At 30.7% G+C, this 72,089-nt stretch overlaps 2 protein-coding genes across 6 annotated transcripts in view; one reads left to right on the forward strand and one right to left on the reverse strand.

The window, feature by feature from the left end:
* The first annotated feature begins 22,312 nt into the window (after positions 1 to 22,312).
* LOC106677412 (uncharacterized) lies at positions 22,313 to 52,324 on the forward strand. Its single transcript, XM_067045599.1, has 6 exons — positions 22,313 to 22,419; positions 23,551 to 25,603; positions 30,781 to 31,033; positions 38,770 to 38,908; positions 49,057 to 49,240; positions 51,761 to 52,324. Exons 1-6 carry the CDS (start codon positions 22,313 to 22,315, stop codon positions 51,866 to 51,868), a joined length of 2,844 nt encoding a protein of 947 aa, XP_066901700.1. The 3' UTR covers positions 51,869 to 52,324.
* Positions 52,325 to 60,000: 7,676 nt separating this feature from the next.
* The window catches only part of LOC106677413 (dipeptidase 1), a 485,353-nt gene continuing 473,264 nt past the window's right edge, over positions 60,001 to 72,089 (reverse strand). For 3 of the 5 annotated variants that reach the window (XM_067045594.1, XM_067045593.1, XM_067045592.1), the window contains one exon: positions 67,145 to 69,542. In XM_067045594.1, the coding sequence (XP_066901695.1) occupies positions 69,441 to 69,542 (102 nt within the window). In that variant the 3' untranslated portion in view covers positions 67,145 to 69,440. Of the gene's footprint in view, positions 60,235 to 67,144; positions 69,543 to 72,089 lie in introns of those variants that run through there. The other 2 variants (XR_010842948.1, XR_010842947.1) reach the window with 2 other exon arrangements.

Here is a 72,089-nt window from a genome sequence, read left to right on the forward strand (position 1 = left end):
TTGTCAAGATGGAGTCCTAAGTATCGAATCTGTTCAACAGGCGTTAGTGGTGTATCTAGAAAGGATACAGTAGGACAGGAGGGTAGAGGTTTACGACGGAGAGTAAAAGTGATCTGGTGGGATTTGTCAGGATTTATTTTGATTCTCCAGTTTTTACACCATTCTTCAATAGATGTTATGTGTGCCTGTAGTGTTGTGTTAAAATAAATCCAGTTTGTTATACGATTCTAACAGGTACCTTAGAAAGCAGAATTGAAAGATTTGAAACGAACGTCCTCTATAGAATTACAGGAGCGATTTGGGATCAGAACCTAAGCCCGTGGAGGAGAAGAACTAACAGTGAATTGCTTGCAGAAACTGGTCAATCAATATCTCATGATATGAAGAAAAGAAGGTTATAATGTGGGACATGTGGCTCGAACCAATTCACTAGGACGCCTCTATACAACAAATAATGACACTACAGTTAGCTAAAGACCACATAGTTGACCAAAAACCAGATGGACTGACATATTCAATAAAGATGGAACAGAGCTGCATATAGCAAACTGCAATGCAAGTAGCTCTAGACAGGCAGGTGTAGAGAAGGCTGGTTCGGCTGGCCAAAGATCTACAAGGTCTGTAAAACTAACTTATAAAAAATAATTTATAAAAGAAAATGTGACATGGCAACCAAATTTACCTATTTAAGAAAGGCTTTGTTGATTTGGCTTAAAAATTGAGCAATCCTGAACAAGACACATTAACTTAGTTTCCAAGTTTACAGAACATCAGTTCTAACGGATCTTTCCCCCCGACTAAATTATATTCAGAATGTTTTTGAAAGGCTCTTTAAGGACCTGATTTTCCCGCCCTTTGCGGTAACCTTACTTTTCAAACGGACAATTATTGTGAGTATGTTGGTCGATACACTACATGTCATAATATAAAAATAGCAGAGGTCGTAATACAAGCAATTTAATAATGTAATCCTTCCTAACCGGACCGGCCCCACTAAAACACTTAGAGAGCAACGGCCCTATATTACTTTTGAAATATTAGGGTTATTCATGATCTTTAGTTTAACATGCTAAAACGCGTTAAATGGAATAACTCATGTTAAATGGATATATATTTCTTTCTTTTACCATGTTAAAACGACATAACATATAACACGGTTGAGAGTCTGTTACTAGGTCTGCTAAATGGAGAATGCCGTCACGCAACAGACCAGCTGAGCGCGTCACCATTTTCTTTTTTGTGTTGTTACTTTCTCGTAGTTTGTGTTTTGATTATGTTAGTATTATTTTGGATGTTTTTATAACTAATAAAGCAATGGATGGCAACAATAATAATGTAATGACAGTTGTCAATTAGCTCGTCTTGTTTCCCTTCCTCACAAGCTAGAAAGCTGTCGTAATGTAATTTAATCAAAACTTAGAAGTAAACAATAAAATAAAGTTTTGGAAGTAAAGGGTATAAAACAAGCTGTTCAGAAAATCCGCTAGGAGCTCTTATGTATTTAACACGACTCTAAATAGAGCTGCTCACAATCTCATACTTATAACATTTACCAAGGTAAAACATTTTACATTCAAAAAAACATCATGAATAAGCCTATTTGCTTAAAACTAGAAGATGATTTAGTTAGTTAAATCAAGTAATACTTAAAAAGTGGCTCAAATTGTTAAAAAAAACTGCGTTGATTCCTAGTTTTAGCCAATTCACAAGGTTACAAGGTTTAATATAAGTATTTTTCTTCAAAGGATGATCTACTCGTTACTATTAAATGTCCCGTGGGGTAAGTTAAAAGGTTCTCAAGTCATAAGATGTTTGGAGAAAATTCGAGAAATGAAAATTTCAAGTAATTAGTTTTAGTATTATGACCTCTCCTTCGTTGTACATTGACCATAATGATGACGTATACCCGTTCTAGATGTATCATCTAAATGTATAATAAGAAGGCTTTTCGGAGGTTGGGAGTGACAAAATATAACATATAAAGTTTTTAAGAAAAAAAGTTTAAAAAGATAAAATAAAACAGAACTTTTTTTAAGCATGTAACTCTCCTTACAATTGACCTAGGAGATGGTTATATCTTTCGGAAAGGAAAAAAACAAATTGATATTATATCTTTTATTTCGGAATTTAAGATTTATTTTTTATTTAAGTTATTAATGAATGAATTGCAATCACATTAATAGAAGGTATCAATCATTAAAAATAGCCAACTTTATTTATTTTGTTCGCTGTTGAATAACAGTTTAAAATTTATCAATCTGATGAGCTGGACACTAATAGATTGCTGTCAAAAAATTAGGAAGTTGCTATTGTATAAATTATTTTTAAATAATAAAAATAAAAAAGGACATATTTTCAAAATTGCTTTTCCGGGCTAATCATGGCTCTTAAATTTTGGAATAGACATTTCTTAGTGTATTACTATATTCCCGTAAGACTCCTTATTAGGAGCTCCACTAATTGATTTTGCTCGATATTGGTAATGCAAAATTCATGAGCTAATATAGTCAAAGCCATATTCCCTGTTTGCCTATATTGGAACTTCAATTATATTTAGGTATATTTAGCTGAGTATTTAATTTTTAATTATTTTTATTTTTACCCGTATTCTGCTAATACAATATTGATTTCGTTCAAACTCGACATTTTTAAAAATTATTTTCATAGGCCCATTATCTTCTTCCGGCAATTATTAGCAAAACGAGAAAAGCTTTACTGCGTATTATCAGTTTAAGGAGTCTTTTTCATGATTCTCTTTCATTATGAAACTACACATAAACCATCGCTTAACTTTTACCATCTTTGAGATACTCTTGAGTGTATGTAAGTTGTATTTATATAAGTTCATAAAAGTTGGGACTTATTAGATGTTTCACGTAATTAAAAAATGTATCAGGTCTTGCAGATATGAAATCCTTTTTTTTTAGCAATTGTATTCATTGATGGAGCGTTTATTATTCTTTCATGGATGTCCCATTTCCAATTTTTCGTAATCTAAAATTTTGAAATATTTGTAAAAATAATTTTCAATCAATATTGACCTAGGATTTAGTGTCAGTAAAATCGAGAATATGTAATGTTTCATATATATTAAATCCACCCAAATATGACGAGCTGTTAGAGAAGATTTGTTTCTTATTAATTAAGTTATTTGATTTTGTTTTCAGGGATAGGTTTTTATTATTTTATTTTTTCTTCCTTTTAGAGAATACTCTTATAAAAATAGTTTCTCTCTTAAACTAGGCCAATAACCATAAATATAATTTATTTTTTGAATTATAATATTATTATTAAAGAAAAAAAAATTTAATTAAAACATTTCATACTATTGACGTGTTAAATCACAATAATGATAATTATTATTATTTCAATACAGTGAAGGATACCCCGCACCTTTTTATTTATTCTGTTATTGTAAATGTGAGTTGACCATATGGTTTCAATAATTCTCCTGGGGCTCACCCAGCCTCTATAATGTTGGTATCCTTAATTTCTGGCTCCCTGATTTTTATTTTTTTATTTACTTTTATTTTAATTACATTTATACCCGGAATTATTACATCCGTATGTTTAATTCGGTAGGTGTGTTGAAGATGTATCAAGTCATTTTTACGTTTCATTAAGTCATGTTGCTTCCTCAACATCCAGGCCCTGATAAATGTCCTAACCTTAATCAAGCAGGCCGCCACCAGGGCAAGGCCCCCTCTGACGTCATTTACTGCACGGCCAAATTTATTCCGCGTCTTGGCAACGACACCGTTTAATAATTTCATTTTTTTCCAGAATAATTTAGGCCGGTCGTTGATATGAAGATTTCCGGATAGGCCAGAGAATTTTACAGGAAAACTATACGAGACTTTGTGTAATAATAAACTGAAAGGTAAAAAATGTCCGCCTTTATTGTTGATTGTATTCAATCAACAAATGACAATTACTTCCTTTGCACAATAAGTAAAAGAATAAAGTCATCTCCATTTAATTTTTTTTAAAACAAATTTTATTTTTAATATGACATTTATCTAATAAGGTTTCGAATATCATCAGGATAATTTATTTATATTACTTTGGTAGCTACATGTACGATGTTGATAAAGTCGTTAGTCTTTCCAACCAAACTATAAATAACAGACAACAAAACAACAGTGACAGGGACGAAGAATTGAGCACTGTGAAAGGTAAAAGACAAGGATATGCGTCGGTTTATTTAATTTTAAATTTGGTCCCAGAAAGAGCTAAACGGATCTCAGTCCTTCAGAGAAGAACAATATACCACTCCTCTACTTGCTTATGGGCTCTACAAACGGGGCGCTACCAACAATGAAGGAGGCTGTTTTAGCTTCGGAAAAACCAGCAATAATGACAATCCGTGCTCACCAGTTTAAAAGTACTCCAGTTTTCGAGGATAACAATTTTTACTTTGAAATTCCTAGGGAATGCTCTTCGCGAATAAACTCTGTAGAGTGGAAAGATAAGGATCTAATAGAGATGAAGAGTGACTAGGAGTTCTAAGATATCATTAGATGGACCGATAAGGAAACGCAAAATGATTATTTTGGGGTGGTCATGTGGGTCTAATGGGAGGTGAGGAATGTCAAGTAATGTGATGATCAATTCTTTGGCTGGTGATAAGAAGTAAAGCCAAAAGTTCGGTAGCCTGATAACATGGTGGTGAACATCGAAATATACACTGTTTCAGGAAATGAGTGGGGGCTTTTAGAGACAGAAACTGTTAGAAGCTGGCTTTAGCCAAACAACCATTCAAATTACCTTCCTTGTTATTCTGTGGGTTCATCTTTCAGGAAACTTCTTTTCGTTTTACAAGTTCAGCTTATTCTACTTCAGCCCATTAAAACTCATTCAAGAAACACAGTGAGACTATTCTTATGATATCCAAGAGACATAAGAAAATGTTCCTCTTGCTAGATCCCATGTTCCCCGATTGGGCAGCAGGCTGTTAATTATGCATGCTATACTTAAAGCTCAGTTTACGCTATCGGCCATATCGATTCCAAGTTGAGAAGGCACTTCCCGGCCATTAACAAGCCGACCTTGCTCTGTAGGCTCCAGACCTATCAGATCGCGTGATATCTCTCCAAGGTCTTGGCGTGACCCAAGGGCTCTGTCATCTTGGTACTGGTCCGTTCTTAATGCGTCTCCGACCCCCTTACTGCATAAGGAGGTCATAGATCTCTTAATGCAGCTACTTAGTTTAGTGGTGGTCAGGCAATTGGTCGACTGGTGGTAAGGGTATGGGCCATGAAATCGGATTTTATTTTTGTTTAATCTGAATAGGTTGGTAACTTTTTAAGTGAACCGCCCTTCCTGACCTTTTTCTAATTCATTACGTATATATGAATGTTAAATCCTATATTCGAACTAAACTAAAAATAATATGAAACAAAAAATAATAAAAACAAAGCAAAAATCAGTCGGATTTGAAGTCAAGCCAATTTGTTTTCAACAATGTCAAAAAAAAAAGTATTCATTTCTCCCGAATATTTATTTTCAGTATTAATTTTAAAATGATTTTTCGTATTAATTGTACGACTACAATTTTTTAGGTTTTGAAAATCTCGTGTAGTCATAAATCACTAATTTTAACATGACTATGTTTCGTCTTAATCATCAATTTCTTATACATTTATATTATTTTTTTTTAAATATACAGTTGAGAAGTCATTCAAGTCATTACATTAAAGAATTTAACACACTATGTATCACTTCTAATCCGCAAGATACGGAATTAGAAGCCGGCGTCTTTGCGAAGTAATTAGTCGTTGTCCGTGTCTCCCCCCGGCGAGGAGTCATGTGTCTTCCTCAACAATGGATTCCACGTGGAGGGCAATCCAGGCTCGAGGGCACCCCTAATGAATAGCTCTTCCTTAATTGACAGAATGGAATATGCAATTCCTCCTTCTGTTTTACCGATTGAATCCTTCCTGGCTCTCACATTTGTTTTTTCTTTTTGTTTTAATGATTACGCTTAGTGAATAAAAATGGCAAGTATGTATGGGAGGGCATTAATGGTGTCTACATTTTCTATCAAGACTATGATTAAACTCATGATTGTGTTATTCTGGCTCTATGATTTTATGGTGATGACATAAAAGCGATTAAATTGCTTCTGCAGTTACAATACTACCCCAAATCCTGGGCATTTCATGGATCTTGGAAGAATTTCTGATTGATTGCACACATGTATCATATCTTCCAAGCTATTTGTATTTATTTATATTTGTAAGTTATGCTGGGGGTTTAATAGTTCTTATTATCAAAACAACATGCAAAGAACATTTTATGCTTTCAGTCGCAGTTGTAACAATGATGTAGAAGAAAAACTAAGAGCTTTCAGCTTGGACTTCAGGAGGGACAGTAGAAGAAAGAGTGAAAGTACAAAAACGTATAGGTAGACAAGTGCAAACAAATTAGGCTGATCTGGGGCAAATATTTGAATTGTAAAAGTTGCATCTGTAGCATTGTCTGTTCTCAACATCTGATAACTACTATCAAAGACAGTGGTGGGAACTTCAAGCGCCTTACAATAACGTAACTTGACTTGTTTGTAGTTACAGTGTAACCACTTATTTTAAGAGTGGAAGACACTTTCATATTTGCGTTGTAAGGGAAATCGTACACGTCCGAACTACTTGAATGTTTTATACTAGTGCTTTCGATTCTCCTGACCCAAAAATACCCACTCAGCTCCTGAAAATACCTCTTTTACCCGACAAATGCACACCACTTTTTACCCTCTCGGAAAATCAGTGACATCTTACCCAGATAACTACGATTGTTACAGTTATGATTGTAAAAGTAATGTCAATGAAGCAACTGTCACATCAACTATCAAATATATACCCAAAAATAAATATATCATGGGCCCCAAATAGCCTTGGTACGGCTGTGTTCTAAAATTCAATATCTAAGTAAAAATGGTAATAGAATAATTGTAAAAGGATAAACTAAAAAATCTATATGAATTAGTACGCCACTGCACAAGCTCTCTACATATGACGCTATCTCCCCGAAATCTCCCCTTCTTTCCTATTACCCGCTAAGGTTTAAAATATCCCAACTTCGGGTAAAAATATAAACATAAGCACATATTTTATAGTAACCTATTTATTTTTTGAGCCATTGTATAGCAGTATGTTTTTTAAAATTTTTATCTCAGATAGCACTACAAATGTCCCTTTGTTTTAGTTGGGTGAAGCAAAAGTGTATCAATTAGAACAATAGGTTTTTCACCATTGGTTCCATTTTTCCGGCTCTTCCCACATTTGCTCCACAAATGCTTTGACCGTTTATACATTTGTCCCAACTGACTTCTCATGGAGAAATGTCTACTATAGAGGTCGTTTAAAAAAACAAAAAACGATTCCTAGAAGATAACTTGTCATTATATAATCCTCATAAGACCCTTTAAATTATGAATAAAAAAATCAATAATAATAATATATAAAATCACTGCCGAGAAAATGAAAAATAAAAAAAAACATTTATTATGCAATTCAAACTTTTTAATTTTATATTTTTTAAAGTACCACCAATGGGTGGTTCCTTCCGAAGATTTTCAAGTGTATATGAAACATACAACATATTTACCTATTGTATTGTATACAGTTGTAAATTGCATTAAATAAATAATTACAAAAAATATATATGTATATTTTTTAAATAATTAATGAAAGAGAAGAAAAGTATGAAATATAAATGTTGTCGGGGATTAGGGAAATTCTGTATGTATGATATCAAATATATGTATAATTTTAGGAAAACATTAAGAACAATATCAAAAATTATAACTACACCGGAAGGAAATATAGATTATTGCGATACCTATAAAACTAAGCAACTATCTGTTGTATAAGTTGTATAAATATATTTGTTGGACTTAGATAATAAGAAATTTTCCGAAGAAGGGCAAATAGTGGGAAGGAAGGTGACTATAAGAACGGAGTATCTTATGGAGGAGTATGGGAGTTTTTAGGTGATTGCTTTTCTTGCGGGATTTCCTTTTCGGATATCATTTCTCAGGGGCGGCCGTATAAAATGATAAATATTGAGAAATCTCCTATAATTTGTCTTTATAGGGCTTCCGTAATTTCTTATTTTTATATTTTTAATACTTTATTATATTGGTCATGTTTATTTTTAGTATAACGATAGTTTTCTGTCACATATTCTATCACATAACGGCTTATTATTTGATAACTAATATAATTCTTAAATTATTATTAATTATGATTTTTTGATAACAAAGTAAAATTAGAATAATTAATTGAATTTGATACAAATGCGCATGATACGTAAGGGCGTTCACCAAAAAATAAATTTGTAAATTATATTTTAAACAATGTGATATTTCATATCATATTTTTAGCAATATTTCTCTGTCAATCTTCGTGTGTTTGTGTATATTAGGATTTTTTTATATTTTATCATCAGTGCAATCTTCATTCCATTTTTTTTTCTATAAAATGTTTTGTTTTTCAGATATTTAAATTATATTTTTAATTTATTTTCCTTTTGAGTATGTGTATTAAGACCATTATTGATGTTAACCAGTCATTAATTATTTGAAAAAAATAATTACCCAGTAGTTCGACAGACATCCTACATTGTAATAGGAAAAGTTGAGTGTCTAGTAATGGATTAAATAGTGAAATTTTGATAACGGATTAATTGGAATCAGTTACTAATTAATTTCGTGTTATGCTAATAGATTTTAGAGCCTGCGAATTCACTATATGCTACAATGGTTGCTGGTTGTTTTTAAATCTATAATACTCAGAACTAAATATATTGAAGAGATATTTAACTGCTACTCTGTAACGGGTTATATTGGTTTCACTGTTCAGACCATCACTGTAGGAGTCCCTAAAGGCTCTGGGTTATACTATATGTAAAGGGTTGTACTAAAAAACTGGTTAGATGTGTTTCTTGGGATGTCGTACAGTTAGTTTTTTTGTTGTATTTTTTTTTTATTTTGGCGAATGTCAGGCCTTTTGTAACATTATCGCCTATCACAATTAACTCTCTAAATTTTAAAAATAATTCGAATATTGATAAAATTAAACCAAAAATGGCTTGTAAAATGAAATTCTAAATGGTTCGGCTATGCATTGGGCAGCTTATTGGATATTAACTTTTTTTTTTTTCAAATATGAAAATAATTTCTTTCGAAATGGCAATACTCCAACTGCATCACCTGGGCCCTGTCTCATAATGAAAGCTAATAGTATTAGTTGATAGTACAAGTGTAGAAACTAGTGTGGTAATAATACTAATACTTATTTTTTCATGATAAGGATGTGATATTATTGATATTACAGGAATTAAAAAATACTAATGTACAAATTATTATTGTACAAGTTAGTGTAATTGAATTAAGATAAATCTACAAAACTAATAGTATTATTTTGTACTTGGTGTAAAATGAAAGTGAATCATATTACAAAATGAATAATATAGAGTTAAATATTAAAATCTCAAAGCCTAACTAAGTGGGCACTAGTAGGAGTTTCATTTTTTCCAAGCCATGTTTTCGATTTGAGGAGTATACTGGTTTGCTGAAGTGAGTAGAAACCTAATATATTAAAATTTGGACATGGACAGTAGTCGAACTTATTAGAACAAAATGCCTCACTTTTATCAAGAGCCTTTTAATTCAACCATCTACTCATATACTAAAGCCATACTCAATGAGACAGCTGTCGGAAGCGAAGTGTCACAGAGTGGCCGATCGACCGGAAGCCATGAAATATTCCGATGTGGAGGAGGGTCAGTGGCCCGTTGATTAATAACGCCACTGCCTGCTTGATCGAAGATACAGTAGCTCGTTCGTTTTATCTGCCTCCTCGTATCTCGGCGATACTTTCTTCTAGGTTTGCTTGCGTTATCGAAATAATCTATTTTATACATGTATCTGCCTATATAAATATGTCGTATCTATAGTATGGTCAATACATTACGGCGTTATAAATTTCAGTTCCATTTATATTGATTTATTTTTATTATTTCACATAAATTATCTATATTCGAATAACCCATACTTATTATTTATTAGGAAAATGCATCCTTATAATTTTCGTTCACTACACTAAAATTAGGATTTTATTTTTTAACAACATATTTTGAGGCTTCATTTCACCATGATATTAGTTAAAAAAGAATTGAGAAATACCTTGTGTCTATTTTTTAATAAGGTTTGTCCCTTTGATATATTCACATTAATCTACAAAACAAAGGCAAACAGCAATTAATGAATAAAAAATGTTATTACATTTATTTTTTCTTAATTTTTATTATAAAATAGCAGTAAATTAAAGAGTAACAGGAAGTTAGTGTCATTGCAAGCATGATAAAAAATAATACCATCAAAATTTACACCTGGATTTCAGTAAATATCTAATGTCAAATAAGGAAGTTTCTCTTCCTATCTGATTTTAAATTTCTGGTGTATTTTAGTGTCCTGTTTGAGCCTGCCTACAAATGTTCTTGGAACGTCTGTGATGAAACTTTAAAATTTGGCACATGTAAGACTATGAGTAAAGATTTGGAGCTAAAATGGTGGTTTAGAATGATGTAGATTCAAAATTTCAATGTTTACTAATGTGGGTATTTTAGCTGACTCGTACATCTGTATTGCGTAGGTTCACAATAGATAAGATAGTAACTTATTGAATGTTAAATAAGAGTTCTTGAATTTTGATTTTGATCTGGTTATCAGTAAGTCTATTGCTTTGCTTAAGGATCTTTTCGTTCTTGATAACTGGGCTCCATCACGATTATGAGACATTCTAATGAATAATGTATCACCTTAATTTTATAGGTAAAAAACCAATATAAATATGAATTAATGAGAATGCGAATAAATGGAGGCGTTGGTACTAATTTAGTTTTTGAAAAAATGATAAATGATATTTCTGTTTTTTGGTGATTGTGATGTATCTAATACCCAGATAAATCATGTGATTAACAGAAAATGTTAATGTTGATTTATTTAACAAAAAAAAATCAATTTCGAAAAATTCGTCACTGAGGAGCGCATTCTTTAATTAAATATGAAATAAGGCCGTCTGCGTTCTTATGTTAATCCTCATTTTTTTAAAAACAATTAATTCCATCAGTAGTTGGCTTTATACAAATTCTGGTCATTTAATTAATTACAAAATTAGATAATAAAAATAAATATTGCAGGAGGGAATAAAATAAATAAACCAAAAACATACAAGGATCATTTTGCTTAATAGAGAAACATATTATTCTTGAGCAATTTTTTATTATTATTTTTTATATTTCAAAAGCAATTTTGGAGTACCCTTTTGTGTTTCCCTATAAAATATAAATTGGATATTGTTTTTTATGTCATTATTAAATAATATTTCATTTCGAATATATTATAATTGTATTCAACGGAAGTGTCTTAATTTTCTCTGTTAATTTAATATGTATTTTTTAAAACGTATGTATAATGGTAATCAAATAATTTAAAAATTAAATTAAGTGCGTATACATACCAGTGTGTTCGCATTTATACTATTTAATTTTTTTTTTCTTTTTGCTGGTACATACAAATATCCTCGACATTTTCCACTGATTCTCGAGACTCTATCTCCCACCCCTTTCATCCCTTGTGTGCCCTAGACAATGGGAGAGAGTCTAAGGGTGGATGTGGCCTGTGGTATATTCCTGTGGAGGGTGTGGTTCCACAAATAGCTGCCTATAACCACATTCACCTCATCCTCATAGCTGTCTAAGCCAATGGATCTTGAATAGATATTTGTAATTAATTTCAAATATTTTAGTACTAATGTTTATAGTGATTTTAATTAGTTATGTGCTAATTGTTTGATATTAAATACGTAGAAAAAAGATTACTTAAAAATACAACTAAATATATCGTGAAAAGGTTATTTCATTAGTGCATCAAATTTTTCCAATCGTATTTTTAAAAATTTCTTTTTAAATAAAACTCCTTAATTTCGATTATTACATTAGAGCGTTCCACAATTTTTGAAGTTGTTAAGTTTTTAAGATTAGAACAAGTTGCATTATTATCACAATGTTGTTGAAATGAAATAGTGGTAACGAAATATAGAACAGTGTTCGGATATTATTTCATTAAATTTCTTTTTTATTTAATGTGCCAACGTGGTTGCAAAAAAGAAAGTATGTTATACACTCATACAATATTAACATAGTAACAATATAAAAGTAAAATTTCAATTTATAATATGATATTTCTGATTATCGAGTTGTCCCTAAATGTCTACTAAAATGATTTTAATTCTAGTTTTAGTAAAAATTAATAAACAATAACAGTGAATATAAAGCAGTTAATGACCCATTATTGATTTTAAAATAATGAGATTGTGAATTTCGATCTTATTTTTATCTGCATTCCTGAAATTACTGATTATCTTAAGTAGTTGCATTTTTCTTTATTTATTTAAGTTCAATTTCGGTGTCTATATTGGTATTAATTTGAATTTTCAATTAATTTGATTGTCTAATTTTTGTTATTGAGTACAGGGTAAATTTAGTTTTATTGGTTTGCCTCCTATGTTAACCTCCACATTTGAAGATCATTGACAACGAATGTCCTTATGCTCACCCAATATATTGGGAACATATTGATCAGGCGAGACTGAACATGAATGTGGCCAACCATTAGTCATAAATTTAACGAATGTTTTAACTGTTAATCTTTAAAAGTATTAATAATTTAAATTACAACAGTACATAATTACTTTTAAACTATTTTTTAAAAAAATAAAATTAATAAGTGAATAAGTTTCCTCGTATTATTTAATTAATTTAAATCATCAGCGTAATGATGAATTTGAAAGTTCTTTCATGATCATAATATTTGAGGCCCCAGTTGGGTTTCTTAAATTATTCATGAGAAAATCAGGAACCGAAGTTTTAAAGGAATTAAATTACAAATGTAAATAAAATAAAAAAAATGAATGAATGAAAATAAATTATAAGATTTCCTGGAATTAGAGGTTGTAAATACCATTGAGATAGAAGGATGCAGCAGTTGATATGCAGAGCTCCACGATTCCAGTGGTCCTCAATGCAAATGGTCCAGGCTATTTGTCGACAATGGCCACCGTTAGCAAGATAATAAATTATCTCTGCTGCTCATCTCATACCAGGCCATGTTCTGGCTTTGGAGGAGCTCAAGAGATTCACAGTTTAGATTTTATTGAAAGAGGAAATAGTACCAATGAGTATACATTTGATAATATGTTTGTGTTTTATTTACATATGTATTATCCAGAGGATTATATTAAATACATATTTAGATATATGTAAAGAAGTAAAACCCAAATCTTAAGTTTCTGAGCAAGCAATGAAGAATAGATTATTTGTTATTAAAACTTACAAATAAACTTTAGGTAAGGTAAGATTGTGTCATGTAAGGTGAGAATAGATCAACATGGAATTAGTGAAATAAATGCTATTTGGTGGCTTGTTACTAAAGGAAGTAGTTTTCCCGTTCACAACGCAATGGTATCATTAATCATTAATCTAGCAATAAGTTATTAAATGTTTATTTGTTTCATCATATGACTTATACCTTTTTTATTATAATATTAAAAAAAATTACAAAAAAAAAATAAGTATGCAATATTCTAAATTCATATTTTTCTATTCTCTCTCTTTTAATTCTATTCACTTCTCTCCAGCTCTATATAATTCAGTTTTTTTTTTCCTTTTTAACATGTCTGTTAGTCATTGACCAAATAACATTGTTTAATTGACCCAACAACAATGTTTGTGTTATAAATTTACATTTTATTACTCTTACTGATAAGTTTGACGAATTTAAAGTGGTTTTTTATTTCTGAATTTTTTGACAGTAAGAAATTGTAAATTATTTAAATTTAGAAAATATTTATTATCTCTTACTTACATGATTGAAGTTTTTTTAAATTTTATTTTGAATAAAACATATGTTTTTCAAGCTTCGTGCATATTATACAATTCAATTATATTATACAAAAGATATAATATTATTACTAGTTTTTTCTATTGTCGGATTAAATTTAAATATTTAATTTCATTTTAAGGAATCATATTGATCATCAATTTTTACGAATATGAAGTGGATATTTTGTTTACACGCCCTTATTCGCAAATTTCTTCTTCTGTATTTTTTTAAAATTAGCATTCGTAAAAAAAAGTGAGTCAATAAAAGACCTCTCATTTCTAAATTAGGTTCAGTCAAGAAATATGTTATAAATCTAAAAAAAAAAAATTATGTCCAAGATTTTAATTTGAGATTAAAATGAACTGGTAATGCCACGATATCACAACTCAATGAGACATTACTAATATATGTATGAACTTATATCTACAATACGATCCCTTGAAACTAACGAACAGATTTTATCGAATTATGTGAAAGTATTGCTTTCTGAAATGTTTGCAGTTTCGCTCATTGTTTGAATGAATATCAATATTTCGCATTATGATTTATTTAAATAAATTTCTCATTCACAGGTCTGAAAATATTCACTAATGCGGCACCTTTTCCTCTTAACCAGTGAGGTATCTGTGGAGGTGGGAATAGGGCATATAAAGTAAAATTAATATTTCCCTGGAAACGATTTTAGGGCTGACAAAGGCAGTTTGAAGAAGCATTAAGTTAGCTTAAGATGTGAAAGTTGGGGAGTTAGCAATGGCCGATGGGGCCCATTCACAGAGCCCAATGGCTCTGGGATTCCTCACAGATTTCCAAAACTCTCGTTATGTTTTTAACAAATTCAGAAGTCAGCAATTTCAGCCAGGGACGTAATAAAACTTTATTTTATTTATATACAATATTTTTAACCGTATGATTTCTAAAAAAAAAAGTCAAGATGTGAGTGTTAATGTTAGACTAGCTTCATAACCTTGAAATTGGATTATGTAACAGCTACTTGTAGAAGTATAAGTGATGTTAAACTTTATTTTAAGTAAAAAAAATAATATAAAAAATTTGTATTTTTTAAAAGTAAAAAAAAAAAAAAAATGGAATCGGAACTATACAAAAATTATAATTAAGTTATACAAGTTATAATATATGCACAATATTTCTTCTCATGCAGAATAGTAACTCCTCTCGCAATAAAAAAAGAATAAAGGTAAAGTATAAAGGAAAAAAGTAGAATAAAAATAAATCAAAATATAATAATATGTATCTGATGAACCCCTTCATCATACAGGAGACTCAACCCATATTATATTACTATTTTCAGGCGTATCCCTTCCCTCATTCCTCTCTTACAATGCATTTGAAATGAAGTATAAGAGATAATTATAGTTGCCTACCCCCTATATATCGAATCCTTAGATCAGAAGGGCTGTTTATAGTGATTAGTAATGAGTTAAAACAAATAAATAATGATACTAAACCAAAAAGTATTTTATAATAATGATCCGATTTTCAATGGCTTTAGTTTATTTTGTATGAAATTTAATTATTAAGATTAAAATAACAGTTACATCCTAGAAAAAAAAATTAATTTTGTTTCTTACTAATCTTAAAATGTAAAATCTCATATTAAGGCATATCTTTACTCGGTTACGAAACGTAATAATGAAAATTAATAGATAGAAACGAAGAAAATTTCGATAATTTTGTTATTTTTGTGGTTTGAGTAATTTAATATGACTTTTTTTGAGCAATAAAAAGGTTTATTTGGTTTCGTCATAACTTTTTTAAACATTTTTGTACTTGATACACAAAAAGTTAAAGGTAAAGAGATGGCTTCAGATAAGTTTCATAAAAATCATTTAAACTTATCCTGGTGACACACTCTTAGAATAGAAAAACGTAATTTTTGGAGTACGGTATATAGATATCTATCGGAGGCAAAAACCTACAAAAGAAACTTCGAAACCTGTCCACCTTTTCGACTTTTTAATTATTATTTTTTCCTCAATCTTTAGAAATTTCTAATTTTTAAGCGTATGGAACTACGTTTACATAAGATTAATTACTTATAAATCTTTTAATCGTGAAGAGAATATAATCAAGCGGGGTCCGTGACAGTGGAAAATACCCCTAATTACGAGTAGAAAAATAACCACTTCTAAACGTTTAATCAAGTTAATAGTGACATCTATTCTGATCTGACAGAGGAAGAAATAGCCTCCATCAAGGGATTTGCATTCTCGAAATTGTCACTGAATTTGAATCTTCACAGTTCGTGAGAGATCGTGATAGAGCACGCGCGGCTCGACACTCGCTTTCGGTTCAAGGCAACATCGACCGAGTCCCGCTGTCTTCTTATCGGCTCCTCAGCGATCTTATCGTTCTGCCTTCGGAACTGCTTTCGATTGGGCTAGCTCAAGGTTCTCCTTATTGTTTAACAGCGAGCAATTGTCCAACTGGATGGAAAAGAAAAGTCTATATTTGTTTTATCTTCATAGCCTTTTAATTCACTTCAGATGTCTTTATGTAAAATGTTAACATTTTATTAAATTAAATGATATAAAACTTGTATAAAATGTATTTACTACATATTATTAGTTTTGTAGTGTGGATTGGAATAAATATAACTTCTTTTTTTTTTTTAAATTGATAGATTTATTTATTGATAGATATTACAATCTGCCACACAGTTGTGGGCAATAGGTAATAGTGATGAATGATCTCATACATACTAAAATAAAAAAATAAATAAATAAATAAAAAATCAAATAAAAAAAAAAATAAAATAAAAAAAATAAAAATAAAAAACTCTCTTAAAATATATACAAACAAAAGAATAGACAAGATGAACATAATCAAACTATCTGTATGAAAAATAAATAAATAAAATAACATAATGATAAAATAATATATACAATATTTACACAATCGACCTAAGGATCCCTGAGCCCACTCTATCACCCACGTGTGAGGGGTAGAGCAGAGCTCAAGAGATCCCAGCGCATCACTCTCGCCGCATCACTGGTAATGAGCCAGTGGAGGCTGAGCAAGTGCGCTAAAGCCGCAAACACAAATATAACTTAAATTTCATTATGTGAACCCTGTTCCTCAATAATTTTTGTTAAACACTATCGTAAGGAAATTTCAGCATTTTTCGTTAAAAAAGAAATATAGCTTGTTTTAGGTAGATTTCAAGCTCCTTAAACTTTTTCTTAATTTTGTAGTCTTTACATGGTTATTTTTTTTTAAATTTCGATGCATTTCCGTATTTGCTCTATCAATGGACCGAATGAAATCTAAAGCCACTGAAAAAAAATTAAAGTTGGAGTATTTAATTATTTGTTTTACATAAATTTGTGATGGTAAAATGAAACTATGTTCTATTATTTTTTTTTTTTTTTAATAATGAGTATGCTATTTAGTTTAAAATTAGAAATACTTGACTCACACGTCACAAAACACCTCCGTTTCGTGTGATGAGACCCACCTGATTAGAGAGATTTTGATTGAATCTTAAAGATTGATATATTATTAATTGTTCAGCAGGAGGGAAGGGTAAAGAACAAAACATTTTATTTGACTAGTAAATTTTCAAAGCAATTTTTTATTCTTGAAAACTATCGACAGATAAAATGAGTTCCCACTTAGGATATAACTGTAAAAATTGACAAAACGATGTTTTACCATAAAAATTTCTCATTGATTTTATCTGACTCATGCCAGCTTTGAATCAGCACTTAATATTGGATGGAAGTCCTTATGGGTTAAATCTGAAAAAAATGTTAATTAGATCCCAGTTAGTGGTTTTTTTTCTTTTCCACCCTGGAAAGTTTGATGAAGTCAATTTTATCTTTTTAGAGAGAGATCTTTAACATTATCCAATATCAAGACTCATTAAAAATTTAATTTTAAATAAAAATGTAGCTAAGGTATTAAGCTATATATTATTTTTTTCTTAGTTAGCTAAAGTAATGTAATAATGTATAATTTCAGTAATAACTAGTATGATAATTTTATTTCTGTAAAACTATTACAATTAAATTCCCATATTGTGATCCACACATACAACTCATATTTAATAGCATTTGGTGGTCGATTGTAAATAGTAAAAAAAAACTAAATAAATAACTATTTACAATGATTGATAGGTCTTTCAGGATAAATATTTACATATAATATAATTTAAAATAAAACAAAAAATTATGAACGTTAATAATGGCTTGTATAGCTTTGTAGTGAAAAGAATTTGGTAGCTAATTACCAGATTTTACTAACATGTATTTTTAACTTTCTTTCAATTGAATATGCAATACCTCGATTTGAGAAATAAATTTTATAATGCTATAAATATTGCTTGCTAAGTGTTAATTAAACTACATATTTTCATAACTTCTAAATAACCTTAGATCCTATAAAAATTCGTTGCAAAGACTATAAAATTATCTATATGTAAATAAATCTAGTTTTGTATCAATTTGATCATATATGCTATATGAGTGTAATATTTTATTTTTTCAACTCGGAAATAACCAAGTTACGATATGCGAATATTAAATAACTCCTCTTTGTAAGGTTCGGGAAAAGATGTTTTTTATTTTAAAGAGATTACTGTTTAGTAACTTTTCACTAAAAGTTTTATTAGTTTTATTTTTATTTATCAACACTTTGATAATAACTTTTGGTTTGGTATTACATTAATTAACTATTGGATGTTTTTTATTTTAAAGAGATAATTGTTTAATAACTTTTGGCATTGGTAATAACTTTTGATTTCGTATTACATTTGATAATTTTTGGATGTTTTTTATTTTAAAGAGATAACTGTTTAATAACTTTTGATTTGGCATTACATTTGATAACTTTGAATGTTTTTTATTTTAAAGGGATTGCACTTAATAACTTTTGGTATTGGTATTAACATTTGGTTTGGCATTGGTTGTATGTGAGGCTTAAAATCCGGTAAGAAATTCCATTTTAGAACTATAATAGAATTTCTCGTGATTATTCTTAGGACAAAAAAGGAACTATAAATCATTTTCAAGAGTCTCTGATAATGGAGTTCGTTGAACCAATCTTTTGTTGAACCAATTCCGAGTTTCGTTTGATCTCTCCTGCTGGGTAATTTTCGCTGGTGGTCATATAGTAATTTCACATTACAAAATACAATATAGTGCTTCAATTTCGTCATCGTCTTGAATAATTTTACGGTTTGATTTATCGCTCTGTAATTAAAATATTATTATTGATATAAAACTTTTATCCACGTTAAACAAAGCAGTAATCAAATATCTGTTATAAATTTCAAAATATTCAAAACTTTTTTGAGATTTGAAAAAAAAATAACATAAATAATAGTCAATAGTAAAAGATACCATGTACAAAAATATATAAATTGTTTTAATATTCATTAGAGAATATTAACCACTATTAAATTATAATAATAAAAATAAATAGTTTTCTTTAATTGCAAAATCAATTATCAATTGATTCTTGGTAATATTTCTTCAATATTCCATATATATTCCACCTTACACTGGATTTCTCAATGGATTTATTTTTTAAATAATTTATTTTACAGAGTTGGGTTTCTGTACGACGTTTTCTTAAGGAAAAAAATAATAGCAACTTTAAATTTGTGACAATTTTTATCCAACAATCCTAATTTTAAAAAACTTGAGATTCCTGTTTCGTTAGTTGAGTGGGGGACTAGTAATTTGGTTCTAATTGTTTCAATGTAGTCGACTAAACTAGTGGCGCTCCTAGCGCCTTCCATTGCAACTTTCTCCACATAATACCATTAGCAGCAGAGGGTAGCATAACCTGAATCTCCTTCAAAGTAAAAGTGAAGAAAAAATTGCCACGCCCACAGTTTAGGTTAATTGGAATCCGCCATTGTAGTCTAAACTGAAACAGATGAAAGCCAGTAGCTGGCTCGTACTCCTATTTTACTCTTCTGCCAGGCCACTGGGTCCATCATAAGGCCCACCTTTTTGGCTTCATTTCTTGGGTCAACTGCGAAATATTGATCTACCCAGGTGGGAACCCACTAAACCAAGCGCAATGGGACTGAAGCCCAATTCGCTCAGCTACCAGGTCTTCTAATTTGCTTTTTAAGTCATTTTGATATTGATCAAATCCATCATGAAAAATTAAATAATGGAACTAATAACTGTCAAAAAGCTGGCAATAAATACATCGATATTAGGTCATTAACTTTTTTTTTGTTTATTTATGTTTTTAATTATATTTATTGTTAAACTGTTGATAAAAAAAAAATTAATTTATTATTTAATCTCTTTCAACAAATCATATTGCTATGTACTGTTCGGATCACTGAAGGCAATTATCCGTAATAAGTTAATTAATTAATTTATATTGAGTCCTGTAAATTATTATTATAATTGGATTCTTTTCCAAAGGCTTTTTGTGTGTTTACCAGTTACCAATTGATTATCTTTATTTTTATAAAATAACGTTATCATTAATTATACAATATTACAAGGTATGGTATTGTGTAATATAATAGTAAATAAACTAAATAAAGGAAATAAATATTTATTTACAATTTATTGATAAATAATGATATTAAAATGATCCAGATAAAGGATTGCCATAAAAATATGATTATTATTTATTGCCTAATATATATTTATAGCTGCTGATTTGAATGATTCATGCCTTGGGGTGTAGTAGCGTAAGTGTAAGTGTCGTCTTGTTCATGAGGGATGGCGCCCAGGTCTCGTGGCCCTTCTTAGGACTTCGTCTGGTCAAAATGCATCTTGCCCTCTCTTCGGTCTTCTTACTTCTATACCTCAACTGCGTCTGTCTCTTCGTTTTCAATCTTTTCTCTTTTCTCTTTAATTCTGCTCCCACTTGTTTCAAAAAGGGGCATCGCCTTATTGGAATCTTATTTCCTCATTGGCTATCATATCACGCCCAAGAAAAATACGTTACAAAGAGTGGTACATTTAGGAAAGTGTTTATAATTACCCTACCTACCGACAAAGCCACCAGGCATTACCTGTTTTCAATAGATTTGTCCAGCAAGGACCTTTTCACCTGTCCATTAACCACCTGCGAAGTGGCTTTTGTTGAAAGGTACATATCTGGCACACGAAGACAACACATATGGCAAAGACTTTTATAATATTAATAATTGTTAATACCTCGATTCAACCACGTCAAATTCTTCACAAGAACCACGTTTCAATATATAGAGGCATATTTTCTAAAGAAGGTTTTGAATTTAAGGAAATAAAAAAATTGGAAACACACAACAAAAACCTTTTGTAAAAATAAACCAGCAACAAAAATTAGATCACCTGAGAAGGTTTAGGAAGAGGAAAAGAATTATATAATAAAACATCTTATTTATATATTCTGAAATGACCAATTTTCAACAATATTTTGATGGTTAAAAATGAATTTTGACTACGTTAGTATATCGGTAATTTACGGAAAAATAATTTTAAAATTTATAAGGACCTTTTTTTTTTTTGAGGGTTTTGGACAAGAAATTTAACATTATTTTTTTATAAAGCAGGGGATGAGGGAGTTGATTAAAGTTAAGGACATCGAGGAAAAGGAAAATACAAAGTAAAAGTAATAATTGTATAAATAAGTGAATTATGAAATCAGTTATTATAATCAAATAATTTATATGAGGAAGATTTTTTACAAAACTTATTGAATATTATTTATTAGTATCCAACAACTTTAGGAAAAAATATAAGCCCTTAAAACTCCACTTCCAATATTTACTCATTTTAAGGGGTTGCAGACCCATTTTTGGTCTATTTTTAAACCTGATTCCTCATAATATGACCGTTACAGCGAGCGTTATTTTTTATGTATTTATTATTATATCAATCAATTAACAGCAGAAATTGAATTATCATAACCTATTGACAATTTGGATTGGCAGTTGCTCAGAATCTTTTAAGTTTTCTAAAAATGAAATGATCTTTTAGCCTTTACAAAAGGTATGTTAATTAATATAGTTTTTCCAAACGCTGTGAAAAATTTAAAAAAATTATTTTAGAAATTTAGAAAAACTATCCATCGTTGCATGGAGTATATATAAATTTATTTGTAAATCGGAGTAAATATATCTCATAAAAATATATATAAAAACAATTTACAAACTTTTTAACGCAGAAATAGTAAGATTCATTGTGTCAAGGATCAAACAAGAATGGTGCAGACTAAGTTGCTCAATGTCGGAACAAGAGACGCCCTTCTTTCTCCGCACTACTATATGGCTATTATACCACAGAAGATTTTCTTCACAGGATGAAATATATTATAAGATCGACCTTTGTTGGTAGACGTCTGTATACTCCAGCAGAACAATGTTCTTCAAAGACGTTGGTAGTCACAATGGCAAGGATAAAGGATATCGAGCGGCTGCCAAGGAGTAATAGCCGTAGGGTGGTACCTGGCACCTTCGTCTCCACCTCCACACTCCTTCTCCTTCGGCCCTCCAGGTAGGTCAGGATGTAGTACTTTACCTTCTGGGGTGCGGTGCCGATAGCGATTGGCTAGATAATCGGGATGTTTAGCGCTTCATTATGATAGACCTGCTAAATAGGAATGCAGGACACAAGTTTGTAATTAAATTTTTATTACTTGCGAATTATCCCGTCCAAACCAGTCATGGGCTATAGCCTGAAGGAATAAACTGATCCAAAACTATGTAGATATAGGTCTCTGACCTTGACTCATAAAGTTATTTTGGGATTTTTTATCCCTTCACGGAGCGTAAATTAACATAAACACATAAACATAAACACATACACATAAACACTATTAAAGCAGTAATAATACAAAAATAGTTGTCTTATAACCCACAGCTGGTTTGAACAGAATAATACGTAAGTAAACAATAATCTTGCAAAGAAAACCATTAATTAATCAACTACTAATTATTTAATTAATCAAATAAGTTTTTAATGAACGTATATATTCAAGTCTGAAAAGTTAGTTATTGAGGTATGGAACACTTGAGAACTGTACGTCCTGTTATGGATCTATCCGCCAGGGATCGTGTAGAAAAAAAACAAATTCGTAAACAAATCTAAATAAGCAGAATACGATTGTGCTTTTTGCATTTAGGCCAAAAATATTTGTCATTAATTTTAAAAGTGAATGTTATATAATATTTAAAACCTTAAAACCTCTTATATATATTATTTCAAATGTAATAATATTTTATTTTCTGTTACCCCTCAAACAGCATATGGTAATCGCTTGTTTTTAATTTAATTTATATCCTTTATAAAAAATGCTTTATACCAACTACTGCACGCTTAAACATTAGAGAACTTGCAAACTCCAGTTATTTCGGAGGTTTAAACTATATTATATATTTAGTTAGTGGCCGAGCACCATTCTGATCTATGTCCATTTGAGTCTGATCTATGTCTATTTGAGACATACATCCATTTGTCTTGGCACTCTTAAAATTTGTGACATCGCAAATATTTTCATATAAGAAGAGTTCAATTGAAAGTCACCAATGATTGTTAAATTGACAAAACTGGACCTGGAGTGATCGGTACTCAGTCACCAATACATCTTATTAATTAGTCCAAATATTAAATATTTTGTCTTTCTAGGAAAGAGGGTACCCTCTGGCAGAACGCAGGCCTTACTGTCGACGAACTCTGGAGAATAAGAAGGCGGCGGGTTCAGAACCGACCGCACTCCAGCCTCCGTCCTCAAGAGGGATCCTTCAGTCTAATTAAAAGTGAGTACCGCCGCAGGTTTAGGAGGAACTCAGCTTACCTAAGGGCAATAGAAGATGCCTTGAGGCGAGGACGTCTTCGCCCCAAAAACCTTTTGGAATTAGAAGGTCAGCGCTTTTTCAGCCCCGAATACAGGCATTTTTACATTAGCCACCAACTTCCATCTCGGCACCTTAGAAGGAGATATACGACTCTCAAACCTGAAGGAGACATATATTTTTCTAAGGAGTCTGATAAGTATGCTGGAGAACCAGGTGAAAGAAGGAAGAGCGAACGACGTGGTACCAACCTCAAACCAGAAGGAATATTTGAGTTCTTAAGAGAATACGATTTGTTAAAAGGTGAATTTACTGCGAGACCTAGTCTCCAAAGGCGACCAACAACCTTACACCAAGAAGGTGATTTGGAATTTTCTACTGAGTACGCCAACTTTAAAGGAGAACCATCAAAAAGACCTGCCCTCGAAAGAAGATCAACGAATTTGAAGCTCGAAGGAGATTTAGACCACTTGACAGAAAACACTGATAAGTTCAAAGGTGAACAGGGAGAGAGAAGGGCTCTAACTAGACGAAATACGAACCTTAAAAGCGAAGATTCCGAGGTAATGAAGAGGATTTCTGAGACGGTTGCTCAATATGGTGATCCGGGGAAAGCAGAGAGAGCTGATATCGTAGTTCAGGGAGACAATCTTTACCCAGAAGGGTCTCGGGAGTTCAGGCAGAAATACACTGAAGACTTTGGCCCGAAAAGAGGCGAGAGAGCCTCAGTTCATCCACCTTCTGACAATCTACATCTTGTGGGACCTGCGAAAGGAGACACTGAGACAAAGGCTGAGTACAAGGGTGTTCAAGTCAGTCGGCCTCATATCAACAAACAAAGTGACAATCTTCGCCCAGAAGGATCTATCCTCACAGACACTGAAGCCAAGTCTCAATATAGGGACATTCACCCTACAAGGCCTGTGCTTCACAGGACCAAATCCAACCTAAAGCCAGAAGGAGACTTCGTAAAGACGACTGAGAAGCAAGATGAATTTAAGAACTTCAGCCCAACGCGGCCAACCATCCACAGGACACATACGAATCTCAAGCCAGAAGGAGAGTTCCAACAAATGACAGAGAAAAGAGCCGAGTTCAAAGATTTTCATCCACCGAGGCCTGTCATATACCGTTCCCATTCTAATTTAAAGCCTGAAGGGGAATTCGAAAAGACTACTGAGAAAAAAAACGAGTTCCGCGACTTTCATCCGCAGAGACCTAACATACACAGGATCCCCTCAAACCTCAAACCTGAGGGAGAATTCCAAAGTACTACCGAGATAAAATCGGAATACAAAGATTTTCATCCTACAAGGCCAGTACTGTATCGGACTAAATCCAGCTTGTCCAAACCGGAAGGGGCTTTCGAGAAAACTTCGGAAATCAGGGCAGAGTATAAGGATTATCATCCTAAAAGGCCTGTAATTCATAGGATAGGTGATAATCTGAAACCGGAAGGAGAGTTCCAAAGAACGAGGGAAATAGACGAGTACAAAGACTACCATCCAGGAAGGCCAGTCATCCATCGGACGTCATCACAGCTGAAACCAGAAGGAGAGTTTCAAAGAACAAGAGAGATTGACGAATACAAGAACTACCATCCAGGAAGGCCAGTCATCCATCGGAATAAATCACAGCTGAAACCAGAAGGTGAATTCGAAAGAAGCAGGGAAATCGACGAGTACCAGAACTACCACCCGGAGAGGCCGAAGATATACAGGACTCAGTCAAAACTAAAACCAGAAGGGGAGTTTGTGAGGAGCAGGGAGAACGAGGAGTACAAGGACTTCCACCCGAGCCGGCCTGTCCTCCGCAGGGTCAACAGCCAACTCCAACCCGAGGGGGAGTTCCTCGAGAGGGACACCGAGACCAAGGCGGAGTACAGGGTTAGGACAATACACTCATTATTATAGTTTAATTATTCAACACTTGATAAAATTAGTTTACTACTGTTAAACAGTTATCTTGATTACTAAGGACTAACACTTTTGTTTGTGAGTTCGTTAATGTCAACATTAACTCTAACTTTCACAAACGAGAGAAAACACGAACAGGGAACGTGAACTGCGTTTCGGCCGCATTTTCTCCTTGAAGGGACTCCAAAACTTCCAACACCAAACATGTGGTGCCCATTTAAGGAGTAAATGTTAAATGGCCTGCAGTTTAAGTCCACTTGTTCATCCGATTCATCTTGTTTCGTTGGAACGGACTATTACTTATATTATCTTTAATTTATACAGTACTCAGTTATTATTTTATCTATTAGCTTATTAGCGAACTAAGTCAAATTGAAACTGAAATGGTATAATTATCAACTACGATATTTTTGTTATGTTCGCATGATTGGGTGCAGGGATGAAAATATGAGGCTAATTATTAGTCATGGTGATATTTGTAATAACAGAAATTAACAATTACATTATACTATATTAGTAATGTAATTAATAACTAGCATTGTAAAGTTATGCATAACAACCATCTAAAATTTAATTTTAAGTAAGAAGCTTAGAGAGCCTCAAAACCTGACAGCCTCGTACTTACACAATGATTAGGTGGTAAAATAAATCATAATATATAAATTGATCTTGTCTAGGGATTCAAATTTATTTTATTTTATTTTTAAATCACTCCTATAAAACAATTTAAATCAGTTCAACTGAATGAAAAATAAACCTATCACCTGTTGCCAACTATGTGAACGGAGCAGCAGAAGTTGCATTTCCTTTTTAAATGCCCTCTAGAGATTACATGATATTTTCACCGTAGAAATATATTCACTAGAATAATAAGAAGAAATATACATATATTTTATTTTCATTTTTCTAGATTGTGGAATAAATTATAAAAATGGCAAAACGATTAAAATATAAAAACAAAATAATTGTAATTCCAGTATATATATTTTTTCTTACTTTATGCTTATTAGAACCACATTATATGTTGAAAAAATATCATATAACCTCCCAATTTGGTCTGGATTTGGCATCCAGAACATTTGTTGTCCCGGAACATTTGTTGGAATTTCCGGAGTCTCGTTCCTACACTCCGGAAATTCCGACAAGGGGATAAAAACATAAATTTAACACCTTATTTGTACGTTAATTGGTACGATATTGGCACACAAAAGGCTGTCAGAGTGCACTCAAAAATGCTTTGAACGAAGTGGCGTTTACGTATAAGAATAAGCAAACGTTCAACTTTATTAATAATTTAAATAATGAAAACAATAATTATCATAATAATATTACATTAATCTTAAGTAAATAAATTTTAAAAAAACAAAAAAAAAGACAATTTACTTTTGGGAATACTCTTGTAAAGCAATTTAGAAATATAAAACTATATGAAATGTATAAGCTCGAAATCATAGGCGTTTTAATTTGACTTAGTCCCTTCTGAAATCCATGTCATCATTTTTTAGGATATTAAACAAAATACGATTTCAATACTCAACATTCATCAAATAACTGGGAATCACATCCGATTAAATTCTTATCTGAAAAAAATTATAGATCTCAAATAACACGTCATTCGTTTTATTGAACATTATTTTTTTTTTAGGAAACCGTTAAATGAATTAAACCATTATTGTTATTTGTAATAAGTTAAATACGACACATAGTTTATGGTTGTTAAATGATACTTTCCGATCAATAAAGAACAGAGTGTCATTGAACCGTAAATAGTTGATATGTTACATTAACTACAACTTTAAATTCCAAAAAGTAGACTTAAAAAATTATATAGTTGTTTTTATGGTTTCAAGAGTATTAAGTTTTCATGCCAGCAAAGCTCTAAAATTCGTAGTCCCAATAACTCACCGGTCAAATCAAACATTTACTCTGAAACTGGTTCACTGCAGCAAACTGCTTCATCTAGAATATTACCAACGGTTTCCCTGGTTTGGACGATATGATTGGTTGATGGGTTGATTGAAGACAAATAAACAAGGGGGAATTACCTTACTCTGAGTATTTTGTTTGGTGTAAGCAATTATTTATAAAGGAAAGTAAATATATAATGGAATACAATATTTTTATTTGTATTCTATTACACCATGTAACCAGAGTAAGCTTATTTTGTGTTATAAATAATAACATAAATAAATAAATATTAACATATTATAATAAATAAATATCAAAATTAATAGAAAAATAAAAATGTTTAAATATTGATTTACAATTAACCTAATTTTAGATTAAATACAATTCTTATTCCAATTTTCTTGACATTTACTAACTCCTTATGCCTAGATGTGTGCTCACAATTGAAATAGGTTTACAACTACTAACAAACAGTAACTTATTTCTTCTTGACAGACAAACTTATTTCTCCCTTTTTTGTCTTTACGATCAAAGATATTTTCACCATAAATAAAAAATATTTTATTTTTTCAAGGAAACAATAGACCATTTATAATCATACATCAATAAACTGACCTCCTAAAATCAAATAATTCATAAGTAATTCATTAAGGAAGCGTTTCCCATTTAATAATACAACTTCCAAAGCCTTAAAATTCATTTTAGGTTTAAAAATTACAATTTTTAATTTTATGAGTGTAATTTGCAGTTTATTAATTTTATATTTATACAAAAGATAAAATTTTGACAGAGTTATAAAAAAAAAAAAAAAAAAAAAAAACTTTTTAGAAAGTGATGATAAGTGTTACATTATTTTTTTTTTTAAATCTTACCTAACTAAAATTTATAAATATTTAGGTATGTGTGTATTTGGTGTAAATTGTATGATCAAAAATATATTTTTAATCATACCATAATCTGGAAAATATGACAAAATAAATGAAAATGTAGGAAAATTAATGACATAGTCGACAGAGTAAATGAGTGAGTTGGTTTTAAAATTTATACAAAATATAATAAAAACCCTCAATATTTATAAAACAATTAAGATGACAAGAATACGTAAATTCTGGCTAGTTAATCCATTTCTAAACAAAATTAATTAAATATGATATTGATCAACTATTAATATTGTCATAAAATAACTACAAAGAAATAGAGAAGTTTATTCCTTTCTTTTTTCCTAAGTAGTGCGAAAACCAGAATAAAATATAGTGTCTATTTACCTCATTACAAGAGATTTATTACACTCTTTAAGTTGTTTACTGGCTCTTGAAGAAGTTTGACTTTAAAGACAAATAGTGTTTTAGCCACCACTTTACAGTGCTTGTGGGTCCATTCCAAGTTTTTCTAGAAAACATGTGTCCCATACAACATGTTAGATTGAGTAGAAGTCATTTAAAAGCAACGGATTTATTGTTTGAATTAGCTAATAGCAAATTAAGTTTAAATTAATATGTAATTTTTTTTAAATATTTTATAATATTTATTAAAGAGAATTAATAAAATATGCCACAAATTAAGGACATTAAGTATTAGTGTTCAAATGTTCATTCATATAATATGTACATTGAAGAACAAAAAAAAACATTAAAAAATGTAAAAGATAAAAATAGTGAATAAAAGGAAAAATAGATTTAAATTAATAATAATAATAATAATAATAATAATAAAGAAATATATGAATACACGAAAATAATACCATGCATAGTATAAATAAAAATATTAATCTATATATAAAATGTAATAAAATAAAACTGATCAAATAATAACAAAAAAATTTATGTACAAGACAAAGAAAATTAAATTTAAGTTATAAATTATGTAAATGCACATTCACACATATAAACAGTATTTACATTCTGCCTGGAGAACTTCAATTTGGGTATGCTGATGATTTGGTATCGTGATGGGTAACCCATAATAAATTTGGGTTAGAACCGCAATAAAAACTCCAGTTAGGAACTAGGTCTTGAAATAAATACGGATAAAACCAATACATGGTAAGCAGCAGAAACGCGAGTATTTTCGGTGATATAGATATAGGAGGAAATACGTTTGAACAGGTAGCTATGTTCAAGTATTTAGGTTCTACCATAACTAGAAAAAATTAAATTAATGAGGAAATAAAAACGAGGTTAGAGGCGGAAAATGCTAGTTATTTTTCAATTTCGAAACTCCCTAGCTCGCGCCTACTATCCAAAAACTTAAGTATTATAATTTACAAAACTTTTATCCTTCCCTCTTACACTAAGGCATGAACAGCGCCTTAAGGTTTTCGAAAATAAAGTATTACAAAAAATATTCGGACCAAAAAAGGATGAATTAACAGGAGAATTTAGAAGATTACACAACGCTGAATTAAGGGACCTACACCCGGTAAATATAATTCAAGTTATAGCATTGCGGCGTATAAGATGGGCATGTAAGGTTGTAGGGCTTAGTAACGAGCGAATCCTTAAAATGTTAATTAACACGGTAAACGTCCGAGGGGTAGATCGAAACGTAGATTGCGTTAAAACTGATTTAGTTGAATTGGGTTCGAAGGGGCATCACTGGAAGGATTTATGTAGAGCGATTGGTGGTATCAAGAACTTCTTTTTTTTTATAATAAAAAAAGTTATCGGGATCGAACCTTGGGGTTCTTTAAGCCTTCATTATCATTATCATCATAATTATCACGTTGCGAACTCCGTTCCAGTACTTCTCTAGTATAAAGGGCCAGTGGAGAGTTAGAGTTCTAGAGTCACATATTTGTGTAAAATTAGCTCATAAATTGTACACAATTGTAAGATAAGAATAGGCTTGTAAAAATAGTTATGTTCGCATAAATTATTTATTAACTAGTGTTTCTACACGTGATTCTTCACGTGTTAGGGACGGTTTTAGTCACGCTCTATCTTTCTCTCTCTCTCTTCCTCTCTTATTTTTTTTCTCAGCATAATAATAATTCATTTTACCTTTCATTCATTATTTATTGTTGTTCCTCAACTATTTTTCAAGTCATTGTTAAATATTAAAATTTTTATCATAAATTTTATACTGGTGTAATATAGGAAACACCTGTAGAGGAAGGGTTCTACAGAACATATTAATGGTAGATATTATATGTAATCAAGTTCGCTAAAAAATTGAATGAAAGGATTGTAACTGCAAATATCATAGCTTATAAAAAAAAAGTTTATTTTATTACCTTTTAGGACTTCCACCCAGAACGTCCGATAATCCACAGAGTAAACTCTCAGCAACATCCAGAGGGAGATTTCGGCGGAGAGTCTGAGAATCGGGCCGAGTACAAAGACTTCCATCCTGAACGACCAGTCATCTACAGGGTCCGGTCCAGCCTCAAACCTGAGGGAGAGATCTACGGCTTCTCCGAGCAGAAGACCGAGTACGCCGAGTATCCAGCACAGAGGCCTGTCTTGTACGAGCACGCAAGCCATATAGCAGAAGGTACATTGTAAATAATTGTTGTCATAATGTTTAATATTTCTTTTATAGCTCAGTTAAGTAGTTCAGTAGGTTGTACACTGTATTTGCGATTCCACAACCTCTTAGTCTAGTATGCATTTGGTTCATTATTACAAAATCATTGTTACAAAAACAAGATTTTCGTCGCTAATTCTCTGCCTCCTTCGTGCTTACAATCGTTTTCTCATATGAATTTGGGTTTTAGACTCAAGTTCTCAGTCCATTGGTATATCCTTAAGAGAACTAGTTCTGTTGGAGTTATCAGTCTCTTAGGGAAAAAAAACAAAGGCTCAAATAACTCTTATGATGTATCACTTATTTCAGTCTTTATTTTATCTTTTTTTTTTTTCGTATTCTTACTGACGTAACGTAACCTATATTTTTATGTTTACTTATGTTAATATTTATCTTGATGTATGTACATCGGTTTATATTAATACATATTAATTTAAAATAAGGAAAATAGGAAATAAATTTAAACTAAAATTTAAGATTTAAATATTAATTGATATTCTGAGATTTAGAATATCGTATTTATTGTATTTTAATCAAATCAAATAATTTTGTGTCCATTAAAAAAAATTAACAAAACTAAAAAAAATTAAGTTATTATATGTAATGTTTTAATGACATAATTTGAACTTTACGGTATAAGATTACTGAACCCTCGATAAAAAATAGGGGGTTAAAAGCAAGTAATATAGAAAATGTAAATATAAAATCTTTGTATAGATTTTTTTCTTTATTAAAGCTTGTATAATCAGATATTAAAAAAAATTATATATTTATTTAAAGTCAAAAGTGATTGGTCAAAAGGTTATTGGAACAGTTGAAGACTGAGGTGGACGAATGTTTTATATTACAGGAAAAATAGAAATGCTTTTTTTCAAAAATTATAAAATTTATACCTCTCTATTTTTTTTTCAAATTCATGACATTAAAAATTTATGAAAAAGAAAATTTTGAATGTGTTGGCTTAAACATGATAGCGAAAATTTGTTTGTATAGACTAAAGTTTGAATTTTTCATTCGAATGATTTTTTAATTTTGTAATAATAGATATTTGTATTTTCATAAATCCCTATTTTATTTTATTTTTTTAATTTTTAACGTTCCTAGGTAGAAGGTGATGTTACCTCATTACTGAAATCGACAGAATGATTACAGAGTTGTGTACAATATAGTTTATTCATATAAGGGCAAAAAGATGCAGACTCTATAACATAGTATATACAACTACTCTCTACACACTACTGTTTTAATTGTCTCCTATTGTGCCCTCAACAACAATACCCAAGAACCTCTAACAACTCTGTTCAACTACACTTTAACATTTCTCTAGAATGAATAACTCTTAACTAATCTCTGATATGAGTGCATTTTGCAGTGGGCAAATGTAAGTAACAATATGTACCTTATTGCTACAAAGCCATAAATATAAGTCGTAAAGTGTTTTTACTACTCTTTGTGAGATGAACACTTGAATTATTTATTTATACATCTATATTACTGAAATAAGGGTTCAAATACTTTGTGATAACTATATAATAATAAGCACCTATAGATTTGGGAATACTGTTGAATGACGCATCACTATTCAGTGCAGTAGCTGGATTACAAGACACAGGAAGAGAAGGAAGTAGAGCTGATTTTAACATAATGGCGGTTGGGAATCGATGGCTTGGGGTTTAATTACTGCTTGCGACTACGGACGAATTAGGTTGGGAGGGGGGAAGGTACGAGGGGGGGGGAGACTTAGTCTCCGCTCTCATTTATTCCCCAGCTCCTATCTCGTCTTTGAGGTGTATTAGCTAACAGCTGGCTTAATTAACTGACGAAATTATCAGACCCTTCATTGTACAGGAGGGGGGGGTGTTACTGTTCGGCCGACCAATCTACATTGGCTCGAATCGCTTTTTAACAGGTGTTGTCATATACATAACTAGAATATTGTTTTTACAGATATATAATATATAGATGGCAGTATAGTTACTGGTTTTGTACCGAGATTTTTTAATTTATTTATTTTTTAAACTGGTAAAAATATGATATTTTTCTCTCTCTCTCTCAAAAAAAGTGCTTAAGTTAGTCAGACGTTGTCTGGCCAACTTGCAAAAAAACCGCGACGGATGAAACATCGAGGCAGCCTTATTTCTCACCTAACGGATTCTAAGATTTAACTAAGATCATTTTGCATGCATAAAGCACAATCATGTTGTCAAAATATATTTGATGGATGATTCTAAATTAACAATAAATTTCCTGAATCAAATTTTTAAACTAAAACCGAATCTTAAAAAAATATCTGATTGTTCTGAGGTCAGCAATTAGCTAACACTACCAAACAATAACGCCAAATCTACTGATAAAATCTTATTCATTTTTCCATGACAGTGAGACAGTAAAAAAACTATAACAATAGTGAAATAAACATTATAAAACTACTTAAGACCTAATTGCTATTCAATTATTAGCTTTCAGATCTCACTTCAAAAGCAAAAAGATAATTATGCTTAACAAAATACGAAGAATTTTATATTAACAAAAGATCATTAACTATAACAAGTCAAGACATGGGCCACCCATAGCTCAGTGGTTAAGACAGTCTTACCAAATTGATGTCTATTGGTCGTGCCAGTTCGAATCCGGCCTGGGACGTTGACTTTTTTCATTGAGTGGCGGTCCCACAAAATGAAGAACTTTGACCCCCAACCATGGTTAGGCAGTATAGGACAGTATCCAATGGGAGTCTTGGCCGAAAAAACAAAAAAAAAAAAAAAACAAGTCAAGACAGTGGTGGTTCAAAACTGCTGTTTTTACATTTAAATTTACTTAAAGTTTACAGTGGTAATTTTGGCCAACATCACATTCAATAACTTACTAACCACGTCAAAATTTTGGAGCCCAGGAAATGATTAGGATTTCTCCGTTTTTAGTTTGATTTTTTTTTGCCCACGAATATAATTTTTTATAAATATTTATACAGCATGTAGTCAGTCAGGTGTCAAAAAATAATTAAAATATTTTTGTTTATGCTTTCGATTAATGAGTACAGTATACATTTTTTCTGAGAAATATTCGAATACTTCTAGGTTTTAAGTAATTACATTTATAATTTCAGTTAATTTAATCAGTATCAATTAAAATATCAAAAATATATTGAGACCAGAAAACCGAAGTAAAACCGTCCGAATTTCCACATAATACTGTTTGGTTAAATATATTCGACTTTCTGATCATCATTAACAAACAATTTGCAGAGGTTCTTTCTTCAGTTTCAATTTTGTATTTAAATATTGTTTGGTTTCTCATTATCTAAAAAGGTTAAGATTCATACAATTACTTATTAGTCCACATACCATGACAATCTTATCAAAATACAATACACAAGATGATGCCTTTTAAGTCGGATTTAAGAGAGCTTTTGTTAACATTGAAGGGCCCCAGTTAACAATCAGGCACTACAAAGCACTACAGCAAGTAAGGGCTTAATAAGCAGAGGCAACAGGTTGAAGACACGTCCCTTTGGTGGAACAAACCCCCCAGGGGGAGGCGAAGGGGGAACGAGATGAAACTGGATTATTTTGATTAAATTTTCCGATATGGTGGTGCCTAGTTTAATCAACTCATTTAGGTGAGCTCTCTGATCGGGATCGTTTTATCGAGAAATTGCAAGATGAAAACTCTGCTTAAACCCAAGAGTTCGTCTGCTTAGGCTTTCAGAAGTTTTTATACTGTTGCATAAAATAAGTATTTTTTATATTTTTTACAAGAACCGTGCCTACATGAATATGGTTTTTATCAAATTAAGATTTTTTGTTTTAAATAAATCGTAAAAATATTATAAATAAGGAATGACAAATTTTCTTCTTTATTTTAAAAATAAAAACCCTATATATATTTTTATAACCAGTCGATGCAATACATAAAATTAAATTAACAAAAAATTTAAAATTGCTATAAACTAGAGAATAAATTAAATAAAGTATAATTTAAAACTTTCAAATAAATTAATATGTAACTTCAGATTCCAACTCAGCATACCTCTCCAATAAATCTCCAACAAAAAAAGGTAATGTTTTCTTCACTTATCATTGAATTAAAATTGGGATATTTTCCTAAGTCGACTCGAAACCTTATTCTTTGACCAAATTCAATTGTTTTAATTTCAATGAAAAGACGAGCCTTTCTCTGACTTTTTTTTTACAACAATAAAGTTTAAATTGACTCGATTTGACGCCAATAGAATACCACAAAAAATACTCGAATGCATCTTAAAACTTATCAATATATAAATGTTTTATTTCTCAAATTCAAACCGACATAAGAGTCCGATTTGTGCGATAAAAATAGAAAATTATAATAAAAAATAGAAAATTGATCAGCTGAGTACCGGAGGTACTGTAAATGATTATCTTGATTTTCTGCTACAAGAGTAACAACAAACCATGAATTTTAGACAAATTTGTAATAGAAGAAAACTGAGTACATTTTTTTTGTTCCTCATGCTGAGAGGGAGATTGGCAAATATCAGGCGGGTGTTAGGCGAGGAAGATCTACATGGGATCAGCTATGCACTCTGAGATTGATGTTGGAGAAGGGTAAAGAATAAAGAAAGGGTAAAGATAACCCACCATCTTTATTTATTTAACTAGTTCATCTAATTTATTCGTATTGAGAGGATGACGGTGTTGGCTTCTAAGTGCGTAGTGAGTTTTGGAGCTCCGAGATGCTTTGGTAGCACTTTCTTAGATCAGGTACTAAAGTTATTATGGTTTTTAATTTTCTTATAGTTATAATCGCATGTGTAAAGTCAACATAGCTTTTCCCCCAATGTCACAATCCTTTAAATCGAGAGCCACCATTGCTAAGAAAAGGGGCAATTTTAGCACTATATGAAGAACAATTAAAGACAATGGCAAAAGAGACAATATTGTGGACACTGAGTGTTCCATCTGGCTAAATTGTGTGTTGAATAAGCTGATAAACGACTGAAGTGGTTTAATGTCAAAAATGTTAAAAGAAATCGTGTCAAGAGAATTAAAAAATAATTAAGGAAACCGAAGCGGAATTTCTTTCGGTATAAGTAAGCCCAGGTTAATACATTTAATAAAAACTTATAGATCGGACCTCAAACCTTTACACTTACAATACACAACCAAAATTGTTTTCATTTCGATCTTTGCAAGCAGCAAAACCCTATCTTTTTGCAAGTGTATATATTCCTTGGAACCCTTATTTTTGGTAAAACATTACTTAGATGAACAGTACACCGCTGCTAGCGTAATGCTGTTGTATTTCGTCTACAGGGCTCTGGCTGTGGTTAGTGGTTGTATCCAACTGAAAAGGATAGGAATCAACATCCTTACTTAAAGTGACTTCCCTTCCATATGAAAGAAGAAAACAACGTTAATCACAAATACTTCGTGTGGGAGGTGATTTTCCGGCCATATCACTTTAACCCTTTCGGGTCAAAAAGAAGACGGAAGCCCACCAAAGGAACAATCGCCGTGAAGCCAATAGACAAAGGTGAAGAAGAAGGCGGGTCTTTCTAAATTACAATATTAAACTACTGACTAATTAATGGGTGATTTTTATAACTAGCTTAATGTATTACCCTTGCCGAAGCTCATATTACCGACAAAATAGGAAGAAATAATTTTATGAGTAGCAAGTGTGTGGATTGTGATTAGTATCTACTCAAGTAGTATTCTTTGGTAAGTTATTTTAATAGACAATGTAATCATGAATGCTTCCAGAAGTCCTTTCGTCACTTAGTTAAGCTCTGCCTCTTCGTTTTTCATTGAGTCACGAATCTTTATTACATTTAAGTAATCCGTTTCTGTTCCACTAGGAAATCCATATTGAGCTTTGTATTTAGGTATTAGGTTACCTTTTTTAGATAGGAAGTTTCAATAAAATGAGACAGACGACGCAGGAAGCTAAAAATAGGTCTTATTATGTCGCCTCGAGTCTGGAACTTTCTACCACGAACTTGATTTTGACTTTCCTGAAAGTGTGGAATTCGTCATCGATTCCAACTTATCGAGTCATTCCGTCGAGCAAATGGCGTGAGTTGTTAAAGAGAAGTTCTTCAGTTACTTGAGTTTTGCTGACGTCCAACATTATTCAGTCCTTGAGCAGTCAAAAGAGTTCGCTAGTTATGACCATTTGCGGTTCACACAGGCAGGAAATGTATTCTTTGTTCCCAACCAAAATGCACTGTCGTAATTTTGACCAAATCGTACTCAACTGGAGGATTGGTTGCATAGGGTAATAAATGCATTGGTGGCATATAATGAACTTAGGGATCACCTTCAATTTGGCTGATATTTCAATATTTTTTATAAAATGATGATTTCGAAGATGATGATTGAATGATTTTTTTTTGTGATATTTCAAACAATATTTTTAACATATATTTGAATATAAATATAATGTTGGCCATATTTAATGAGCCTTACTCTGTAATATTATTATTAAGATATAATTGAGCTTAGGGAGATTACTGGAGAACCTTTGAAAATACTCTTAATTGAAGGGGTTAGTGGATGAAGGAGTTATGTTACAAATTGTAAATTTTAAAAAAACAAGTTTTAATTTTTTTTATTGGAGGTTGTTATGTTTTGAAGTGTAGATAGCACCTTCTACATTAAGTTATTAATTGGATTTTGAGGTTAGAGTACCTCACACTAGCTAGGTAGGCACCCTTCATCCAAACTACAGATTCAAAAAATTTAAAAAATGTTACATAGCCCTTTTATCCACTTACCCCTTCAATCATAATATTGAGTTAATTGTTAATTGTGAAAGTCCGTACTTTTTCTCTCTAAACTTTACATTATTCCTCGGATCCATTCCGGGTCTGATATTATGAGTCAATATTTCCCTATGAGATTGTTAAGGTTGCCCTAAGCCACTAGAGATGTTTCCAACTCAACGTTAATTTCACTACTAATCTTATAAATAATTTTTTGTTTAGGATTACCACCACTTTCTGGTAAAAAAATCAAAATCAATTCTTCATACCAGTAGCTCCTAATTCAGTTTTTTAACTTTTGTGATATTCATGCTAACTCAGCGAAACGTTTTTGCGTTGTATTGTTTATTCCCAAACACCTTCTTTAGATTTCTTTAAATTTTCAAATCACAGCCTTTCTAGAAAGAGGATTATATATTTTCTATACTTTCAATCTCCTTCAATATGAACCTTCATTTAATTTTATTAATTTCAAATTTCCAACACTTTTCAGAATGTAAAAACAAAAAAAAACACCACTGTATTCTTAACAATTAATATAATTAATAAATTTACTAAGATAATATAATTTAACCTCAAATACGTAGATTAAAGTATGGGCTGAAAAATTAATAAAGTTTTAGACGTTTATTGGATTTCATAATTTTAAATATAATATAGAACACTGAGCTATATATATATTTTTTCAACGTATATAAGCAAATAAAGAGGAAAACAATAATAAACATATTCACACAATTCGTTTACAGTTTTTATTGATTTAAAGCTTAAAATGTGATTGACACATATTTATTTAATGTGCATAATTAATCAATAAATTTAAAAACTTGGATGGGAGTTTTAAGTCTATTATGTTAGTAATATATGTTAAAGAATTCAAAGTGCAAATTCGTTTTTCAATTTTACATAAGTTAAATAATATTATTAAGTATAATAATAAAAAAAATGCTTACAACAGGTGGTGTAGTGAGCGAAGGGACAGTATTACGCCCAAAGGTTCACCGCTTTGAAGGAAGAGTCGAGATCCGACCAGAAGATAGGGGAAAGACAGCACCCCCAGAAGAGAGGAAAGTCAGCTTTGCTCCAAAACACAGGAGGTAAGCAACCAATGTATTTAACAGTTCTACTTTAAAAGCAATAGTATATGTGTATACTGGGACCAAAACCAATAGGTTTTTGGTTTGAATCTCAGTGCCAGGGTCCTCAAACTAATTAATCCACCACTATTGTATGAAAGACCATTCAGCCTACAAGATGTAACTCATAGTGATGGTGTGTAGTGACTATTCTCCGCCTACCTTAATCAGTTGACAAACAAATCGGATGTGCATGAAATACCATTCCAACGTTGGTTCAAGGATGGAATGCTTGACAGGTATGGGAGAAAAATCTGACCTGCTTTGCCAATTCTTATTAACCGAGTGCAAACAACTTCGGAAAGGACACTGCCGAATTCAAGCCAAATGAACTGATTATAGGACTATGGGTTACTATTGGTGTTCAATAGGAACCAGGGTTCCATCATTTCGTGGAAAAATCGTAATTGTAATTACATTGGTTTAACTTGTAAATGTAATTGGTGACTACAGTTACAATTACATAAAGTAGTTATTATACTGCTTGTAATTGAACTTACCGCATAAAGCCCAGAAAATCTTTTATTTTCAATACCTACCTGTCCATTTGTGGCGTACCAGAATGGGGTTATCCTGTAGGATAAACCTATACTAACCAAAGTGGGAGGATCGAGATTTCATTTCACGGGACCACTATGAAACAAAAATCAACCCGCCCATACCGAATCAACCATGTGTGGCGCCGCTGCAGACATGTGTGAATTCACAATCTCGATTCACTCAGCAACAGCGGCCTCAGCGTAGACTGTGCTTTCACCTATGCTTCCACAAGCAATAAATAGCCCAAGTAGATCCATTGTTGGCTGATGTGCAAACATTTTCACCGAGGACCCTTATATTAATGATCTGTCATTAGTCAATAAAATTTAATTGGCGAACTACTGTAACAATACAGCTGTATCAAGAATACTAATTTTCGCAAACCTAACATATTACAAGACCCCAATATTTTAGAAATCAGAAAAGCTAAGATAAATAGATTTGCTAGCGGACGATCAAATATATATTTTATTTTTCAGCATCTACGAAAACTTATAAGGGGAACGTTATATGTTAGGGTAATCAATAATAGGGTTGAATAATTAGTTATTAGCTAATTTCTACAGCTAAAGTTAATTTTATTTAGTTTTATTTGTCATTTATCTATAGTTAAAATAGTTTTTAGTTGTTCAATTCGAAGCTAATTTAGCTGTAAAAGTAACGATATTTAAGAGTTAATAACTAGATTCATTTCATTTGTTATCGAAACTAATTATGAAACTAATTAGCTATTTCGTGGAAAGCTGCAGAGCTTTGGAAAGAACATCGACCCTCGGTGTCCAACGTGTGGAGTTCCTGAAACAGCAGAACACGTTATAATAGATTGCTCTGCCATGGAAGGACACCGAGCCAGGCTGGACTTTCCCTGGTTGATAGAAGAAGAGAATTATCCCTTCTTCAGGGAGTTTACGGGTGGAAGGAGGTGGTGGCTCCAACTTATTTCACGATGGGGGGCTTGACCCAGGGAAGGGCTTGACCGCCCAACATCGGCGAGCCACCAGAATATGAGGAAGCTGGCCCAGACTGAGACCAGGAGGGCTGGACCAGCCTGGTAACTCCAGACGGATGCAGTGGACAAGGTCCAGCTCCATCAGTAAGGCGCTAAACCTAGCGCTGGGCTGCACCAAAAAGTCATGTAATAATTAAATAATTAATAAAAGAATAAAAAAATAATTGGTGATCTTTGGGAGCAGTGGCATGCGCAAACCTCAGCGCACTACCCCACTGCTCCCGCACCCCGTATGCCAGAAATGGCAAGGGAGGGGTTTACATTAATAAATACATAAATTTTTTATCGATTTTTGAAATGATGAGCCACTGTGCTCAGTAATAAAGAACACCCATATATCCTAGGTTGAATGTATCATAAAATGAGTGAAATACAAGCAGATGCGAGTAAAAATGTACGATTTGAAGAATATTTTTATTTTATTTTTCTACACGAATATAAAGATTTCCAAAACAAAGCAAAAGTTCGATCTACTCTTAGAAATAAAATTACTTCATGTAAGCTTAACCTTGGTTTCTAATGGAGTTTCTTTTTGGGGATGAATTATATAAAACCGAGTATTCTTGATTCTTAAATCAAACAGATCGAAGATGAGCTAAGTTATGTAAATTGAATGCTCAATTTTGTGCATAAACTCACATAAATACATATTCTCACAGAAACTTGTCATCATTGTGATATTCGTGGTATATAACATCAGAAATAGAAGTGGCTCAGAAGGACTGAGGATATTCCTATTCGAGGAGAGATGAGGACAAACTGATGAAAAATTCATGATCTCCTTATTCAGGACCTAATGACCGAAACAGGATTACGTTCTTCGCTATTAAATCGACCATCTACAGTTCGCGGCTCATTTCCTTTTAGTCAGTATTTACACTAACCGGTTAGTTATTGCATTATTTTCATTCGGAAGTAGTTTTATTTTTATCTGCCCTGTATTATAGTATTAATTAATGATTAACTTTTATTAATATATTCTTGTTTGAGAGTGGTTTAGTTTATTTAAAAACAAATTTGATCCTTTTTTCTCAACTTTATTCTTTTCAAAACCTTTCAACGTTTCGACCCTCAGGTCATTTTCAAGGATACCTTTACTTTGTTGTCATTTTCTCTTTTAAAATTCTTAAAAATGCCGGCTAATTACCTTTGTCCCATCTATAACTTCTTCTATATAACTCTTTCTTAAATTTGAAACTTGTATTAACCACTTCTCTTCTTCTTTTCAATTTCAACATTTGCAAATGTAAATGAAAAAAAGTGGTTAATAAGTTTTAAGTTTTAAATTTAAGAAAGAGTTATATAGAAGAAGTTATAGATGGGACAAAGGCAATTAGCCGGCATTTTTAAGAATTTTAAAAGAGAAAATGACAACAAAGTAAAGGTATCCTTGAAAATGACTAGAGGGTCAAAACGTTGGAAAGTTTTGAAATGAATAAAGTTGAGAAAATAGGATCAAATTTGTTAAAAAAAAATGTATTAATTAATGTTATCATTATTATGGTTTCAGTGGTCTTTATTTTTAAATCAATCAATTAGATATAGTAGTCCAAGTCAAACCTATGTCACATACTTCAATACTACACAGTGCAATTCTGAAACCCAAAATTCAAACAATTTTGAGTGTAAACTTTTAGTGTTGGACACTGTACTTTTCTGTTATTTTTCAATATTGAATCCGATATGAGTATTTTTTTTTTTCAACAAAAGAATTAAGTTCTCTTAATGGTTTTTCAATTTCAATTTTTCAATTCCAGGCGCTTTTTAAATATTGCTCTTATCTTAAAGTCTCTCCTTCCCGTTTTAAGCTAATAATTCGTAAGTGATATAGGACCGTCGCTCACCGGGGGCTTAGCGGGGCGGGTCCGGCGGGGAAGGATTGCCTTTTTTTTGTGTTATGATCTCCTCTTGTGAGATTGTGACATGTCGTTCATCGACCAACCTACTCGCTGTAATTGTCCGTTTGAAAAGTCAGATAAGTAAGGCTACCATGGAGGGCGGGAGTGGAGGGTTTTATGTCGTTTTTCAATTTTTCAATTTCAGGCGCTTTTTAAATATTGCTCTATCTTAAAGTCTTACACTGCAAGGAAACTCAGTGTTTTTATGTGAATCTGATACTGAAATACTCTCTTAGTTACGTCTAAAAATATCAGCTACCCGTTTTAACAACGTTTTTATATTTGATATTTGAGTGAGTAAAGTATTTATTTAGTTTTTTTTTTTTAAATATTGAAGTCATACTACAAGTGGACTTGAGTACAAGTGATATGAGTGATCTTTGTTTAGTTCAATCATTTGTAGTATTATTTACACGAAGTAAAAGGATCGTTTTGTTGAAATGAAGAATATTGTTGTGTATGAGATATATTAAGTGCATCTATGAATAATATACCCGTAAATACTAAATATTAGAAAATAAATCTCTACCGCTAGAACCCATGAAGAGTCAGGGATACAGTATTTTGTAATGAAGTACAGTTACTAGACCTACGGTTGTGCAAGGAGGTGAATCACTCTCGACCGTCAGATTTTCCCAGCTACGGGTACTAACTTCATGAAGCTGGTTGGTCCTGGAATCCACAGAGTTGACTTATGAGTACAGACGGATTCGCACCCAAGTCCTTGGAGTCTTCAAGACCTTAGTAGAACTGTGCCTTCACTGATCACTCTCGTTCTCAAATTCTAGATATATACATCATAATCAATTTTTTATGCATGGAATATCATATGTGTTATAAGCATATATACATTTTCTTCTTACAGCACAAGAGACTGCTGAAAAAAAAGTTATTTCACCCTAATTTTTTATTCCTTTAATGAAAACAGCGCGTAATTACTTGTCACAATTGATGAATTTGTTTTGGCAAATATCATGAAAACGAAGATAAACAACTTTATAACACATTAAATTTGATTTAGTTTAATTATTCTGGAGATAAATATTTCCCACAATAAATTCACTAACTACTTATTTCATTTCATGAAATGTTTATTTTTATACAAAAATTGTATCTCGGGAACTACTTAACGTAAACCGCTAAACTAGGGTTCATATTTTATATATACATATATATCATAAATATATTCTACTTTAAATGATGTTCTATAGGTTTCCTAGTGTTGTAGGTAGTTTTAATGATATAGAGCTTGGAATGAAAAATAATTTTTTTTAACGTTTTCAAACCGCCTCCTAACCATGCTTAGTAATTATACATATTTTACATTAAACTAATCATAAATTGGGGTGTAGTGACTGATTTTTTTCTCCTCTTGAGCTCATGTACTATTAAATCATGAACAAAAAAAATGTATTGTCCAATACAATTTATATTATATAAATAAATATTCAAATCCTATACTTAGTCGGGCACAAAAGAATATTTAATATCAATTATTTAGTATCATTTAATAAATATAGGTAAATTTTATACTAAATTTTAAAATAAATAAAAGCTGTCCACCAAATAATATTTAGTCGTAAAATTAAACGAAACAAATAAATGGTTCTAGTTTCTCCTCATCCACCAAAACTTTTTATTATTTAATATCAGTTAATTTAATTACCGATGGATGTTTTCAAAAATATTTGACTTTTTATAGCAAATTTTGGATTTATGGACCACTTTATGCCATTTAAAAATTAGAATTATTTCTATTAATTTTTGTTAAATATATAAAATGGTATCAAAGCAATATTTAATTCTCTTTAAGCGACCTGGACATTATTCTTCTACAGTTAGACGTTAACATATCGTATTTCAGTCTCTAGTAAATCAAAAGATAAAAGTAAACTGGCGTTTGTTTGGATATATTTTTATCTCCTGGAACAAAAGCCGCTATCACACCTCAAAGCCTCTTGGGTTTTTTTCTGATGGCTCTTTGAGATTTGAGGTCTACCTTATTTATAGTATGATGTCTCATTCAACTCTCACATCGTTTCTACACGAAAAATGTTCCTGAGATAAATAGTATTTGATTTTATAATTTAATATTATAAAACTATAAGCGCTATCTCGCAATAAAATTATACTTCAAAATATAAAATATATAAAAAAAATATGCCATATGGCAAAGGAAGGGCACCAGTTACGTTTATATATACTTAGATATATATATTAATTATAATAAAGGAGGTAAGACAAAAAAAAACACGATAAAATTAATTATAACCGAAATTAAATAAATGTATGTAGATCTTTATAAATAGTACGGTTTTGTTGGAATTTCTAAATTATAATTTTATCGCTTGAAAGGATTATCTCATATATCTAAAAAATTACCGAACCATACTTAAAAAGATTCTAGACCTTCATGGGGCCTGATCAGAAATCAAAGCATATAAGGCTGATAAAACGGACAATGAATAAATAACAAATGTAATTGTATGAAATGCGCCTTAAACGTAAAGCCTGGCGTCACTTCACTTTTTATATAGTTTGTGGATTTTAAATTAGTTGTAATGAAAAAAGGCAAAAGAAAACGGAAATAGAATTTATTTACAATCTAGAGGTTGGTTGAATAAGAGAGGATGTGAATGTATTTTTTTTATTTATTTATTTAATCTAATGTAACTGTACAAATAATAAATACAATAAGTAAATATGTGGAATGTTTCATTTACAGTTGAAAATCTTGGGAAGGAATCACCCGTTGGTACTTCAAGCCTTAATTTAAATTAGAAGGTCTCGTAACCATCTTCTTTTCAGAGGCCTCGGAGGATTATCATGAATTGTTAAGAATAAGAGATTAAGAAATAATGGGCTAGGATGGGTAAGGAGTTTGGAATGAAAACACGCATATCCGTTTTGGGCCAAATCTGCAACGAATGGGATGTTAAGGTCTTTGTGAATGAGTTTCTTTGTAACGTATAAGGAGCATCAAGGATTTTACGTAGGATTTTGGATTGTAAGGATTGGATACGGGAGCAATTCGATGGTTAGGTAGAGCCCCAGAGCTCAATTCCGTATGTCCAAATTGGTCTGTGAATGTTAAATACTAAATATATTATAACTATAGGTATGGAGGGCGGCTGGAACAATACATTTATGGTTGAGGTTAGTGAATTTTGATTGGGAGCAATGAAAACTGCAAATTGATGGCGACGGTTCGAATCAGCTATAGAAGGAAGGTGACTTCCTTATGCATTCATGCTTCATATTTTTTGTCCTTCATGTACCCTCACCTCGGCTACCGGAGGGATCTTTGGAAGTCTGCATATGGTTTTCTTTAGCCGAAATGAGTCAAGAAAGAAAGACTGCCTCTGGCCAAAGCTCGTTAGCGATTGAGTGTCTTTTGTTATCTCAGCCACATGGGGCGTTGGTGTTACAATCGCAAGTAGTCGTATGATTGTAGTTTGATTCGAATCTTCCGTTTAAACGGAACAGTAACTGACCTAGGATATTTTGATACCTCACTCACTGAACTACATAAATCAAACTTTGGAGAAATTGTAATGTCTACAATTATTTCGATTCCTTTGAAGATAGTACTTTAGTAAAAAAGAAGAATTAACACTTATAAACCTACTAGATTAGTTTATGTACATCTTCTTACGATTTATACCTATCTTTCATAAATATATATTCCTTTTATTTATCTTTTTTTCATAAACATATTTTACGTTTTCAAGTTAAATTTATGACGTAAAAAATTTTGTTCATGGTATGTAACGATTTGATTTATTCCATAAATGTTAATTAATCAAGTAAAAAATTATACAGGTGAATGGTCATTATTAAAATGGATTTCTTTTTAAACTTTTATGACCAGAGAAATATTTTATCAACATGAAATGTTTACTGTTAGGTTTTCCGTGACGACAATTACTGAGCCAGGGTCTCCTAAACTTCCAAGAGTTGAAAATTAGAAACTGCCCATTAGCTGGAACCAGGAACAGTTCGTATATTTTAGTGATGGCTTCAAGGCAATATGACAATATTGTGCAACATGAGTAGATTTGTAGCTTTTGTACGCTAGACACATCTGTAAATATGTTTAAGCTATTTTATCTGCTATTTTTTTCTTTTCTTTATTAGGATATAAATATTAGTTTTTATAAAAATATTTAAAATAGAATCAAGGAAATATAAAAGACGTGAGCCAAAATGAGACAAGTATGAAGAGTTATTTTTAACTTGATAGTTACCAATTAAATGAGATTCCAAATTCAACTGGTAAGGTGATAAGGATGATTTAGAATATATTGTAAAGTAAAAATTTTGTAAATATAATCTTGTATAGCGGCTTATTGTAGTGCCCAGTTCAGTCACATAAATCTTAGTGCATGTATTAAAATTGGGTTTACAAAGGAGTTAGTCCATTCTTTCAGTTTCTTTATGAAGAAAAGTGCGTCTTGGAAGCTGAGAGAAGAGCTTAAATTGTTTCTTCAAACTCAAAGTCTTTTTCAATCCAACAAAATACCTAAACAATTAACTCACTTAATATGGGAAACTTGTCTTACAACAATTTGTAATGAAAAATAGATAAATTGTCTTGAGATAAATGAAATATTCAGCTAGTTTTTTATTTTAATAATTTGTTTAATTTTTAATGTTTAATATTTTTGGAGTTTTTTGTCAGGATCGTTTTGTCTTGGGATAGGTTTCTTTTATTTAACAATTTAACGCAAAACACACACAGCAGGAGTATATCCCAATGTAGAACAGGCTTTTGATGGAGTATGGCAACTGGGGCTGCTTTACAAAGCCCGTAAATTACTATCTTCTTTATTATCGTCATGTTACTATCTATAATGTTGTTTCAATCTTCTTTTCTCAGTCTGCTGGTGTTTCTCAAGCTTGGGTCTCGGTCCCATCCTCTAAACAGGTATACAGCTGGTGTACAAATCCATTACGATGACAAATGTGTGCCATCAATTAATTGTAATCCATTAGTTGAATCTCAAAGTTTCCAATCACATTTAGAAGAATGGATTACAAACAGAAGGATTACAATAAACTTCATCAAATAACTTTTAATATTTGACATTAATTGTGTCTTTTGCCCAACAATCTCGTTGAAAAAGCCTGACTTGAAATCTTCAAATAAAACTTAAAAGATAAGAAACTATTAAAGGAATATGGTCCGGGTGCGGTCAAAAAAAAAAAAAAAAAAAGTAGTAGAATTATACTATTTTAATGAGCCCTAGAATTATACTATTTTTTGGCTCATTAAAATAGTATAATTCTACTATTTGAGTTTTTTTTTTTTTTTTTTGACCGCACCCGGACCATATTCCTTTCATCTTTACACACGGTCAATCAATAATCTTCCATTACTATTTTTTTGTTCTTTTTTGACCGCACCCGGACCATATTCCTTTCATCTTTCCATACGGTCAATCAACATCTTCCAATAAGAAACTATTCTTCGATTTGGACAATTACCATAATTTCTAGACCACTGGTTCTCAAACGAGAGAAGTTTGTAAAAATTTAAGAAATAAAATCGGAAAATAGAAACAAAGCTCACACCCAATCCCAACTTAAGGCATTAGGGCAAAATATTTGAAAATTGAATTCCATAAAAGTGCGTTTTGAGTAACTTTTCATTTGACTCCCGCGAACCACTGTATTAATTTTGGTTTGATATATATGCATATATACCATGCTTCTTCTTGGATTAATAATTTAAATACCATTAATTCTATATAAATATTACTATTATAATAAAATAATACAATTCTTTGTGAAAATGAAACAATTGTTTAAAATATTATCTTCTCCTATACTTGCCGCGCACATTTTTTATCTAACGGTAGTGAAACCGTTTTGAAGTAAATTCTTGTGGATTTTTGTTCATAAACAAATACAGCAGCTTTCATTAAAAAGTATTTTCTAACTTGAAAAAGTACTAAATGAGGAATGGTTTGATATTGATAAACTTTTATATTAGTTCTCCGATGTTTGATCATTTATGATAGTATTACTTTAAATAAAACCGTTAAATAGGAATGTAACTAAAAAATATTTTTTGGAGGTATAATATTTAAAATATAAAAAGTATAATATTACCTATAAGGTCGAATATTCGGTTAATTTCAAACTTATCTTTTTTTCAACATGAGTAAATCCTGTTTTTATTTTAAAATTTTGTATGTTTTTATAATTTTCTAACTTAATTCAATAAATTTAATTTTATTACTTTTTAAGCAGTAAGCCAGAAGAGTAGTCGACTAGTCTAGTAGTGGACCCCCTAAAACTTACTAATACTAAAATTTCACTTGACGATACCACAACGACTCGTGACAACCTAACACACTTTGTTTATAGAGAATTATATTAATGTGAATTTTGTGGTTGAACACAATTTGGATTTGTTTGTTGTTTTTACAATGTAGGAAATGAAGGATTTAATTTTGGAGGCGTATTAAATTACTGTTTCAGTAATGCCGATGTTTCAGCCAATGATATTGGCCTGCTCTAGGAACAAAGTAGCAGCGTAATATACTGACTGACAGATCGAAACTTTTTCACACATAAGTGCACTAATTTACTCTGGTTTATTATTAGTTTTTAAACCTTTTAAATGTTTAAAATAAAATGTACCGTAATATTCACAGAATCCCAGGGACCGCCACACTGCCACGCTCCAGATCTAAGAGCGACCAGAGCACATCAACCACTTCAGAGACCTCAGTATGCTCGTCAGTGGAAGGGGGGCCGTCGTTTCGTCTGGTCGTCGAGAACGCGGACGAACCCAAGGAGAAGGCATTCTTGGTCTTGGACGACAACAACAACTCTCAGGTAATTGGATCAAGTTAGTACTCCACAGAAAAGAAAAGAAAATCTTAAGTTTTATTCTTCAGGGACAAAAAAATCATAGAAGTTAGGGGCGTTGTAGCAATAGGAGCTTTTTTTTTAAACCTCTTACCTGGTCATTTCTGTCATTTTATACAATTAATCCACTTATTCTAACCACAGTGAGGGATCAAGTTTTACTTCTCGGGACTGCTACGAAATAAAAGTCAACCTCCCTGAGGCAAGTATTGAACCGGAAGCCCTGCAGGCTCGAGGTGTAGGATGATGCCTCAACTCCGACGGCTACAAATGTCAGTAGTGAGAGAGTTTTACCATAATCTTAGGAAGTTACTTAAGTTTATAAAATAGGAGAGACTAATGGATATTGACAGAGATGTTGAAAGAAGAGTGACATAGAATTTTAAAAAAGGGCCTTATTTTATTTATAATCTTAAAAACTTTCTTGAGACTGGTTAATTTTGTTTAAATAAATAATTTAATTTTTACCCATTTTAGTCTCAACATATTTTATTTTTCTTACAGTCCGACGTTTCGGCCAATCCGGCCAACAGGGACAATCTTAATACAATTTTGGAACTAAATGATTTAAAAACTCAACTTCATGCAGGCTATTCTGCCCAGGTCAAAACAACAATTTTCTAATTAGCCAATTTTCAACATTTAAAAACAAAAATTAAAATTCATTTATCACAGTCACTATTTGTTAAAACTTGATCACAACAATGCTTTTAACATAATATGTGTTGAGACTAAAATGGATAAAAATTAAATTATTTATTTAAACAAAAGGGGAATTATGTTTAAAGTGCTACCAAAAAACCTATAATTATTATTTTCTCATTTTGTATAATAAAATTATTATTATCTAAATATACTAATTAGCATCACTTTCTAAATTAGAATTGTTTGTTGAAAAATTGCAAGGACTGGTTCTGTATAAATTATGGGCACTGCCCTCTGGTTCATTAGGTATATTTATTAATAAATCTATTCATTTTTTTTTTGATAAAAATCAATGAATCACTACAAATATTATACAGTGGTTTGTTATTTTATAACATCTATAAAATGAAATAGTTTAATGTAAATAACAACAAACGACTTTCCTAGCTGATTTGGACGCTAAGTTCAGTACAACAATTGTCTATATCTTTGCTGTTATCGGTCCAGTTAAGATCTTCGATGTCGATTGTATTATATAGATTAAAAAAAGTTTTTGAGGTTGTATAGTTTTCGAGTAAGAGCTGCTTTTTTTCTTTCTCTGAATCCTTTTATACAAGTACTCATGATATCACGTGTGGGTATATCATATTTTACGACATATCTTAACGATAATAAAAGCGACTTTGATATTTTTATTCCATAGTAAAAATACAGGAGTCTTCGGAAAGCCATTTTCGTACCGATAAAAGTTCGGAAAGTAATAGAGGCAATTTCCATCGAAGCAGTTGCCGAGATGGAGTCGTAAGACCAGCCAGCAGTAAACGAGTCAAGCATTCCTTTACCTCTAACAGTTGAGTAAAAGTGATATCGAAGAGAGAAAATGACGTAAATTTATCACTATATTAAATTCGATATTATATAATTTAGGTTTATTATTACATAAAGTATATTGACTTGTTGAGAATCACTGTGAAAAATTGTCATTGCTTGTCATAAAATTAATTGTATCCTGGTGGAGGCTGTTTCTTATATTATTTCATATTAGACAAATATTGATAATTTTTCGGTACTTCTATTTATTCAGTTACTAATTATTAATGTTTAAATGATAAAATATTGGTAACATTTAATACTTTTAAATATTTTGTTAAGTTTTATTTGTTTATTTTTAATTTTGTACTATTTTTAAAAAAATTATGTCTATTATTATGAGGCTTAATACTTGATAAGAGTTTAAATTTAAATTAAACTTGCATAGGTTAAAAATTTTTGATGTATCACTATAAGAGAGGAGTAAGAGATAAATATCAATGAAATAGAGAGGATATCATAACATGATTAAAAAAAAATACAAAGGCACAAATAAGGAATACTGATTAATTAGGTAAAAGATAAAAGAAAAAACAACAAATAGATTAGTGGTCATTAATACCTTTGTTTCAGAGTGATTTTGTGGAATACCCCGTTAAGAAACTTCAAATAGTTCTTTCTTCCTAAAAATAAACGTTTCGTTGAAGATCTGAAAATGACCAGGTGCACGCACAACCTTGAAAACTGCTTGTGACCTCACCACATTAATTAGAAATTTAACTAAGGCGTTTTTTGTCAATACACTTTTTATAGCTGAGCTATGCACTATCATTAAAATCCTTCGATATAAATAAATATTTTCAAATTAGGATTCATACAAGGAATTCCTAAGGAGGATACATAGGGATGCGTATGGGGTGTGAATAAATAGCCATTCTAGTTCTTTTAGAGAATTTGTGAAATAAATAAAAATAGGATTGAGCAGCTTTTGTAACTATTGGCTTCAAAAGTTTAACTTATTTATATGCCCAGGTTGTTCCCGAGAACAAATGGCTGAGAGGGAGCTTGCGGGAGCGAAACGAGCCATGGACTCCCTCCTGGGCCTTGAACCCCAACACCAAGGAAGTACCACCCTCCTAGGGCAGAAGAAGAGGCCATCTCATCCGTCTGTACATGCGCTGAGGGCTGAGGCTCTCCAGCCCATCCTAGCGCCCACTGTCGACGAGAACACCTTCTGGAAGTGCCTTGTCCCCGTGTTCGGGTTGCCGGCTCACAAGAGGCGCCCTGTCAAGAGGCACCACGACTTTTTGCCGATGCTCACCGACTATAGGAACCACGGCCTCACTAAGGAACCCTTTCCATGACAGTTACCATCCAGTGAAGGCGTTGAGCGGGGATGCTTTGTGCGTCCTATATATTTTTGAATATTTGTGGAAGTCCCTTTCCAGCTTTGTGCGAAATTTTAAACTTATATGTATACTGATAAACAGTAGAGTAGCACCGTAAATGTTAATTTATTGTAGTAGTAACTGATCCCATAAAGTAATAATTTTAGATTGGTTTATAATGCACTAAAATAATTCCAAAATTAAAGTCTTATATTATTATAGAAATAATATTATTATACGAGGAGAATATAGTTGGGGGGAGGGGTGCGGTCAATATAAACACAAATAAGTTGAAGTAACTTATTTAATCGTGTCAACGTTTCGGTCAGAATTTCTAGCCTTCATCAGGGCTAAGAACAGATCAAGATAACAACCAATGAATACAGAAAATAAAAAATAAAATATAAACAGAATGACATAAAGTAAATAATTGTACAGAATGGAATTTAAGTGATGAAAGAAGTGGAAAATAAAATGTATACATAGATAATTGAATAAGTAGGTAAAATAACATAACTAAGGAAATAAAAAAAAAACAAGTTATATAATGCAATGGAATATGAATATACTAGTTTATTAATAATTAGAAAATTAAAATTATAGAAGGAAAAATTAAAATTGAGAGAATTAAAATATATGTTACAAATGGAATGGGTAACCATAATATTAGATAAATAAGCAAAATATAAGATAAGTTTAACAAGAGAAATAAATAGAAAAAAAAATTGAAAATAATAATATTATTAATATTATCTTGTTCTGTTCTTAGCCCCGATGAAGGCTAGAAATTCTGGCCGAAACGTTGGCACGATTAAATAAGTTACTTCAACTTATTTGTGTTTTATTTTGACCGCAACACCCACAACTATCTTCTCGCATAAGTCAACTATCTCTCATGATTAATAATATTATAATATAAAATTTCCATTTTATTTATATTATTTTAAAAGTTGGTTCTTATTCCACATAATGGTCACTTCAATCAATGCATTTTAAAAGAAGCTGAAAAAATTATTTAATGTTTATGTTATACCAGTTCCCCGCCATGTCCTTGAGAATACGTTGAAGCTCGTCTTTCTCCTCGGAGTTAAATCGCCTTTCAGTCAAACATTATTTCAATTTAGGGAATAGTTAACGACGGAAACTTTGTATAATAACATTTAAAGTTTATTAAAGTAAAAAAAAAAAATAATAATTGCCAGCCTACATAGTCATGGCAACTGTGTTTCTTAATCAAAAGGAGTTATTGCTAATCGACTCTGTGCCCTTTTGAATCATAATAAACGTGAATCATTATCAAACACTCTCCCTAGACAAATTGACTTAGTCAATAATTCCCTCGATTGAAAGAGGATTTGGTCGATGTTCTCACTGATATGGAAAGAACTTGGTATAACGTAGCCATGGAAACCGTCATCGTCTTCGCAATTGCTTAGACCGAAATGGGTATTATATAGAAAATCAAATTAATGTTTAAGATTCTACAGAATTTAGTATTTCTATAAAAATAGGAGACCGTACTTTTGGGATTACTTACGTAATATATTTATTATATTGTGTAGTTAATTATTGTATTTATGTAGTTAAAATTATAACTTAAAAAAATAGTAACACCACAATATTAAAGTATTAACCGTAGGGTAACACTGTATACAGAAAAATCTACACTTAACGTAGACATTTTTCATAGTTTGTAATAAAATAGTATAGGCTCTGCAACTTTGCTAACAGGATTACCCCATAAAATTGGTAAGCTTAGTTCATATAAATATATAGAGAATTTTCAATAATAATGCTGTTTGGTTTTTCCTTTGCTGGTTCATATTACAGTACATGAACCATAGAATAGAAAAATTTAGAAACGAGAATACGTCATTTTGATAAGAACTACCCCTTTGTACACTTATATTAATTTAATTTTATTAGATTATTTAATTAATAAGTTTAATTTCATAATTATGATAATCATCATAATTATTGATCTCATAAGGTATTTGATCTTCGTTTTAGAATTAATTTTACATTTGGATGTCCCATGGTAAGGTCAGACGATATAATCAACAATTGATAAATAAAATAATTTATCTACATCTTGATTTATAAAAAGATCGTATTAGCCTCGCATGCGTTATTAATTAATCCTTGGCCTATTTATTTTGGTTAATCAAGATATAAATAAATCAATTTCATATTAATCATCGATTACGATTTTAGCCTTAGGCTATCCTTGGCGGGAGAGCCCAAATCCTCCCTTCCAATCAGGGAAATATATATTTCATGATAACTGCTTTGTTGAGCAATTGGGCTAATAAATAATTGAAAAATCAGTGTAGGACCATTTTCCGAGCTGTTAACTAACAACCACTGTTATACATCTTCTCGATATAATTATTCTTGCATGAATTTTTTATGACAGGTAAACACTAACAGAAGATACTATTTGGCCTCAAAAGAACAAGATTAATCAACAGTTAGGATTTATTTAACCAATAATATTTATTTATTTTTATTTTATGTCGAACATTTGTAGACCGATTTTTTTTTTTTTTTTTGTCCAAAGTTTTATAACTTTATTTTATTACAAAAATACAATAAGTAAATATGACAAATGTTTCAGAACACATGAGTGCTGGAAAGGAACCACCCAAAGGTCCTTTAATGATTCTTTAAATTAGAAGATCCTGTGGTCAGCTTCTTTTTACACTCCTCAGAGGATTATCAGCGATTTTTAAGGATGAGAGATTAAGAACTAATAGGTTTGTGTGGTTTAGGTTTTTTGGAATGAAAGAAAATGTACCAATCTAGGGCCAAGTCTGCAACGAATGGGATGTTTAGGTTGCGTCCTACAAAATTTCAAATAATTTTTCAAATTTCCAATTTAAAAGAAAAGATTTTCTCTCGTTTTATGCATGTAGAAGAAAAAATATTTGAATAAGGAACAATAGTGTTTTTAATTCGTACTAATAAAATAAAATAATAATAATATATAACACTGTCAGGTCAGATTTAGAGGATCAGAGGTGCAATAATTTGTAAAGTCCTGTTACTGGACCAGCGGTTGCGCATGGAGGTAATTTGGTCAGAATCGCAATTGACCGCCAGATTTTTTCCAAACTAGGGGTACCTACTTTATGACGTTGGGTTGAGCATGATTCATGGCTACAGTAACATGATAAATATCTGTCAGAGCCAGATTCAAACCCGGGTCCTTGGAGTAGAACACGTATATATATACGTGAAGGTCAGATAGTGAAACAAATTAAAAATGAATATGCCAACTTGCTAATATGTTATTTTATTGTTTTAAAAATGAAATTCAGCGCTAATTTTTGCACCGACTAGACCAGTTTTGTGAGAAAATTTTGTTTTCATATAATGTTAAAATAATTTTAGTATTAAATATTAAAAATGAGGCGAATTTATTTTCAAATTTAAAATCAAAGCTATCAATTTTACCTTGTTTCTCGATTCTGACAGGTTTCCTTTGAATGTCAATATAAATTCAATAAATTTCAATTTTATTACATTCTAACAAGTGTTATTTGTCACTACAGAGGTACAATCTGGTTAATAGTCAATTAATGGTTAATTATATATCGATATTAAAGTGTTTAAAAGCTATGAAAAAAAAGTAAGTTCAGAACTCAAGACCTCTCTTACTTTGAGATGCTTAGGAAATTACAGCTATGCATCACAATCCAAATTTGTCCTCGCTTATTTGGTTTGTTTCGAATGGATTCAATCTATAAAATCAGTACAAGCCTTAGATCAGAGTTGAGATTTATTAAAGTGAATAAGGGATGAGTAATGAGTTTACATTCACATAATAAATGAGTCAGAGTGAAGAGTTACTTAGTCATTACTAATGAATCATTTGTCAAAAGAGACCACTTATAATATTATAGCGATGATCTATTCACCTTAATTTTAAGAGACTGTTGGCTCTTAACTTTCCTAATTGCTAATCTCAAATATTTATTATAATGTTATTATACGAAATTATTTATATTTACTCTTTTTTTGATTGTTATTAAGTAAAAATAATCATATTTATTACTGTTAGTGATTTATGAAAATTGTTTATCGAATCTGGTTTAGTTAATCAAAGACTTATTCTACGTGCTTGTTAAAATAATGCTTATTACAAAACTTCTATGGAATTATAGAGCCAAATTAATATTTTTGTAATTTTTATAAAATATAAAATTATGTGCTTAATTATTGGACATAGTAGTTGTAGTATGTTTTAGAATTTTTTTTTTCTAAATATGTCCATTATCCATCCATACTAACTTTGTGTAAACACTAATATTACTATGATGAATTATATAAAATATATAATATTACTATATATCTAGTATTACTGTGTTAGAATAAACCATTGTGTAACATCATCTATAGTAGAGATATATATTATCGTGTCTTTCAAGCCTTTAGAAAGTTCCTATAATATTATATCCATGCCTGTTATTCAGGAAATATAATGTGCAAATCTTTTGGTGTATTATTCTTTCATCCTTAAATTTACATCTTATAGTTTTAAGATTAACAATTTGGAGAATTGTCGTGGGAAGTCTTTTTTTTTTCCCAATTTTTGAATTTAAGGTATCTTGATTTGAAAAACAATTCAAAGAAATTTGAATTTGTTGTTCTTGTTCGATGCGGTTAATTATAAAAAAAAATTAAAATAATAATACGTTTCAAGATTAACATTATGTTTATTTTATCTAGGAAACCTCGGGCTCAATATGATTTTCTCTAACGTTGAGATTACTACTGCAGATCGGTAATACAACCACTCCATCTCTGCACAAGCACTTTAACGGGGCTTTAAAAGGGTTGAACAGTTTAACTCTTAGCATTAGCACAGTATTTAATTTAATAATCGTATGTTGGACAAAACATTAAGCAAAACACATTAATTGTTTTTTTGCAATAACTGCACACACCAGTAATGAATTACATGAACGCAAAACGATTTTATTTAGACAGCGGGAGAGAATATTGAATACGGGAAATTAGCACAGTATTTAATTTAATAATCGTATGTTGGACAAAACATTAAGCAAAACACAATAATTGATTTTTTGCAATAACTGCACACACCAGTAATGAATTACATGAACGCAAAACGATTTTATTTAGACAGCGGGAGAGAATATTGAATACGTGAAATTAACACAGTATTTAATTTAATAATCGTATGTTGGACAAAACATTAAGCAAAACACATTAATTGATTTTTTGCAATAACTGCACCCACCAGTAATGAGTTACATGAATGCAAAACGATTTTATTTAGACAGCGGGAGAGAATATTGAATACGGGAAATTAGCACAGTATTTAATTTAATAATCGTATGTTGGACAAAACATTAAGCAAAACACATTAATTGATTTTTTGCAATAACTGCACACACCAGTAATGAATTACATGAACGCAAAACGATTTTATTTAGACAGCGGGAGAGAATATTGAATACGGGAAATTGTAACGATTTTTTCCGTAAATTATTACTCTTAGGCACTAGTGATTTTACTTGGATTTTTTTTCATTTTGTTCAATAAAACATAAATATCTTTCGTGGTATTGGGCAGCCTACTGTTCTAGGGAATTATTTGAAAAACAAATTTTATATACGTCAACCCATTAACGTCTATAATTTTTAGAATTTTAATTTAATAATTAATAGGTCATAACTGTCGCATATTGAGATTATTGTTCCTATTTTCCTATAGATTCCCTATAGTTAGATTTCCTAACCTTATCTACTTTTTCTGCAGAGCTCCTATCTCTAGAATCTCCAAACCATGAATGGTATACTTTTATCTGTTGATGATTTACGTCCAAACTGTGAAGAATCGAAAATGGCGAAAAAAATCGTTTCATAATTTAACATACAGATCTAAAAATTCTTTAATTATGAAGACTGGTATAATTAAAGCAATTCTTGGGCACTAGTGAATCCGGCAGGTACTATAAGGTGACAGAGTAAAGACACTTCAAGTAGACCTTCATGAAGAGATGATAGCCATGCAACTCACCTCCTACCACGACATGCAACTCACCTCCTACCACCACATGCATAGGCATTCATATGATGTAAATATATTTTATTGGAAAATTAGCTGCCTGAATCATTTTAATATATTATCAGATTAATGATTTATTATAATTATTGTTTGAGAGTGGTTAATTTAATTATTAACACACAAAATTTCGATCCAAATATACTTTCAACTTTTATTTTCAAAAATTCTCTAACATTTTGGCCATCAGGCCATTTTCAAGGAGACAACCTTTCTAGACAATTTTTTCTGCAGAGGCTAATTGGCCATGTCATATTATAACATTTTATATTTATATACATCAATCTTTTCTTCTAAAATTATCACAACTAGGTAAATCCATTATTTTCATATGGGCTCCAAGCAACATTGGCATTGTTGGTAACGAGTTCGCAGACAAAGCTGCCAGAGAGGCACTCACGCTCCCTGGCCGAGGCACCGGCGTTCTTACCCCATCAGAACTCAGTTCACCCCTCAAATTATAAATATTAGAAAAATGGCTGGCCAAGTGGGATGAAAGCTCTCCTAGTAAATTAAAATAAATAAAACGATCAGTAAAACCATGGTCAACATCCTAGCGCAACAGCCGTAGGGAGGAAGTTGCTCTAACCCGCTTGAGAATAGGTCATACGCTCCTCACGCACTCTCGCCTGATCAGAAAACTTCCACTTCCAACGTGAAAATATTGTCAGTCCATTCTTACGACTTGACATATTTTTGAAGAATGTACTCACTATTCGCCTACAATAAACAAGATAGGACTGACCCCAAATTTATCAAAAGCTCTCACAGATGAGGAAGCTAAAATTACATTAGTGTTTGAATTTTCAAAAGCACATCGCCTTCTTTATAAATTATAACTCCTCTTCGATTTTTATTTTCTTTTTTTTTTAATTATTTTTTTTTTACTTTTATCATGCCATAGGCGTTGATGACCAGAGGGTTTTACGCCTTTAAGCAACAATCAACAAAAACAACATTTTATATTTTAAATATAAAACTTTTTCACATAAATATTCTTTTCTTAAACACCAGTAATAAATGATGTTTTTATGTAGAAAAAGGGAAAATTATTTAATTTTAAATAATTCATTTAAATTTGAACTTACGTGAATAAGTTCTAGATTTAAAATATAAAAAGTTATATATGACATGGGCAATTAGCCTGCAGAAAATTTTATAAAGAATATGACTATCATATCTATCAATATCAATATCTAATAATGTCTCCTAGAAAATGGCCAGAGGGCCGAAACTTTGGAGAATTTCTAAAAATAAAAGTTAAGAGTATATTTGGATCAAAATTGTGTGTGTTAATATTAATATTTTATATTGTCCATGGGTATATTAAAAATGTAAATAAATACTTTTTTCGTTTGTGTAGCTTTGAGGATATTACCCAATACCACTCCCTAATATATTATGCATTTCAAAGGTAATAATAAGTTATGAAGATATCTAACTAGTAACACACTATGCCTTTGGAAAAGTAATCCAATCATAATAGTTTTAAGAACTCAACTAATTTGAATTAGTATAAATTATTTTTAATAATTTTCTTCAGTAATTATCCTGGCATCCCAAAGACAACAGGTATGGAATATAGCAAATGATAGATAAATAAGAAATTTTAAATCTTTAAAAAAATACATAATTATGAATATATATGTATAATACATCCATGTTTCAACGAATCAATGTTTACAAATCAACCATAAAAAACATAAATACCTGATGCTGGATTTTACCATGATGACTAGTTGTGCTTGACCTTTTGGCGCAGTTTCAATTTGGGTTGAAAATAAAACTCATGTGGAACATTTATCCGTGTATTTCTTAATCCAATGTTACACCCTTCATATTTACTGGATGGAATTTTCTCATATAAATTGCAATCTACAATTTACAAAAGTTAGGGTAATAACCTTCAGGTATTTAATAAATAATTGTATTTATAAAAGTACAACTTTTTCTTTTTTTTTTTTTAATATCATGTAATATAATATCTGATCCGACAGGAAAGTTTTAAACAATTTCCAATTCAGTTCCCTGTCGAATACAAAACGATCATTTTAATAACTTTCGTATATATATTTTTTTTAACATTATATAAATATTTAACCAATGTTAAATGTCAAAATTTAAACATTTTTCAAATGGAGCGTGTCGGATTCCCTTTGGTTCATGTCTTTAGACATGACCATCTTAAATGGCTAGAACACGTAACTAATAACACGCTAGAATGGTCTTTTGGGCAGTGTACCCTACAATTTTCTAAAAACTAATTGATACATATACATATATTTTTTTTTTGGAATAATTTACAAAGTATATTTGGTCGTTTTATTTGACAATAAAAATCAATCAATAAACATACAAAAGTTCATATTGTTATATATAACACGGATAATAATTGTAAAAATATTACATATAAAATGAGTAGACCAAACCTTGAATTTTTAAAAAACAAAATAAAAGGTGTATATAATTGGACATTTTCTTACAATAATTTAGAGTCTTAGTATTTGTACTATGACTACTTACAATATTGGTAAAGTAAATTACTTCATTTATACAGGGACGTAAACAATCAACTATAAAAAACAAAACCATTAACCCATTCTGAAGATTTTGTTAAAATAAACACAAAAATACATGGTTAAATGTCAAATAAAAAATTTCGAAAGATCATTTTTTTTTTTTTTTGTCAACTAGCAATTTCACTGTTATAATAAATCTATTACATTGCTTACATTTTGAAGAATTTGATTCTATAAACGTTTTTGGCAAATCTTTAGTGCTATCTGTATCAGAAAACTAAACAAATTTCAAAAATGCAATCACAAAGATTTGAACAAAATACATTAGTTATTTGTGCAAAGTGTGCTTGAGATCGCTATACAACGAACTATAGTGTATAGTACAAAATAAATATTATAACTACAATGTTTCTTAACTGTATGTATAAAATACCTCAACGAAAAGACTTCGATTCAATATTAAAGTATACAAAAATATTACTACAGCATCAAGTGTTCAGCTCTGTTTTGAGTTGTAACACTATATTCAAATACTTCTTATTCAATAAAAAATATTCAAAGTTTCAAGTATACGATACTTAGTGAAAATTCTAAGAAGCTACTACAATAGTGCAATATTAATTAATTCTTAAAACTACCAGTGTCGATACTGATTCAGAACAATTATGAGAACGAAATATTAAACAAAGGTAACGTTATAATCACTGAAAGTAGCATAAATCTAATTTATAATTTTAAATTTAAGTTTAGGGATGTTTTCGTATCATCAGGCACAGACTAAATGAATTTCTATTAGAATATTAGATATAGATATTAGTGATATATTTCACTAACTTAACATAAATTTTAAAAAGGCCTATGAACCTATTGAAACGATTGAACCATTAAATATATTTCTGCAATCAGTTGATACATAAATTTTTTTTAATTACTAAAAAAGAACTCTAAAAAGTTATTATATATTACCAAATTTTCTATAAAACATTTATTCAACGAGAATTAATCCCAAATAATGTATATAAAAAAACCTTTTAGAATATTTGAACAATGCTATTGGAAGTAAGTATATAAAATAAAATAAATAAGTTTATATATATTAAAAATAAATTTGAATAAATTCGTTTTTTTTTTAAAAACATAAAGGAGGCGGAACACGGAACAATCGTAACTGGTGGAAGCTAGGACAGTACTAAACACGGATCGGGACAATCCAAGGTGAAACGAAGGTGCTAAAGCTCTTCCTATCTATTGGAACGCAATCTAAAAAAGTGAGTTTCCTCGATAATGTGTCATCAAACGTGTTCAAAGTGTTGAAGCAATAGAGCACATAGGGCATAGGAATACTTTGTGCCAGTTTATAAACTTAATTATGAATACCTGGGATTCAATAACAAGGCAGTATTACACTAAAAGAACCACTAAAATCCTATAGAGTGAAATAAAAACAAAAATGATAATTTTTGTTTCCAAAAAAAGGCTAAAGTTTATTTTTTCAAATATATTGCATATTTACAATAGGAAAACATCCCCGAAAAATATTTTAAAACAGATTAAAAAATATCAATTGTAGGTATTTGCATACTTCGAATTAACCGAACAAAATTAAAAATCTTACTCTTTGTTTGTTTTAATAAATGAGGTTTTATCTAAGTTAAACCATGTCACATGAATTTATTCAAGATTCTTCGACCAACATAGGTTACTAAATGCTCGCCCTGCCTTTATCAAACCACAAAACACCTTTCTCACGAAAATCAACACACAAATTATCACCATTATGAAAAAACAGTTTCATAAAAGTCAAACATTGGTCCTGTTAAAGATCAAGTTTATTTTTCGTTGCCTGAAGAAACAATGTATCAATCGAAAAGTTATTAATAATATTCACAATACGAAAATTTATAGATAGTTTAATTTTTTTTTCTCTTCAGTACCTCTTTACAAGATTCAAAAATAGATGAACAATATGTTTACAATAAATAGCACAAATCCCACAACAAAACCTGGTGCTTGGAGACTCCTACAACATGGGAAATATTGATCGTAAAATAGATACCATAAAGTATGGAGGAAAATATACCCTACAATATGCACTAAATATCATCACAACGCACTTTGGCAGCTAACAGAATCACTGTTACATTTTACATATATTTTATGAAAATATTTCGAACACAAGGTCTACATTTTTTTGGTTCGATTCTTTTTTTTTTTTATATATATAAAACCTTACAATTGAAAAATTTAGTTCTCTTCGAAAAAAAAAAATGTATAATTAGATCGAAACTGCTTCAGAAGTTTGGTTCGTAATCATAAAACCAACCTTTGTTTCAAAAACAGTCAAGTTTTTGTATTTGTTTGTTGTAATTACAATCACTAAATTCTATATTACTAAACATTCTGACGTGTTTCATATTACACGATATACATACAATAGTATTTATTTTTTAACAACTTCCTAAAATAAACAAATTGATAAACAAACAATTAACAAGATATTTATAAAGATCTCTTATTAATACAAACAGGCTTTTCATCACAATCTGTATTTACGACTTGGCACAAAGACTTTCCAAAGACCCTTATCACCTTCTAGTCAAGAGTTTATAAATTGAGCGATTTATAAAATATAAACAAGAAAACTCTTCTACCCCGAACGTTTATAGACAATTTAAATAATAACATTACATCCATTCAATTTTTTTTTAAAGGCAAATTTTGTTATTTTCTTTTTTTTTTTTATATAATTTTATAAAATTTATAGAATATACCAAGAGCCAAGCGACTACTTACTAGGTGTGCACCGGTTTGCTAGTGCCCCAATACAAATACACAATAATTTAACATACACAATATACATTAAATACACTGTTGTATACATTATATTTTTTTACAATGTGGTATAAATGTAAATCTAATAATAATGAATATTATTATAAATAATGAGAGTGATTTAATACAATTATTTCGGCTGTTGTTTACCCAACCAGATTGTCTTGGAGTGATTTGAGCCTTATCAAAAAACTTAGAAGACCCTTAGATAGTGTAAGCCAATAGAAAAAATTTTCTACACACGCATGCAGTCTAGCATTGAAAGAGACAACTACTTACAAGACAGGAACACAGAGCCGTTTCCGCAAATTCAATCGCGGAGAGTCAAGCTTTGTCTAATTACATAATATATTTCATAGACTATAAGTGAATACATACATACGTATATATATATGCAAAGGATGTACAAGATAATTTTTACGAATTGGGGAAAAAATGATTACCTTAAAAAGAAAAAAAAATGGCCTAAAGCAAGATCAAGATGATGATTATTCAATATCTCACTAAAACAACTTTAAAGATTTATATTTCAAAAATGAGAATTCGTTTGAATGGTAAAAGGACTACGATTCGAAGTACTGGTATTTGGTGGGGGGGGGGAGGAATAAGTCAGGCAAGTAATCCATAAATGTGAAGCTAAAACAAAAATGTTAATTTTTTAATATACGTGTTTTTTTTAATCCCCAATCAATTTTTAGGTTCGGAATTAATGATTGAAATTAATATAATATAAATAAAATTGATGATTAAAATTAATATAATATAAATGAAATGGATGATTAAAATTAATATAATATAAATGAAATTAATGATTAAAATCAATATAATATAAATGAAATTAATGATTAAAATCAATATAATATAAATGAAATTAATGATTAAAATCAATATAATATAAATGAAATTGATGATTAAAATTAATATAATATAAATGAACTTGATGATTAAAATCAATATAATATAAATGAATAAAAGTAAAAAAAAAAAAATTCATTTTTAATTAGTGGGCATTTTTATTCAAATACATGGCACATCATGACAACCGAATGTATTTATGAAATCCAGGTCGACATTAATGCATGTAGTGTGCTAATTAACTATTACATGAACATAAATATTAATATGTATCCTTTTTGTTCGTTAGATATTTTGTTTTATTTCTGATTTTTTTTTTTTCTTTCAGAATAATGAATTCTCGACAGAAGAAAAATTAAACCTAATAGAGCACTATACTGTTGTATACATCTTTGAAACTGTTTTAAATTAGTGATATATATAAAAGAATTAAAAAATGAATCATATATGTTTATAAGAAAAATATAAATCAACGATAATAAACTAAAATACGTGAAAACAGAATATGCGGATATGTGCCATTTTCCAATAAAAATATATGTTTGTTGTATATATTCCTAATGTGTAAAGAAAAAAGAATCGAAATTAAATAATAATTTTGTGCGACTAGACTGAAATCGTTGTCTGATCGAATTTCGTTGTCTTACTTAATGAAAGCTAAGAACTAGATTAATTTTATGGTCAAATTAAATTAATATTTAATGTGGCTTCAAAATTTATTTTATTGACAAGCATAAATTTTGAAATTGTAAAATATAAATAATTCGTCATTTTCATCGAAAGGGGCAGAGAATTTGAATCTAATAAGATATAATAATAATACCACACACATTAACTCAAATAAAGTCAATACTCATTCACTACATTCATGTTTTAAAATGTAACAACGTTTCAAATAAAACAAAAACCCACTACTCAGACACTGTTAAACACATAAAAAAAATATTACAAAATAAAATAATAATAAGATGATCTAAGATATAGTAATATGAATCTTCAATACATTTTATATCTTTATCTTGACAAGATCTTCCTAAAAATCCATGATTATTCAGGGATTCTTTTGGAAAAGAAAATCAGTTTTTCTAGCTATATCGAAATACTGCAATTTATTAAAATTTATGGTTCCAATTATTAGAAAAGATATTTTAGAGCATTGAATTGAAAACGCTAGTAACCAGGGAATTTACGTCAAACTTTTAGAGTCAAAACTGAATTTTTCTTCTTTTTTTTTTTTATTTTTTACGTGCTATCCAAAAACCGAGCAATGCTCAATTCGTAGAATCTGTGGGATTGTTTAAGTTAAAGCATCGGCTGAAACCAAACTGACCAAATCATCTACATCAAGCTTCTGGTCGGCCATTTAAAGTAATATTTAAAATAATTTTTTTAATAATTCAACATAAATACACTCCAACGCACATTGCAATAATTATTTTTGGAAAAGCGTTTCATCAGGTCTTTAATATTTTATTTAACTTTTTTGATAAGTAGCTTTATTATTCTCTTTTAAAAGTAAAGTCTATCCAAAAAAATTCAGGACAGAGGCATACGCTTGCCGTCGCTTCTTTCTTTTTTTTTGCCTCCATAAACAAACTATTTAGATGGGAATTCAATATCAAATTGTTTTGATCTCATATTTGTTCTGCTTGATAAGAGTGCTATCCATACTTATAAATTCCAGACTCAGATTAAAAAACTGCCCATTTCTTTGAAAATCACCTATAATTTTCCATAAAAAAATGTTTCACACCATGCACAACAATTATTTCAAAGCGTCTGTCACGGATGTTCGATAATTAACAATGAATTTAAATTTTAACGAACCCCTAACATTAAAAAATATCAATTAAAGAAAATTCTTGATAGGCATTTAAAATTCAGGTGAATCATCAATAATTTTCAATATTGAATTTAGGGATAACTATAATCGATTGTCAGTACAACAAGCTACATCAAATAAGGGCTCAAATTTTTCCCCATTTTTAAAGTGTGTTTTTTAACATTATAGATATTGTATTACACGTATTTTAATATCTTAACAATAAACACGAATACGAACAACACTGGTTATGAATTTTTACACAGTTTAATGTTTTTTTATTCCAAATGTTTAATCTAAATAAACAAAATAATATGGTTTTTAATTTATGAGTCGACTAACCGTAATTTTTTTTTAAAATTATTTATCAGCAAATTAAAACATTCATTATCCAATGCTGGGGCTGTCAAAAACTTAGTTTCTTTAGGAAGTACTTCAGTTTATTGACTTTGCGGCAGCATTTGATTTTAGTTTTCTTTGGCGATTGGTTAGAATTCCTTTGATTATAAAAAAAAAAAAAAAAAAAAAAAACTAAAGTCAATATATTGTACGTTTTTCATAAAAAATCACAATTCACATTTGTGAAAGTATTCAGAATAAAGAACCTGTTTAATGTAGAATTATGGTAATCGTTAGTCAAATTTATTAATTAATTTTATATCATTAAAAGAAATATTTCGAATAATATAATTTTTAAATAAATAATTTATTTTAGTTCAAAATACTCTTTAAGTATTGTTTCATATCAAATTAACCGATTCATTCATTTTTTTTATGAACAAAAAAAATTACTACTCTGTGATTTTTTCAAATTCAATTTTGAAGGTACATGTAAATCCATTTTTTTTGGAAAATTTCAGTTTTTTCCTAAAAATAAATACTACTAAAATTTTATTCCGTTCTTGAAATTTTTTTTTTTTTAAATAGTTATATTGTAACAGTGAAGTACAAAAAATTAAGTTAGTTACGTTTTTTACATCTCAAAGACTCTTGAAAATTAAAACAAAATATCTTATTCTTTATTGTTCATATCTAATTCAATGTCCAGTTTCGGTTTTAATCATTTTTAAATTTGTAAATCGTTTAGTTGAACTGCTGGTAAAGTTATATTGAATTTAGCGTTTCCGTTTATATATTTATGTTATATTGTTATCATTTTGTGGTAAAAAAAAAACGTATCCTCAAAAGTTATCATAAAACTTTTTTTATATTTAAAACTCGTTAAATTTAATTAATTAAAATAAAATAAAATGCTTAATGTGAATATTTTTAATAAAATATCATATTCCCATAAAATTAATGGAATAAAAAAACTTCATTGATTTCCAATATAAAATTCAAAAATATTGAAATGCGATGATAATTTTTACAGGTAGTGACAGCCAATTAACAGCTTAGGCGGAGGATTAAAAAAACTATTTTTAACATTTTTTTAAAGTACATTTTCAACGTAGGTGGCTTAATATAAAGCAATCATAATTTTGATGGGTCTCGATCGAACAATATAAAATATAAAATATGTTAACAAAATATGAATTATTTAGAATAGTTGGATTCAGATAATTAAAATTTTTTTTAAATAAAGAAATTAAATTCTAAAGATAGTTTCAGGATTTTGAGGAATTCACCAAAAGCCAAAGATGAGCAAAGCATGGAGTCACAATTAAAGAATTAACAAAAACAGCTACAACCGTTTCACAGCCATTTGAATTACATTTTCTTCCTAAATTCAAGGAGGATGTATATGATAAAACCTTACACATAGGAATGTATACCTATAATTAAATAACATAAAACCCTAAATAAATTCTACACATACACTAGACATAAGTTATGCAAACTATTTAGTTACAATACAACGATACTAAGTTTAAAAGGTGTTCTATACAGTGAAACTGTCATTATAAAAATGACCCAATAAGACCTATTTACAAAATAAATATTAATTTTATTCCCTACCTATAAATCCTAATTATAGTTGGTTATACCATACACTAAGCTTATTTATAATATATTTATTAAATAAGAATATCGATATTATAGTGTTATTACAATTTACAACAATGGGATTAGTACATCGGATTCGTGCGGTAAAATTCGGCCTATATTCATCCCATCAATTTATATCAGTCGATATGAAAGTGAAGTAAACACTCAGTGTTTGTACTTACGCAGTGGTTATAACTATTTGTTACCATGGTCACTTTTAGATAATTTAATAGAAAAGTCGGAGAAAAATTCTTCTAGGTGCATGGCTAAATTATCCAACAACTAAAGGAATGGTCAGTACATTTTTTTTAAAAATAAGAGTATATGAAAATAAACAAAACCTATATTTGTGAAATAAAAACTAAAACAGTTCATTTTATCGGTTCATTCAAATTAATTTAAAATAAAATAGAGATTCAACTTTTATTTTATTATTCAGTATAAGTAGCAAACTAAGTTGAAGATTTATTTTTAATATTGCTGCTTTGAAAGAGGATTTCACTTATGTTAAAAATTAAAAATTATGAAATTAGTGATTGCTGAGTAGTTTGAAGAACTAATTTTTCACAAGTAAGTAATAAATTAATTACTTAGGAACTGTGTTATATAATATTATACTTTGTGCTTCATAGAGAGTGAACATATATAACGTCCTGAAATTATGTTCATAAAACAATAATGAACAACCGTATGATCGGACGTTTATATTCTAAAGTCATATTCGTGTCATTGTTCATCAAAAATCTGAAAGTGATTACACGAACGTCGATACGACATCACGAAAATCTCGAAAGCTATAACGAACATCGATACGACATTCTATAAATTTATTAACGAATGCTCTATAAATATAATCAAAATGGCAGTGTATACTTACAAAAATGTCTGAGGGTCCAGAGAAGGGTGCAAGTTCTATAAAAAGATCAATCGGGCAACAGTTGTTAGTTTTTGTAGTGGATACTCTCGCTCACTTATCTATCCCAAGATACAAATACACGAAGACAAACCGGAAAGCGACATTTCGTCCGCTCGTAAGCCTACACGGCCCGACTACCAGCGCAGTAACCATGGCAACAGGACACCCTCCAAGGCAACCAGATGGGCGTGCCTGCTTGCTGTGGGGTACTGCTCCTTACTCCGCAGCCCTAGGTCCTGGAATCAGAGGAGTCCCCTTGGATATGCCGCCCTTACCCCGGAGGGCGCTAGGTCTCCTCACATCAGGAGTCCATATAGACGCAGTCCGAAGGGGGCCGTGGCCCCGAGGCAGCGATCAGCTCCTCCACTACAGTCACTCCGTCCTCCTCCCAGCTATCACGCACCTTTAACAAAAATATATATATATATATATATCATTATAGCACGCAAACTGTTCAATACTTCGATACATATTTAATCAAAAAGAGAAATTATAAAAATAGCTCAGTTAAACAATGTCAGAATAAAATGTATACCAGAAAACAAAACAAAATAAAACCATATTCCAAAGTAAAAATAAAAGAAGTACAAAATTTAATAACATAAAATAATCAATTAATTCAAATTAAACACTTATGTATAAACGCACATACAAATATAAACATATGTCTATATCCACAGACGCATAAGCCAGAAATAAGAAAATATTTAAGTAAATAACGTGAATGTAGGAAATTAAAATATGATCATTTCCTTCTAATCGTCATGTATTCTTAAATTATGATATTCATGCCTATTGTCAGTGAATAATGAACCTTCCATTGTATACCAATTGCTCCAATCCCACATCACCACCCTTGAAGAATGGTGCCAAAACTGGAGGATTAAACTAAATTCCAATAAATCCCACTAAATCACATTCACCCTTCGTCTTGTCCCACAGTATCTTTTAATAATACCTCACTTATTCCTGTTGAACAGATCCGTAACTTAGGTCTAAATCAGGACAAACGACTGACATGGAATCCTCATACAAGACTGAAAAGATAGGAAACTGCTCGTCAATTACGACTATCACAACATTTACTAGATGAACGGTTAAAACTTCCAATCCATCACAAAAGACTGATCTACATGACTATTATAAGGCCTACTGGACATACGGAGTTGAGGTATAGGGCTCCACTAAACCATCGAATTCCTCTAGAATCCGTACAGTCAAAAATCCTTCGTAAAATCCATAATGCTCCTTACTTTGCCACAAATCAAATCATCCATCATGACCTCAATGTCCCATATGTTCCCGATTTGACCAGAACCAGACACCAATCATTCCATGATAAACTTCACAACCACCCAAACCAACTCGTTTCTTACCTGGCTTCTCCTTCACTACCTAACAATCCTCCTAGGCGCCTGAAAAGAAGATGGCCTCGAGATCTCTCCTTTAGAAATATTTTTGGAGTTCTATCAATGGGTAGATTCTCCACATGTTTGTATCATGTCATAATATCACTTACAGCAAATTTACTTGATGTGTATATATGTATACAGTTGTAAATCACAATAAATAAATTATTAAAAAAAAATTATGATATCATAATTAATGAGCATCAGTTCGCGACATTAGAAGAAATTGGTAAAGGAAGAAATCTAAATGAAGATAGTGAAGAAGCCTGGCGAGGTGGAAGGAATTCCTGAGGGCTCTGCAGCGAGCTGAAGAGAAATGTTCAAATGTTGTAGTTCTGTAGGAAGGGATATAGAAATCAGGAAGGGATATAGAAATCAGGAAGGGATATAGAAATCAGGAAGGGATCTTGTTTCTTGTGGGTAGACTGAGCATTTTAACTGTAGGTGACTGTAGATGCAAGAGGAGCGCTGGGATTTTTATTGGAGGCAATATCTTAGAAAATGTTACCTATAGTTAAACAGGAAAAGTCAATGTAACTCGGCATAGAGGTGAGAAACATAAAAACGCCTTCAGGTACCAAAGACAAATCTTAAAGAGGAATTCATAAATAACTTCAATCTGTTCTGTAAAATCTAAACTCCCCTGTACGCCACATAGCCGTAGCAGGTTGGTTTTAATCACCCTCTCTCCCTCTTCCTAATACTATCTTCAATATCTCTTTCAGGATAATAGTCATGTTATAACCTGTAATATACTAATTTTTTTTTTGTTATTTTTAAAATTATTAACAAGTGAATTTTTAAAACTATTAAATCTTTGATTACGAATTTTCTACTAATATAGCTTAAAAATGAACACAGCCGAGGGGCTATGTTGTGTCATATCTTTTAAATTGAAGTAACGTAGAAATGTACGAGGAGCAGGGATTATGCAGCACTCGCAATATCCCTGGCATGTGGAAACATGCTTTTTCTCCATATTTTTAATCCTACATTATCCTACCTTCAACTCCAGTACGTCAGCGAAAATATTAAAATTTGCTATCAGTTTCAGGGAGCGCGGACTCTAAATCCAATAGCATCTGGCCTCTAGCCAACTCCTGCTTTCCTTTCTCCACCTCTTTAATCATCCTCTATTATTTTACCCTTAGTCGAGGTCTGTCCAGTATTTCATTGCCGGGTAAGACCGTAGGTACTAGTTTTACGAAGCAGTGTTTTTTTCATAGGCCATACTTTAAAATTTTCGATTATATTGATATATTTTGAACACTGTAATAGATTAACTGAAAAATTTTTTTTAGCGATTCGGTGTAATAACCAATTTAATATAATTGTCGAATATGGTAAATAGGAACACTATTAAATAACTCAAGCAGGCGTATTAGGCAATAACACTACTTCTTTGTTGGCAGTCAACAAATTAAATATTATTAAAAACTTAAATGTCTCTGGGAATATAATAATGATAATGTGCCGTAAAGTTAATGTTATTACCAATTTCATAAGGAGCCCAGAACATGCTTTAATCAAACTGAAGACAA

This window comes from Halyomorpha halys, unplaced genomic scaffold (assembly GCF_000696795.3).
Source record: "Halyomorpha halys isolate HHAL.00 unplaced genomic scaffold, Hhal_1.1 Scaffold98.1, whole genome shotgun sequence".
In the NCBI taxonomy this organism is placed as follows: Eukaryota; Metazoa; Arthropoda; class Insecta; order Hemiptera; family Pentatomidae; genus Halyomorpha; species Halyomorpha halys.

What these genes read in the sequence shown, in the direction of transcription:
- LOC106677412 (XM_067045599.1), top strand. Translation starts at nt 22,313, where the DNA reads ATGGCAAGGATAAAGGATATCGAGCGGCTGCCAAGGAGTAATAGCCGT. An exon ending in AGACCAAGGCGGAGTACAGG is followed by an intron (nt 25,604 to 30,780) that starts GTTAGGACAATA and finishes ATTACCTTTTAG; the next exon opens with GACTTCCACCCAGAACGTCC. An exon ending in CGCAAGCCATATAGCAGAAG is followed by an intron (nt 31,034 to 38,769) that starts GTACATTGTAAA and finishes TGCTTACAACAG; the next exon opens with GTGGTGTAGTGAGCGAAGGG.